Here is a 72089-nt window from a genome sequence, read left to right on the forward strand (position 1 = left end):
TTAACTCAAGTGGTTCAACGACTTTAGTGTTTATAATGGATGGGTGACTTTGACGACTCTACTTCCCTATTTCACACGCAGCACACAAATGTTCTCGATCAAACTTGAGCAATGGAAGACCCCGAACATGACCTCCTGTGACAAGTTTGTTGATATCCTTGAAGTTGTGATGGGAGAGCCTTCGGTGCCACAACCAGCTTTCGTCAACATGTGCTTTGGATAACAGAAAGATAGTTGGATTTCCTTTGATAGGCTTGAGATTAAGAGGAAACATTTCGCCTTTGCGCTCCGATTTGAGAATCACTCTTTTTGTTTTCTTCTCTATTATTTCCGAACCCTCATCATCAAAGGAAACTTTAAGACCGGTACCTGCAACAAGTTGAGATACACTGATGAGGTTATGTTGTAGTCCTTCAACATATGCCACCTTTCTAATCATGAAGTCTCCATTTGTAATCATCCCATAACCTTTTATTGTCCCATATGAGTTGTTCCCGAATTTGACATTCCCGCCGTTTGGAAGAGATCGGAATTCCCTCAGCTCTTCCTTCCTCCCTGTCATGTGACGTGAGCAGCCACTGTCAATATACCATTCTTCGTCGAACTGCTCGTCACTGATAACTTGCAAAAATCAAGCAGATTTAGGAACCCAAAGTTTCTTGGCTCCACGTGAGCCTTTCACAGGAACTGGAATAGTAAGAGAAATGTCAACAAGATATGTTCTTTTTATTAAAGTTGTTTCATCTTTCTTCTTAATAGTGAAAACTTTAATTTTGTTAACATTTGTTACAGTTGGTTTGGATTCAGGTTTAGGCGTTTGGGCCTTGGAATGCTTTTGATCATTCTTGACTGAGGAAACCTTCAATTTTCCTTTCAAATCTGTTGAAGATTTTGGATTTTGAGTTTGAACAGAATTGGATTTAGAATGGGGTTGAGAAGAATTAGAACGAGCAAAGTTAGACTGAGAAGTTTTCTTGACTTGAGGTTCTAGGTGGCCCTTTTGTTTTTGGTCATTAGTGGGACCGAACCTTGAACCTTGGTAGCTTTTGCTCTCGGAACCGAACCTATGCTTTCGGTAGTTGGTGTTCTCTGAACCGAACCTTTCCATTCGGTTGTTATTACTTTCTTGCGGTCTAACTGCTCTTTTCTCTGAGTTTCTGTCATGATAAGAAAAATGGGCGTTTTGAGATCGCCAGAACTGTTTTCGCTCTGAGAGATTCATTTTGTATCTCAGATTCCTTTGCTGCTTTTGATCCTTTACTTGCTTTGGCTGTCGGTGGATGTTGGCTTTTTGCTTTTGCTTTTTGTCAGCCGGTTCACTTTGAACTGATGATGTTTCGCTTGAAGGAGTTACTTCTTCTACAAGAACTTCTTCTGTACCACTAGTACTTGGCACATTGAAGTTGTCAGGCTTGTTTAGTGGCTCCGACACATATCTGCCTTTGGTTTTCCAGGACGTCCGCTCTGACAGACCAACAATTTCGTCAGCATTATCTATAGGAGCAGACCAGAAAAACTTATCACAGCCATCAACATTATCTTCGTTTACAATGGCGGTGAGTTCGGCTGTCTGATGTTCGGTTACTTCTATGACCTTATACACCTGATTTGGTGTTGTTCTCACCTTTTGGTACACAATAGCCTTTTCTTCCAGAATCGGGGACTTATTTTGGGACAAACGAGCAAACTCCACAGAATTTTCAGAAATAATATTTTTGTGGTTTTCGGGTTCGCTCTTGACAAACTCAGAACAGTTGACTTCATCCTCTACAATAATTTCACTCATATCATCATCCTCATTGAGCTCAGACGCGTTTTCAACATCAATTTTATTTTCTGAGCTCAAGTTGGCATTCAATGAGTCAAAATTTTGTATGGTTTCGATCCTTAGTTTCAGTTTATCGTTTTCATCCAAAAGGTTTTTCAGCATGTCTTTATGGCCCTTGGACTTTATAAAAGATTCGATTTTGTCTAGACCATACATATAAGTCGGATTCACATCATCAGACGAAACTACACTTTCACAATTATATGCTTCAGCGTCGATTTCATCCTCCTTAAACTCAAGGAAGGGAAAGATCATGCGATGAATTTTCCGCCCTATTTCACAGTTCAAATGAAGTTGAGTGATGTTATAATAAAGACGCTTAGCAATTAAACAGAAAACATTTCTTTGTTTCAAAAGTTTCAAATTGTCTCTTTGTAAATAAATGTTTTCATCCTTAGATTTGATCAGCTCCGACTCCTTCAGCTCTATCCACATCCTCCGTTCCTCACTTTTTGATGACACCCTGCTTATTTGGTCAGTTAGGTTAGAATTGGTGACCCGAGTTTGAGTTAAACTACTATCTAGATTTGAGATTCTTGAGTTTAAGCTTCTTAATTCTTTTTCATATGAATTTTGTGGGACTTTGAATGAAACAAAAATGGATTGTACCTTCTTGATTAATTCATCAAGCTCATTGAACTGCACGTTGAGGGGTTTTTCTGTGAAGCATAAGTCCTCTCGCTCCTTCGTTTCTTCATTCCCACCGTCTGTATTGTATCCCCTCATTTGAGATACATCTGTCACCATCAAACACTTCCCACCGCTTTCTTCAGCTTTTGCAACATACGCCTTTCCATGAGATGGCTTCCTGACTTCATCATCCTCTGAGTCGGTTGACCAGACCTGCACGCCACCGAGCTCATCATCCGCTGCCGAACCCTGCACGATTAAAGCATTCATCGAAGGATTAGTGGTAGCTTTCTTTCTCTTGATCTCTTCAAGCTTTTTCATCAACACAACCTCTTCATCATTTTCCTCATCCTTTTCTGCCATTTTCTTTAGGACACAGTCTTTGGCATAGTGGTTCTTTCCTCCACAGTAGTAGCAGTTCACACCAGAATCTCCTTCAACTTTCGCCTCTTTCTTTAGTTCTTCTGCCTTCGGTTCCTCCCTAACTTTTTCAGAACTATAGCTTCCCTGCCAATTTCGGTTCTTATTGGTAGGGAACCTTTTCTTAATGAACCTCTTTGGATTTGACACCATCATAGCATAATCTTCAGAGGTAAGATCATAATCTTCTAAGTTGAGATCTTCATCTTCTACCACACTTTTGCTTTTAGACAGAAGGGCCAAGGATCCTAACCTTGAGACCACATTTTTCTCTTGCAAGACAATCTTTTCTTGGGATTTCAAAATCCCTACCAGCTTTGCCAATGAATAAGATTTAAATTGCTCATGAGCTTTAACAGTGGACACAACCGCTCTCCACTCAGATCTAAGGCCATTCAAAAAGGTAACCTTTTGTTCAATCAACTTCCTTTCTATATCGTGTTTGATCATCTTACTAAGAAGATGATTGAAGCGATCGAACATCTGAGTAACAGTTTCATCGGGATTCTGCTTAAATTCGCCAAACTCAGACAAAAGTAAGGTCTGAATGGAATGCTCCAGATCTTCATCTGTGGAATATAGCTCTCCTAGCCTATTCCATATTTCTTTAGCAGTGCTGCATGAACTCACTAGCCTGAATGTATTGGATTGAAGAGCGAATCGAATCAGTCTCAATGCTTTAATGTTGCACTGAAACTTTTCCTTTTCGTCTTGAGCAACATCCTTTATGTCCTTTAACAGATCATTATATTGTTTCTGAGTTGTAATGATTTTTGATGTTGCTGAATGAGCAAATGGTCCAGATACGATTGCTTCCCAAATAAGATATCCATTGTCTTCAGATCCGATGACATAATCTTCAAAGTGATGTGCCCAAACTTCGTAATCCTGGGTGTAAATAATAGGAATCTTCGTTGTTGATCCAATGTTGTTTGAGATGTTGATGGGATTTGATTGTGACTCGTCCATGCTTGATTGTTTAACCTGTTTGAAAGATCAGACTTGTAATGTATAATATTAGGGCAAAACAAATAAATGCTGAGTTACGTCAATTATGGAATGACAGCTCAATAAATATTAGTTAATGCGGAATAACCCTAATTGCAACCTCTTTCTCAGAAAAGATGTGTATGAATTACACAGTTTCCTGCTCTGATACCAATTGATGAGTTATTAATTAACTCCTTGATCGATTAGATCTTTGTAACAGGTATGCGATGAACGTAAAAACAGTAAACAAAACACAAGTATGAATCAAAATGTGTCGAATGATTAGATTACTCAATCCTCAGCAGATCTCGACTAAGAACTTCCACTGTAGAGGATCTAGGGTTACAAAATAAGAACGATAAATAATATGAGCAATACTTCTCTGATCTTCTAATTATCCGCTAATCGTATCCTTCTAGGATGCATGCAAGCATCTATTTATACTAAACCCTACAAAACTCACAGATGGACAGGCCCATACCGGAGATATATATTAGACTAGCTAACGAGCCCAATAGACGCAATACTATATACGACCCAACACTAATGACGTGACTCAAGAATTTTACTCTTCGAATCCAAGATTCTCACTTTAGGGCACTTCGCGTAGAGCTCCTCTGATCGTAATGTTTCTAAGACTCTTCGTAGATGTTGACTAGGTCTGTCCGTACTTCGAGAGTAGATAAGTATGCCTTCGATGAAGACAATGACGAACTGATCAAAGTAAGGATGACACACCTTATTTATTAGATCCATGAATACAGCTGGTGTGTTGGTTAATCCGAACGGCATCACTATGAACTCGTAGTGTTCATAACGAGCTCGAAAGGCTGTCTAGGGGACATCCTCCTCGAACACTTGTAACTAGTGATATCCGGATCTTAGATCTATATTTGTGAAGTAGTTCGCTCCTTGAAGTCGATCAAATAATTCGTCAATGCGAGGTAAAGGTAACGTTTCTTGACGGTAAGTTTGTTCATCTCTCTGTAGTCGATGCACATACGAAACGATCCGTCTTTCCTCTTCCCAAACAAGATTGGTGCTCCCCATGGTGAGAAGCTTGGCCTAATGAATCCCTTCCTGAGAAGTTCGTTAAGCTAACTGGAAAGTTCCTACATCTCTACTGGTGTTAGACGATAAGGCAATTTGGCTACTAGGGTAGCCCCTAGAACTAAGTTGATTCGGAAATCGACTAGATGTTGTGGTGGTAATCCTGTTAGTTCTTCTGGAAAGATGTCGGGAAAGTCGTGTACTTCTGGAATGTTCTGAATGTCTCTCACTTCTTGGCTTGTATCGAGGATTTGTGCAAGGAATGTGTGATATACCTTTCGTAAACACTTCTAAGCTTGAATGCATGAGATGATGCGAAGGTTCGTACCTAATTTTGTCGCCGTAGACAACTAGAGCTTCGTTGTTAGGGAGGTTAAGACGAACGGCTTTCTCACAGCACATGATGTCGCCGCGACGTAGACTCAAGCAATTCATACCGATTATGACGTCGAAACTTTTTGGTGAATTAAATGTCGTGATGATCTAAAAGAAATTTCGATTACTGGTAGGAACAATTAAGCTTGGTATCTTATCACAAACATTTTGAACCTACTTAGGCGAGTACTAATTGTACGAGGGTTTTGATAAATTGAAATAATGAAATGGAACAAGTAATCATGAAATGGAACAACCTTAGGGACTACGAAAAACTTGTTATGAAGTGTTAAACCACATAGGGTTGCATATAAGGAAAGTAGGGCTTCAGATAGGAGTTCACGGCCCAAATGGTATTACCCCCATGAGTTTATGGACGTTAACTCTTGGTATTTTGTACCATTTTGTGTGTTAAGGTCTTACAAGTCACAAGGAAGTGTTCTAGACTTAAGTTCAAGCCTTAGGAAAGATTTGTGGCACAAAAGCATACTTAATTTGGGTTTACTACCAAGGGAGATGCTCTTGTCCATAAACAACTTTTGTTCTTGATTTCTTGTTGTTTTCAAAGTGTAAACTAAGTGTTTCAAGCATATAACAAGCTAAGGAGAGAGTACTTACGATATAGAAGCTTGAAAGGGTGATTAAGGTCCAAAAACACTAGTATGTGTTCTTGGTGAAAAAAAAGAACACTTGAATATCTAGTCAGAGATGAAATTTGTGGAAAGAAACGTGGATTCATCACTTGATATACCCATGTAATAACAAATCAAGGATGGAAGCACTTACATTTAGGAAGATTTTGAAGAAAACTCGATGAATGTTGAGAGAGAATCCAATTTCTAGGATTGGATATGTGAAAAAGTGATTGAAAATGGCTAAGGACCATATATATAGCCAAGATTCTGTGGCCACCATGAGTTTACGGCCGTAAACTCATGTGCCCTAGCCGTGAACTCCTTATAAAGGCGTTTAGGGCTTGTTTGTTGGTTTCGAACTTCAGTTGACACATCCTAACACTTAATCCTTTCGTATACTAGGCTTAGAAAACTCAAACCGACTCCAAAACAATGCTAAATGTTAGCAGAAACAAGTCTGACTGTGATTGAGTTGAATAACTATACAAGATAGAAATTTCGGGTTGTCACATCATCCCCCCGTTAGAGAGAATTTCATACCGAAATTAGAGTTTAAGCATGAATTGATAACTATGCTAAAGGATGAGGATATTTGAGTTTCATTTGATCCTCGCGTTCCTAAGTGAATTCAGGTCCTCGCTTGGCATTCCTGTGAATTTTTCACTATTGGGATGCGGCTTTGCTGCGTTTGCTTGACCTCTCGGTCCATGATCTCTACTAGTTTTTCCACAAAGGTTAGGCTCTCGTTGATCTCGATCTCATCGAGTGGGATTACAAGAGTCTCGTCGGACAGACACTTTTTCAGGTTCGAGACGTGAAAAGTAAAATGTACGTTACTGAGTTCACAAGGTAGCTTGAGTTTGTAAGCTACAGGGCCGATTCTTGCAAGAATCTCGAAAGGCCTTATGTATCTTGGATTTAGCCTCCCGCACTTTCCAAAGCATATATCAAGCCCTTCCTAGGTGAGACCTTCCATAGAACGCGGTCTCATATTGAGTTCCTTCTAATCGAATATATGCTGAAGGCTCTTGTTGTCTGTGAAGATGGTGCTCTGTGTACCATACACAACGAAACCTTCTATCCCTTCTGGGAGGGATAATATTGGTGCGGTACACAAGTCTTTTTTCTGTGTTTGGAAAGTCTTCTCTTGTTTCCCTTCCCAGTCAAAGGCCACACCTTTCTGGGTCAATGTTGTAAGTGGCTCCACGATCCTAGAGATGTTCTGAATAAACCTATGATAGTATTTAGCGAGGCCTAAGAATTTGCCAAGTTTCTGTAGGTGCCTTCGGTGTCGACCAGTTCTTGATGGCCTTGATTTTGGAAGGGCACACGTGAATTCCCTTTTTGCTAATGATGTGACTCAAGAATTTGACTCTTCGAATCCAAGATTCGCACTTTAGGGCACTTCGCGTAGAGCTCCTCTGATCGTAATGTTTCTAAGACTCTTCGTAGATGTTGACTAGGTCCGTCCGTACTTCGAGAGTAGATAAGTATGCCTTCGATGAAGACAATGACGAACTGATCCAAGTAAGGATGATACACCTTATTCATTATATCCATGAATACAGCTGGTGTGTTGGTTAATCCGAACGGCATCACTATGAACTCGTAGTGTTCATAACGAGCTCGAAAGGCTGTCTAGGGGACATCCTCCTCTAACACTTGTAACTGGTGATATCCGAATCTTAGATCTATATTTGTGAAGTAGTTCGCTCCTTGAAGTCGATCAAATAATTCGTCAATGCGGGGTAAAGGTAACATTTCTTGACGGTAAGTTTGTTCATCTCTCTATAGTCGATGCACATACGAAACGATCCGTCTTTCCTCTTCAAAAACAAGACTGGTGCTCCCCATGGTGAGAAGCTTGGCCTGATGAATCCCTTCCTGAGAAGTTCGTTAAGCTGACTGGAAAGTTCCTGCATCTCTGCTGGTGTTAGACGACAAGGCGATTTGGCTACTGGGGTAGCCCCTGGAACTAAGTTGATTCGGAAATCGACTTGATGTTGTGGTGGTAATCCTGGTAGTTCTTCTGGAAAGATGTCGGGAAAGTCGTGTACTTCTGGAATGTTCTGAATGTCTCTCACTTCTTGGCTTGTATCGACGATTTGTGCAAGGAATGCGTGATATTCCTTTCATAAGCACTTCTAAGCTTGAATACATGAGATGATGCGAAGGTTCGTACCTAATTTTGTCGCCGTAGACAACTAGAGCTTCGTTGTTAGGGAGGTTAAGACGAACGGCTTTCTCACAGCACATGATGTCGGTGCGACGTAGACTCAAGCAATTCCTATTGATTATGACATCGAAACTTTTTGGTGAATTAAATGTCGTGATGATCTAAAAGAAATTTCGATTACTGGTATGAACAACTAACCTTGGTATCTTATCACAAACATTTTGCCACTACTTAGACGAGTACTAATTGTACAAGGGTTTTGATAAATTGAAATAATGAACTTTCATGAAATGATCCCTACTAGGTCTCTCTATAACCGTTTGGTATATACAAGTCAGGTATAATTAAGGTTGGAAAGATGGTTGACTAAGTGACCCTGCCCTAAACCCACATCCAAACAAGGAAAATGAAATGAGGCGGAATGATTTACTCTAAGTCTCCAATCTTAAGTATGAATGTGAAGGGTTTTGAGCTTTCTAACTTGGGAAGTTTTAAACATAAAAGATAGCTAGAATTACGTACCTTGTAGTTGATTTGATTCCTTGAAAACCTTGTGAGCCTAGCACCCCTAGTGTGACGCCTCAAATGTCACACACAACACCAAAAGCTTTTGGAATGACTTTGAGAGAATTGTATAACACTTGAAATCGGCATGCCCTCACTCTTTCTTCTAGTGTAACCGATTTTGGTGTATGACATGTTCTTTATATAGTGTGTCACATCTAGCGTTACACCATGTAAACCCTAATGTGTCTTGACTCTTCATTCCATGACCCATGGGTTTGTAACTCCCACGGGGCATCCATGGAGCATCCTATGGGTTTAACCCAACTTGATAATCCATGGAGCCTTTAGCCTAGTATACAAGTGATGGATGATTTACATAATCAACCCATATATTTAATTAGTTAACTTTTGATCATTTAATTAATTCCAAATTAATTCTTGATCAATACTAATTATATAATACTATTAATATATTAGAACTTATAATATATTAATAAACCACAAGTGTTATTTCTCTCATTAAGTTTATCCAAATGCATGATGTCATGCAACCCAAATGGACCATGCCGGGTCGGGTCAAGTACATACCAAATATAGTCATGGACTTAGACACCTTATCCAACAGTCTCCCACTTGGATAAGTCTAATAACTATATCTGTAAGTATGACTTCAGGAACCAATCAACAATCATAGCTCTTTCAAGGTCTCTCGAAACAAAGAAGATGATGATACGTGTGACAATCCCATTTCATGGCCAGAAAAGAACAATTTTGTTTATGCTTTGTTTAAAAATCAGAGTACCATTTTAAATAAAAGTGTTGGGGAATTTGTCCCAAAACAAAATATGATAAAGATTTATCAAAAGCATTTCCATAGAAATGTATTTCATTTAGAAGGCTCAGGATGTCATGTTCAATATAGATCATAAGCATAAACAATACATCATAGGCCTTATGACATTATTCCGTATTTTCAGGCCTAAAATCCATTAATCTCTCATCCCAAGACATCACATCTATGCTCATGTGCCACTACCGATAATACAAGAAACTGAGTGGCTCAGGCTTGGGAGCCTAGTGAGCACACAGGGTTTTCAACCCAAAATAAATAAGTTTATTAGCTTTATCAAACCAAACAATCTCGATTACCAATTCCCGTTATCCTCACTTTGCGTCCCTAAAACATCTAACACAAGGGACCTAGTCTAAGGACGATCATCGGGATGGACATTACTGTTAAGGGGATTCCTCAGCAATAAATGTCCTTAAGGCAACCACGTGGGGGATGGAGTACACCTGCTGAGCAGACAGTTCATATAAACACACACTTCAAATAAACACCTACAGGTTGCGAGCCTGTCAGTGTTCCACTGGACTGTCTAGAATAGTCCGTGGTCGTCATCTATACTCCACTAGATGATTGGATCATCAATAACATCTATAATGAGGCGTCTCATTATTTTATTTTGTCACACATCAACTATTACATATACCTACGTTTTACCCAACACATTTTGTAGATATAAAATACATATAAAGTTTAAATCATTTAAAAACATGTATAAAATCGTTCGTCCAGCATAGATAGCAAGTATACAGATAAGATGCACACACAACACGTAATTTATATAATATACTTCATATCTATGTGTAAGCTGAAAGTAACTATGCACTCACCTAAAAAGTGGTGACTCGTCACTCAGACAGCGCTTCGATACTCTCAAAACAATTTTCCTTCGATAAAACCTAGTATCAATACCACTAGGGTTTAGTCTAACGATAACTGCGTCAAATTAATAGTCTGACTATTACTACTATTATATAAGCGTTAAATAACACTCAATATAACTCATAATAATAGCCCAAATAATTATTTTAAGGACCTAATAACATTACTATAATTATTTGAAAGCTATATTAAAAAATGTGTAAGCGTAGCTCACTTACAGCGGATTTTAAAGAAAGGCTTTGCTCGGAGCAGCGTTTCCGAAACTGAAAGACCCTTTTTCAAGGGACTCCGGGAGCCTAGGGGCTTCCTTAGGGTGCTAGGGGATCACCTAGGCTTAGGGGAGGGTTAAAACCCTTAGAGAGAGAAAGTAATTTAGAGAGAGAAAGAAAATGGTGTGAATAATCCGGAGACCCTCGCAGGTATTTATAGCCATAGCAGCCTCGGACAACACTGGGCGTAGGGGAAGCTACACGGGGCGTAGTCTTCGGATAAGGCCCAACTCGGATCCAACTGTCTCGCACTCCAGAAGAGGATAAGGACCGAAGGTACGCGAGGCGTACCGAATCTCGTATTCGGGGTGAAGAGCGAAGGCGAGGCGACGTGTCTCCATCCGGTGCGATTTCAACGATCATCATCGGACGGCTGGGAAAACGCCACATCAGCACTTTTGCATCAGGTCTCGCAAATTAGACTACAAACTTTACAAATTCGTAACTTTTGCGTAGGAGCTCCGTTTTTATGTTCTTTATATCCATACAACGGTGGGAACGTACTCTACAACTTTCATTTAGACTCCGTCGGCTAATTTTGAATTTATTTTAAAAGTTATATTATAAACAGGCCGATATAGGATTAGTCCGCTAAAAATTCATAACTTCTTCATCCGACGTCCGTTTTAATGTATCTTTTTATCGTTATTCTACTATTAACAAGATCTTCGATTCTCGTTTAGGTTGTGTCGGCTAAAAACCGCTCGATCTAATATTCGAATTTCAGGTTGTACAGTGCTAATCCGAAACTTCAAAAAATCATAACTTCCTCATACGAAGTCAGATTTGGGCATTCTTTTTATGGACGCTCTCGGTTTAAGGTATTCTACGACTTTTGTTTAGATCTCTAAGGCTAAATCTCGCTCTATCATAAATTCACCTTTTACGCTTCCCAGTATCGTACCGGTTCAGTCGCGAAACTTCAATGAGTCATAACTTCTTCGTTTTAACTCGGATTTTGACATTCTTTATTTCCCCCAAATCCTTGTCTCGACCACTACAACCTTATGTAAAGATATCGGGCTTATTTCACACTTTAATTTTGACGCTTATTTTTATCCTTTATTAATTATATCTTTATAACTAAGTAATAAGTACACAAATACACATAATTCACATAGAATTCAAATATTTCATCTTTATTACTTCAAAAAGATTTACAATAGTAGACCTAGACTATTACATTGTCTAAAAATGCTTAGCCCTGAATCCCGGGCGTTACAATACCCCATTTAGATAAGTGATCATATACTCCCCTATTCTAGATATCAGCTGGACAAATACATGGAACAATATCTTTCATATTGTCCAACAGTTTGTTTCCCGAATTCCGATTTGTTTGACATAGAAATAAATTGAACACATCAATATGGTTATGACCGGGCCCGGTACATAGGTAAAAACAAAATCATCGAGGGGCCCAAACATCGCTTCTAATCCAAGAAGGAACATATAAACTTCGACTCATATACTTGTCCTACTACTTGTTGAATCACACACAGAAGTACGTTTTATAACATCGAGTTACCAATGCGGTTCCGTACGATCAATCCATAACCAACTCATAGGAAACAAGTCATATCTCTAGGTTTGAAGACTTATATGATATTACCGTCTAACGATCCCTTGAGATAAATTCCATGAAGTAAAACTAGTGAGTGTGGGTTGAGTCCAATGCACATAACTTTTGAGCATTCATGAGTGTTGTAGCCATGTCCAACAGCTTAGACCTCTGCAACCATCTCATGACAGCCTTTATTCATACCTACTTCCAACATATGTCCGAATGTGGAGATTCGAATAATATAAAATACCGAACATAATTATTTTGGAAGTCAAAACATGCAAAAGAAATATAGTAAACGGTTGACAAGAGATAGCAACACTTTATTAATAAATAAACACAACTTTTATTTATCATGAAATGTCAATTACACTTTACAAATTTCAAAATTATCTAACTACTAAAACTAATATCATCCTTCAGCCATATGCTCCGAGCATGCTAGAGATGCTTAACCCGACTTAGTCCCTTCGTGAGGGGATCTGCTGGGTTCTCATCCGATGATACACTCTTTGCTAGGAGGAGTCCTTCTTCTATTCGATGTCTAATGAAATAGTATTTTTTGTCGATGCGTCTGGATCTCCCATGATCCCTTGGTTCCTTGGCTAAGGCAACTGCACTTTCACTATCACAGAAAATTTCCATTGGATCCTTCATAGCTGGTACAACTCGAAGGGCCGTGTTCAACATAGAGCTTTTTGGAGCGTTTGAGAGCTTCTAGCTTCTAGTGTTTGACAAAACGCTCCATTTTAAACAGAAAGCTTTGTTTGGCACTATAAGCTTCTAGCATTTAGTTTAATCAAAATTCTCCAAATCCAAATGCTACTTCATGTAACATTTAACAAAACGCTAAAAGCTACAAGCTACCCGCTACCTACTACAAGCCACCTGCAGCAGCTAGTTTTGGCCGAACACGCCCAAGGTCTCTAATGAAGTTCTTCAGCCATATAGCCTCCTTTGCTGCCTCGCTTGCTGCTATATACTCTGATTCGCAAGTTGAATCAGCCACTGTCTCTTGCTTGGAACTCTTCCAAGTAATTGCTCCTCCATTTAAGGTAAAGACCCAGCCTGATTGAGAGCGGAAATTATCCCTATTAGTTTGAAAGCTAGCATCACTATACCCTACAACTCTTAAGTCATCACTCCCACCAAGGGAAAGGACGCAATCCTTAGTCCTCCACAGGTACTTGAGGATATTCTTTACCTTAGTACAGTGAGCCTTGCTAGGGTTCCCCTGATATCTGTTGACCATGCTCAAGGAAAAGGCCACATCAGGACGAGTACAAGTCATAACATACATGTTCGAGCCTACAGCGGAAACATAAGGTACTCGATTCATTTCTACTATCTCAACCTCGGTACTCAGGCTCTGAGTCTTACTCAATCTGGTGTTACACTGAATAGGTAACTCTTTTTTCTTGGAATCTTGCATGCTGAACCTCTTCAACACCTTATCCAAGTAGGTACTCTGACTTAGTCCAATTAGTCTCTTACTCCGGTCTCTCAGAATCCTTATCCCCATAATATAGATAGCTTCTCCAAGGTTTTTCATAGACAAACACTTCCCAAGCCAAGACTTCACTTCCTGCAGGGTTGGGATGTCATTTCCTATGAGTAGTATGTCATCCACATACAGTACCAAAAAGCTGACTATACTCCCACTAGCCTTGACATAGACACAAGATTCATCTTCACTCCTCAAAAAGCCAAATTCTTTGACTTTCTCATCAAAGCAAAGATTCCATCTACGAAGTGCCTGTTTCAATCATTAAATGGATTTCTCGAGCTTACACACTCTATTAGGGTATTCTGTACTGACAAAACCCTCTGGATGACTCATGTAAGCATCTTCAGCCAATCTTCCATTAAGGAAGGCGGTTTTGACATCCATTTGCCGTATTTCATAATTATGAAATGCAGCAATGGCTAACAGAACCCTAATGGACTTAATCTTTGCAACTGGTGAAAAGCTCTCATCATAATCAACTCCCAGAGTTTGTTAAAAGCCCTTTGCAACTAGTCACGCCTTATATGTGTGTACATTACCATCCATTTCGGTCTTCTTCTTGAAGATCTATTTGCACCCAACTGTCTTAGGACCTGGTACATTGTCAACCAAGTTCCAAACTTGATTGTCATACATGGACTGTATCTCGCTTTCCATTGCCTCTTTCCATTTTGCATACTCGGGGCCTTCCATGGCTTTCGCGTGACTGTTTGGTTCATCCAGACTTATCAATGTCTCATCACTGATAAGTGTATCACCTTCCGCAGTAATATGGAAACCATAATAATGCTCAGGTGCATTCCTAACCCTTGTGGAACGCCTCAGAGGTTCAAACTTGTCATTTGGCTCAACAGGAGTTTCCTCCTCAGGTTGAGTGCTAGAGTTTGAAGATCCTTCATCACCTGACTCTTGAATTTCTACAAGGTCAATTTGCCTCCCACTGTTTCCTTGGCTTATGAACTCTCTCTCTCTCTCTCTCTCAAGATACCCCTCCTTGCTACAAAGACCACATTGTCACTAGGTCTGTAGAAGAGGTAACCAAAGGATTTCTATGGGTAGCCGATAAAAATACACCTCTCACTTCGAGGTTCAAGCTTATCATAAGTCTCGCGCCTCACGAAATCCTCATAACCCTAAATCTTGATGTGGTCTAGTTTAGGAACTTTACCAGTCAATATCTCTTGAGGAGTTTTGGAAACTTTCTTTGTAGGGACCATATTAAGGATATGGGCGACAGTGTCTAAGGCATACCCCCAAAATGAGAATGGTAGTGAAGCTTGACTCATCATGGAACGAACCATATCCAACAAGGTTCGATTGCGCCTCTCAGCCACACCATTAAGCGGTGGTGTCCTGGGAGGTGTCAACTGAGAGATAATCTCACATTCCTTAAGATAGTCAAGGAACTCTGTGCTAAGATACTCGCCACCATGATCGGATCGAAGCATCTTAATGTTCCTACCCAATTGATTAAACTCTTTAAACCTTTCAAAAGTCTCTGACGTATGCTTGATTAACTAGACATATCCATATCTACTATAATCATCAATAAAAGTCAAATAATAACGATTAGCATCCCTTGTGGCAGTTTTGAAGGGTCCACACACATCCGTGTGTACAAGATCCAACAAACCTTCACGCTTATCACAAGAACCGATGAACGGTGACTTTGTCATTTTTCCAAGTAAGCATGATTCACAACTATCATCTGACTTTAGGTCAAATGACTCTAAGACTCCATCCTTTTGGAGTTGTCCTATGCGTTTTTTGCTCACATGTCCAAGACGAGATTGCCATAATGATGCTTTATCCAAGTTATTATTACTCGAAGAATCAATACACAACACATTATTTCCTAGATTATCTACAACAGATACAGCTTATACACCATCACAAGGTAATTCTTTAAAATAAAGAACATTATTAAAGAAAGCATTTATTCCACTATTTTCATTTTCAAAAGAAAAGGTAAATCCTTGTTTGTACAAAGCATGAAAGGTAATAATATTTTATGCCATTTCTGGCGAATAACAACATTTATTCAAATCTAAAGTAAACCGACTACTTAGATGTGACAACCCGATATTTCAACTCTTTGTAACGACCAAAGTGGGTCAAGTATTGTAACCACTTCTGAGTAATAAAATTTACTTTCATAATAAAATGTACAAATAAGGTCTATTTAATTTCCTTCTATGATTAAATGTCTTTGAACCATGATTGTACGTGAAAAGAACGCCCAAATCCGACTTCATATAGCGAAGTTATGATTTTTCCAAGTTCGGCTTAGCAACAGACAACTAAAAACTCAAATCGGAAATCGAGCGACTTTTGGCCGGAATGACCTAAACGAGAATCGAAGGTCTCGACAATGGTATTCCAGCGGTAAAAAGTCTAGCAAAAACCGACATCAGATAAAGAAGTTATGAATTTTCAAAGAAATTCCTTAAACACGATGGGTTTTTAATAAATAATAAAAAAATAATTTCGGAATTTGCCGACAGAGTCTAAACGAAAGTTGTAGAGCGTAGTCTCACCTACGCGAGGATATAAAGACCATCGAAAACGGAGTTCGTATGAAGAAGATATGAATTTTTGAAGTTTAATAAATAAATTAGTTATTTATTTTAATCAAAATTCGGATATTATCCGAAGGGGAGTCAGCGTCCTCATCCGAGGTACGCGCTGCGTACCCCTGTACGCCCTGCGTAACCGAGAGGATTGGCCTCTGATCGTCCACGTCGCACTATCCGAGGAATCCGATCCGTCCGACCCGTCCGAAGCTCCGACCCGTCCGACCCGCCGTCCCATCCGACCCGCGTACCCAGCAACCCGTCCCATCCGAAGCCGAGGCAGTCGAGGCTTCGGTCATGCATGACGTACGCGTACGCGCTGCGTACGAGCGTACGCCCGGCGTACCGAGGCAGACCAGCCTTACTATAAATAGCATGCGAGGGCTTCCGAGAAAATTGCTCATTTCTCTCCTTTCTCTCTTGATATTGCCTTGTTTTCCGTGTCCGTTCAAACCCGAAGCTCTGGTCTTTTTGGCTCAAGTCCCGAAGGTCGATTTTACTCCCGAGATTCCCAAGAATCCCGAGGAAAATCCGTTTCCCGAGATGAAACTCTGCCCGGTTTTCCATCTCGCTATCTTCAAACTTTCAAGTGAGTTTCATACCCCTTAATCAACCTTTTTTTTTTGAATATTCTAAATGCTTTTATATGCTTTCAAGGGGGGGATTACAAGTAAAACACACGAGTATTATCGTGTGATACATAAAGAAACTCTTTTATATGCTGTTATATATTCAAATCACATGCGATTTATAAACCTTTAAAGGAACATATATATATATATATATATATATATATATATATATATATATATATATATATATATATAACATATGTTACAATAGTGTATATCTTTTGAAATATAAATTTGTTGTAATGCATGTATAAACTAAACTTTTCTTAGATTATTCTTGTCTATCTTAGACTCCACACCAAAAATCTATGCTTTCATAAACAAGTGATTCTTTTTCTAAGTATTTCTAAACAAACAAGGCACACTTTTAGAAAACTATAATAGGTATAGTTTTACGAACAAATTTCTAACTCTTATGTACTAGAAACATGAATTTCAAGAAGTTTACTTTCGTATACAAGAACAAACGTAACATTTTAACAAGTAGATCTGTTTTTATACCACGGTTTTTGTGAGACACTAACTTCATGTACGTTCGAGTACACATTTCAAGTCCTGTATTATATACCAGGATCCCTTGGAGGGGGAGCATGGTGTTTGTGTATAGATCTATACGGGCTTGACAACCCGCACCCTGACTGTTAGCTGCAGTCCACCGTTTGGGGTGACAAACGTCATAACATTCCAACGCCTGAAGAACGTTGTGTATAGGCATTCCGAGTCAATAGTATGGTTATAAAACTCACAAGGGGTATTAAAAATGCATTGATTTACAAGGTTTTCAAACTCATTGGTTATTTTACATTTACATACATTTTGGAAACAAACATTGGTCTTGAGTGAAGGCTACTTTTATACTAGTAGAAAATATAGGATTTTCTAAACACAAACAAACAAAGATAAAACATTTCATTTCATTCAAACATTGTCACTTAAATACTTATGAAATTCACCAGCTTAAATGCTGATCTACTCTTTCAAAATTACTTGTATGTCCCAGGAAATCAGTAATTTCAGGTATTCATTTCGCTTTTTATGAGGGGATGTTGCGGCGCCAGTTTAATCTCGTATTTTTGACATCATATTGTAATTGAGTTATGAACATGTAACTTTTGACAAATGTAAACTTTCAATTATATATATGATGGTTGTATTGCTTTCCTTACTATGTATTCATTTGTTACGTTACCACATGAAGTCATCCGCCCCCGAACGTTTCCACCGTTCAGGTTTGGGGGTGTGACAGATTGGTATCAGAGCAATGTTTATAGTGAACTAAGTATATCGAACCACATAAGATATACAAACTATAAATGCTTAAGGGACTAATACTCTCTGACAACACAAATTTTCTTTTTTACGCTTAAGCAGTTTTGCGTTCAACTTAAATTGATAGTTCATTTAAGTACAATTCATGCATACCACAAACTATTTTCATGTTATTCAACTATACAAGTATTTAGACAAGTTGACACTACGATTGAGACTCGATATATGTAATCAGATTTTGGACAAATATAGCGTGATCAACTATATTTGCCCAAGATTGGACCAACGTATATCGAGGAATGATCGTAGTAAGCAACAAGTCAAAACTTACCAAACCATTACAAGAATCAAACACAAGAATTTAAATACTATAGGAGTATTTGCTATCTAAACTAGTTTAACTTACATGTTTTACATGTTCCGACTTTATTCAATTCTTATAACCCTATTTCTCGTACAGTCAAATGGCTGGATTTCACCACCCTGGCGACCCCTACTTTCCAACCAAGGCAACGGAGGATGGATCGAAGATGATCCCGAAGAGGACGAGGAACCCATAGAAGTGGGTGATGACTCCGGTACCGACTCAGAGCCAGAAGTTATCGATCCACCACCCATTCAACCTCCCGTCTTCATAAGGAACTTTCAAGGACCGACTCCCGTCTGGGGAAGTCACCTCCACCATTGGAGCCAACAACAAAACCTACGCCCTCCCTACGGCATGTGCCGGGACTTCTATGATGTCCGCGACGGAGGTTCGGCTGATCGAGCACTCCCGGTAATGGTGGGTAAGTTAGCCAATCAGTCCTATCAGTCTGGAGTACAAGCTAGTCGACTCCGGGATATCAACGTGGAAGTGCAGGTTCACACTTCTGACATCCGTAGGCTGGACAAGATGCAAGACAACGCACAATTCCAAACCGAAGCGTTTCAAGCGCAAATGATTGCAGCCCTCGCCGAACTAAGGGAACAACAAGCCGCTTTCGATAGGCGTCTAATGGAGTCAAAGCAATCAGATGCGGAGTCAAGCTCCAAGCGCAACCTTCGACGCAAGTAGTCCTTGTCAAGGACTCAAATTTTGTTATAGCTTAGGGCCTCGGCTAAAAGTCTTTAAATTTCTCGAACTTTGTAATCGTAGACCCTTATAGGGGTCAAATTTTCATGATCGTGGTAACAACTTTTATATTAATATAAGTGGCACTATTACTACTATGTTGAGTATTTCGTTCGAACCTTGAATGGTCTTTGTGAACCCAAATACTTGTTTTATACCTTCAGTCTTACAAATAACTTTCATTCTTCTATTTTAAGACTCATACTATCATCTGTTGTTGAACTATAGCGATTTAGTTCATGTGACACATACATTTTCCATTCTATGAAATTCTTATCCTTGTCTTTTCAATCTATAGTTGAAGGATGCCTCCGCATAGAAACCCAAGGCGAAACAACGGTGAAGAAGCACCTGTACCACCACCTCCACCACCCCAATTTGATGCTGTAATGTTTCAAGCAGCAGTCACCGCAACGGTGGCAGCTGCCATGTCACAGATCAATAACTCGAGTGCTAATGGCTCGGGATCTGGCACACACCCATCCAACCATGGCGAGAGTCATGGACCACCTCGAGAATGCACCTATAAGGACTTCACTAATGCCAAGCCCCGGATGTTTTATGGTACTGGTGGTGTGATGGCCCTGAGGCAGTGGATTGAAAGGACGGAGGCAGTCTTTGAATTCTGCTCCTGCCCCGAGCACAGCAAGGTCAAATTTGCAACTTTCACCCTTCTCGATAAAGCTTTAACTTGGTGGAATGGCCACGTTAAAGTACTTACCCTAATCGTGGCAAACTCCATAAGCTGGGAGAGCTTGAAGGCCATGATGATGAGAGAATACTGCCCACGGGGAGAGATTCAAAAGCTTGAACACGAGCTATGGACTCTTGGAATGGTGGGTACCGACATCGCTACTTATACCAACAGATTCTGCGAACTGGCAATCCTTTGTCCAGATATGATTGCTCCCGAGAGCAAGAAGATAGAAAGGTACATCTGGGGACTGACGCCCCAAATGCGATCAAGCGTGTTAGCTTCTAAACCTGACACCTTTGAAAGTGCTAAGGAACTGGCACAATCTCTGATCGACTACGGAGGTCATCAGAACTCAACCACTTCTGCACCAGCACCACAGAAAGGAAACAACGACAACAACAACAACAACAAAAACCATGGTAGGAATAGAGCATGGATTTAAGGGAAGGGTGGGTCTTCCCAAGAATCCGCAAAGAAACAACTGGTGTCAGTAAATGCTGCCACTGTACCTGCTACAGCCCCTACAAATACCTACCCAACAAAGCCTTATATAGGTAACCTCCCAAAATGCACCAAATGCAATTACCACCACCATGGACCTTGTCGAGATATGCAGTGCGCCAACTGCAGCAGAAAAGGACACACAACCCGTTTCTGCAAGGAACCCGCAAGGCCGATCACTCAAGTTCCCGGTGCGGGTGTAGGGCAGGCTTGCTACGGTTGTGGCGAGGTGGGCCACTACAAGAGAAACTGTCCTAAGGCAGCAGGCACCGGAGGTGTGGGACGAGTTTTGGCAATAGGCCACGATGAAGCTGTAGCGGACCCAACTATAGTTGCTGGTACGTTCCTTCTCGATAATTCATACGCATGCATATTATTCGATAGTGGAGCGGAGAGAAGCTTCGTGAGTCAAAACTTTATTCATTTACTTAAACCTAAACCTAGCAAGTTAGAAAAATCATTCATTGTAGAGATGGCGAATGGAAAAACTGAAAACACTAATTGCATATACGTGGGCTGTACGTTAACATTAGACGGCCATTCTTTCCCAATCAATCTCATGCCGGTTCAAATTAAAAGTTTCGACGTCATAGTCGGCATGGATTGGTTGAGTCTTCTTCGCGTCGACATCATGTGCTTTGAGAAAGCAGTCTGTCTTAACCTCCCTAACAACGAAACATTAGTTATCTACGGCGACAAATCTAGTACAAACCTTCGCATCATTTCGTGCATCCAAGCTCGAAAGTGCTTGCGGAAGGACTGTCGAGCATTCCTAGCACACATCGTCGATACAAGTCAAGAACCGAAGGATATCAAGAGCATCTCGGTAGTACGCGACTTTCCCGATATCTTTCCAGAAGAATTACCAGGATTACCACCGCAACGCCAAGTCGAGTTCAAAATCGACTTAATTCCAGGAGCTACCCCAGTAGCGAAGTCGCCTTATCGTCCTACACCAGCAGAGATGCAGGAACTTTCCAGTCAACTTAATGAACTCCTTCACAAACGATTCATAAGACCAAGTTTCTCACCTTGGGGAGCACCGGTCTTATTTGTAAAGAAGAAAGACAGATCATTCCGTATGTGCATCGACTACAGAGAGCTGAACAAACTTACTGTCAAGAACCGCTATCCTCTACCCCGTATTGACGACCTATTCGATCAACTTCAAGGGGCGAACTACTTCTCCAAAATAGACCTGCGATCCGGATATCACCAATTACGAGTTCTAGAGGGGGACATTCCAAAGACAGCCTTCCAAACTCGTTATGGACACTACGAATTTGTGGTGATGCCGTTCGGATTAACCAATGCACCAGCAGTATTTATGGACCTAATGAATAGGGTATGCCGCCCTTACTTGGATCAGTCCGTCATCGTCTTTATCGATGATATACTTATCTACTCTCGAAGTGAGGAAGAGCATAGTCAACACCTACGAAAAGTCCTAGAAACACTGTGAACGGAGAAACTCTATGCGAAGTTCTCTAAATGCGAATTTTGGATTCGAAGAGTCGAATTTTTAGGTCATGTTGTTAGCGAGAAAGGTATACACGTGGAACCCTCCAAAATTAAGGCTATTGAGAACTGGTCGGCACCAAAGACACCTACAGAAATTCGTCAATTTCTAGGTCTAGCTGGCTACTATCGCAGATTCATAAAGAACTTTTCGAGCATTGCGAAACCTCTTACTTCATTAACCCAGAAAGGTGTGTCCTTTGACTGGGAAGCGAAACAAGAGAAGGCATTCCAGACACTAAAGCAGGCCTTGTGCACCGCACCGATACTATCCCTCCCCGAAGGGATAGAAGACTTCGTAGTGTATTGCGATGCGTCAAATCAAGGACTTGGTTGTGTTCTTATGCAGAGAGGGAAGGTTATCGCTTATGCCTCCCGACAGCTTAAGACACACGAAGTGAACTATATGACACACGATCTCGAATTAGGAGCAGTGGTATTTGCTCTGAAGATCTGGAGGCACTACTTATACGGAAAAAAGAGTACTATTTTCACCGATCACAAGAGCCTTCAACACATTTTTGATCAAAAGGAACTCAACATGCGACAACGACGATGGGTCGAGTTACTGAATGACTACGAATGCGAAATTCGTTATCATCCTGGCAAGGCCAACGTAGTAGCCGACGCCCTCAGTCGAAAGGAATACACTGGTCGGAGGGTCAAATCTCTGACCATGACTATCCATTCCCACGTATCCACACAAATTAAGGAAGCACAAATGGAAGCTTTGCAACCTGAAAATGTGGCTGGTGAATCCCTGCGAGGAATGGAGAAGAATCTAGAAGTCAAGGGTGGCGGAGCCTACTATCTCATGGACCGAATCTGGACCCCAAAACATGGTGGTTTCAGAAACGTAGTCATGACTGAGGCTCACAACTCAAGATATTTCGTTCACCCGGGTTCAGATAAAATGTATCTAGATCTTAAGAAACTGTACTGGTGGCCTAACATGAAAGCAGAAATTGCTACCTTCATGAGTAAATGTCTTACTTGCGCTAAGGTTAAGGTCGAGTATCAGAAACCGTCAGGATTACTACAACAACCAGAGATACCAGAATGGAAATGGGAGCGGATTACTATGGATTTCATAACCAAGTTACCCAAGACGAGAAGTGGACTCGATACCATATGGGTCATTGTCGACAGACTAACCAAATCCGCGCATTTCCTACCCATCAAAGAGACTGACAAAATGGAGAAGCTTACAAGAACTTACTTACGGGTAGTAGTGCGACTGGATGGTGTTCCGATATCCATTATCTCCGATCGAGATAGTAGATTCACTTCAAGATTCTGGCAGTCACTACAAAGTTCCCTGGGAACTAGGCTAGACATGAGTACAGCCTACCATCCACAGACAGACGGACAAAGTGAGAGAACAATACAAACTTTAGAAGACATGCTGAGAGCCTGCGTGATTGACTTTGGAAAGGCATGGGATATTCATTTACCCCTTGTCGAATTTTCATACAACAATAGTTATCATACAAGCATAAAGGCTGCCCCGTTTGAAGCCCTCTATGGTCGAAAGTGCAGATCCCCTCTGTGCTGGACTGAAGTTGGCGATACCCAGTTAGCTAGAGGAAGAATTCCTGAAAGCACTCTCACCGGTCCGGAGATCATACGTGAAACGACAGAGAAGATCGTTCAGATTCGTGAACGATTGAAAGCCTCAAGAGACCGACAGAAAAGCTACGCTGACCAAAGGAGGAAACCTTTGGAATTCCAGGTAGGAGACCACGTCTTATTAAAGGTCTCACCGTTGAAGGGTTTAATACGATTTGGAAAGCGTGGGAAACTAAATCCAAGATACATAGGGCCTTTCGAGATTCTTGCCAGAATCGGCCCTGTGGCTTACAAGCTTAACCTACCGCGCGAACTTAGTAACATCCATCCAACCTTCCACGTCTCAAACTTGAAAAAGTGTCTGTCTGACGAGACTCTTGTTATTCCACTCGACGAGATCGAGATCAACGAGAGCCTCAACTTTGTGGAAGAACCAGTAGAAATCATGGACCGAGAGGTCAAACAAACAAAACAAAGTCGCATACCCATCGTGAAGGTTCGCTGGAACGCCAAGCGGGGACCCGAATTCACATGGGAACGCGAGGATCAGATGAAACAAAAGTACCCTCATCTCTTTCATGTTCACTAGTATCTTTACTACTTTAAATTTCGGGACGAAATTCTCTCTAACGGGGGGATGATGTGACAACCCGATATTTCAACTCTTTGTAACGACCAAAGTGGGTCAAGTATTGTTACCACTTCTGAGTAATAAAATTTACTTTCATAATAAAATGTACAAATAAGTTCTATTTAATTTCCTTCTATGATTAAATGTCTTTGAACCATGATCGTACGTGAAAAGAACGCCCAAATACGACTTCATATAGCAAAGTTATGATTTTTCCAAGTTCGGCTTAGCAACAGACAACTAAAAACTCAAATCGGAAATCGAGCGACTTTTGGCCGGAATGACCTAAACGAGAATCAAAGGTCTCGACAATGGTATTCCAGCGGTAAAAAGTCTGGCAAAAACCGACATCAGATAAAGAAGTTATGAATTTTCAAAGAAATTCCTTAAACACGATGGGTTTTTAATAAATAATAAAAAAAATAATTTCGGAATTTGCCGACGGAGTCTAAACGAAAGTTGTAGAGCGTAGTCTCATCTACGCGAGGATATAAAGACCATCGAAAACGGAGTTCGTATGAAGAAGATATGAATTTTTGAAGTTTAATAAATAAATTAGTTATTTATTTTAATCAAAATTTGGATATTATCCGAAGGGGAGTCAGCGTCCTCATCCGAGGTACGCGCTGCGTACCCCTGTACGCCCTGCGTAACCGAGAGGATTGGCCTCTGATCGTCCACGTCGCACTATCCGAGGAATCCGACTCGTCCGACCCGTCCGAAGCTCCGACCCGTCCGACCCGCCGTCCCATCCGACCCGCGTACCCAGCAACCCGTCCCATCCGAAGCCGAGGCAGTCGAGGCTTCGGTCATGCATGACGTACGCGTACGCGCTGCGTACGAGCGTACGCCCGGCGTACCGAGGCAGACCAGCCTTACTATAAATAGCATGCGAGGGCTTCCGAGAAAATTGCTCATTTCTCTCCTTTCTCTCTCGATATTGCCTCGTTTTCCGTGTCCGTTCAAAACCGAAGCTCTGGTCTTTTTGGCTCAAGTCCCGAAGGTCGATTTTACTCCCGATATTCCCGAGAATCCCGTGGAAAATCCGTTTCCCGAGACGAAACTCTGCCCGGTTTTCCATCTCGCTATCTTCAAACTTTCAAGTGAGTTTCATACCCCTTAATCAACCTTTTTTTTTTGAATATTCAAAATGCTTTTATATGCTTTCAAGGGGGGGATTACAAGTAAAACACACGAGTATTATCGTGTGTTACATAAAGAAACTCTTTTATATGCTGTTATATATTCAAATCACATGCGATTTATAAACCTTTAAAGGAACATATATATATATATATATATATATATATATATACATATATATATATATATATATATATATATATATATATATATATATATAACATATGTTACAATAGTGTATATCTTTTGAAATATAAATTTGTTGTAATGCATGTATAAACTAAACTTTTCTTAGATTATTCTTGTCTATCTTAGACTCCACACCAAAAATCTATGCTTTCATAAACAAGTGATTCTTTTTCTAAGTATTTCTAAACAAACAAGGCACACTTTTAGAAAACTATAATAGGTATAGTTTTACGAACAAATTTCTAACTCTTATGTACTAGAAACATGAATTTCAAGAAGTTTACTTTCGTATACAAGAACAAACGTAACATTTTAACAAGTAGATCTGTTTTTATACCACGGTTTTTGTGAGACACTAACTTCATGTACGTTCGAGTACACATTTCAAGTCCTGTATTATATACCAGGATCCCTTGGAGGGGGAGCATGGTGTTTGTGTATAGATCTATACGGGCTTGACAACCCGCACCCTGACTGTTAGCTGCAGTCCACCGTTTGGGGTGACAAACGTCATAACATTCCAACGCCTGAAGAACGTTGTGTATAGGCATTCCGAGTCAATAGTATGGTTATAAAACTCACAAGGGGTATTAAAAATGCATTGATTTACAAGGTTTTTAAACTCATTGGTTATTTTACATTTACATACATTTTGGAAACAAACATTGGTCTTGAGTGAAGGCTACTTTTATACTAGTAGAAAATATAGGATTTTCTAAACACAAACAAACAAAGATAAAACATTTCATTTCATTCAAACATTGTCACTTAAATACTTATGAAATTCACCAGCTTAAATGCTGATCTACTCTTTCAAAATTACTTGTATGTCCCAGGAAATCAGTAATTTCAGGTATTCATTTCGCTTTTGATGAGGGGATGCTGCGGCGCCAGTTTAATCTCGTATTTTTGACATCATATTATAATTGAGTTATGAACATGTAACTTTTGACAAATGTAAACTTTCAATTATATATATGATGGTTGTATTGCTTTCTTTACTATGTATTCATTTGTTACGTTACCACATGAAGTCATCCGCCCCCGAACGTTTCCGCCGTTCAGGTTTGGGGGTGTGACATTAGAAACAAAGAATAAACTCCAATCTTGGTGACAAGTGAAGCTTTCCTATTCCCCATGATCAAGTTTATCTTTCCATGTTCAACATTCTTACTTCTTCTTAGTCCCTACACATCAGAACAAATATGAATACCGCAACCGATATCAAGGACCCAAGAGTTAGAATACGGTGAGCTATTAGATAGAATAGTGTAAATACCTGCATGGTTGGGTTTATATTTCCCATCCTTCACATCTTGTTGGTACTTTGGGCAGTTCCGCTTCCAATGCGACTTTTCATGGAAAGATAAGCATTCAACCTCTTTTAGTTCAGAAGAAGGAGTGGTGAAACCTTTCTTGGTTCCACTTGAAGAAGAGCCATCAAGGGTCCTAGTTTTGTACCCTTCGAAGAGCTCTTCCTCTTCTTACCTCTACCTTTCCCGATTGCCAAGACAGGGCTGGAGTTTGGAGTAGGAGTAGGAGTTTTAACAACCGTCTTATCTTTAAGACCTGTTTCTGCAGTCTTTAGGAGTCCTTGAAGTTTGTTGCGTGTGACTTCTTCCTTATTCATGTGGTATGTCATGCGGAATTGATCATAACACGAGGGTAAGGAGTGGAAAATAATATCTACTGCAAGCTCCTTGGGGAAGTTCACATTAAGTTTCAGCAAATGATCCACTTACCTTTGCATTTTCTACATGTGGCTCGTGACGGATTCTCCGTCCTTCGTCCTGGTTGTTATCATGGACGAGATTATTTCATACCGCTCTTGACTAGCACTCTGATTGTATCTTTCCATCATATCTTGGTGCATCTCAAAAGGGTAGTAGTCCTTATAGGACTTCTGGAGTTCAGCTGTCATGGAGACCATCATGATGCATGGCACTTTGGTGGCATCTATTTCATGAGTCCGGAAGTCAGCGATCTCCTGGGGAGTAGCAGTGGATTCATCGATCTCCTTTAGCTCTTTATCGAGGACATATTCCTTGTCCTCATAAAAAGTCACCATCCTGATGTTCCGGATCCAATCCATAAAGTTGGATCCATCGAAGGTGACCCTCCTACATAGGTTCATGAGGGAAAAGGAGCCAGTAGGGTTTGAGCTAGAAGCAATGTTATTGGAAGATATCTGAAAAGAAGAGAACAAGTTTAGTTTAGATATAAAGATAGTCCTTAAGAAAACACCCAAATGTAATATTAAGGCTAGGATCCAATCACAATAAATAATAACTTAGAAGAGGTGTGTCGTAATCTAAGATATAACATATTTGAAAGGTAGGTGAACGACGACTCACAAATTTCCACCAAAACCCAAAATATAAATTATTAGGTTTTAATTGGTTCTTTAGAAATTCCTAGATTCTTTTGAGATTCAATGAACTTTTCAAGGGCATGTTTCAATCTCGAGAGTGCCCTCCAAGTTTTGTGACTGGGATACCGGGGATCACAAAACGAGGGTGAAGTAACGATGCAAATCACTTGGTACCCTTAAATTTTGTCACTCAATCGATTTGCCAGTTAACCACATGCGCTCCACCGATACTATGATAAACCGTAAGTCACCCTTTACCTACCTGGTTAAGTCTGGGTTAGTGTGCCGGTTAACCACACACGCTCCACTAACAACTTAATCAAAGTGTAAAGTGTAATTTCATGGATTAGCACCTTATTCACATTTTCCTAAAGTAACTAAGATTGGGAATTTAATAAAACATTTAGTTACTTTATAATATTCATCATACTTTTAATGAGAATTTATAAGTCCTTGTCCTACCCGTTCGGCTAACGACCCTCCAACGATCAAGGAAGCGGTGGGTGAGAGTGGACACCCATTAAGCTACCATTTTATAGGCAACAACCTTATGCCCCCCTTATAGATCGTCTTCGTGAATGAGGCCTACTAACGGTAAAACGTATATATATATATATATATATATATATATATATATATATTATTAACTTATAATATTATAATTTTTAACTTTTAAAAATCTAGGGTTTGGAACCAAAGTTTATTAGATAACTTTACATGTTCCAAAACTTGAGGGCAAGTTTTGTAACTTTACAAAAGCTTTCAAATTCATAACTTATGAGTTATTAAAATGAAGACTCTTCATTTTTGTAACATATGTGTTCTTTTAATGGTTTTAAAGCAAATAGACTTTTCGTTATCCATAACTTGAGGGCAGGTTATGAACTCCATTAAAACACGTTAAGATCATGAATTAAACATTTAAACAATTAATTCCTATGATCTATCAAAAACTCATAAGAACATGAATATTCCTATCAAAGTTTCAAGAACATATAAACACATAAGATCATGAAAAAATGTTATTAGCCATTGTAAATGGATTATAACAACCATTACACCATCTAAAACAAATTTTATAACACCAAAATAGTTTAGTGTAATGTTTCTACTCCATTTCCAGTAGCTACGCTCAAAAAACTGCTCACTGGATGACAAACTCGTCGAGTTCATCAAGGAACTCATCGAGTTCATCAAGGAACTCATCGAGTTCATGCAATAACACATAAACTCGGCGAGTTTTTGGCCAGAACTCATCGAGTTTTCTTGTCTGGACTGTTTTTGGCTTTCGAAAAACAAGTTTGCAACAAGTATTTAACAAACAAGCCTAGGCTTATACCACTGAAGGGTTTTGAGCAACCTAACACTTCCTAAGTGTACATGAAACCCTAGAAACCTTGGATCTATTTTTGAATAAGATACATGCTAAATTTGATTACAAAGCTTCATAATCCTATCTAGCATACATGAGAACTTTTAAACATAAAAGATAGCTAGAATTACATACCTTGTAGTTGATTTGATTCCTTGAAAACCTCGTGAGCCTAGCACCCCAAGTGTGATACCTCAAATATCTCACACAACACCAAATGCTTTTGGAATGACATTAAGAGAATTGTATACCACTTGAAATTGGCTTGCCCTCACTCTTTCTTCTAGTGTAACCCATTTTGGTGTATGACATGTTCTTTATATAGTGTGTCACATCTAGTGTTACACGATGTAAACCCTAATGTGTCATGACTCTTCATTTCCATGACCCATGAGTTTGTAACTCCTATGGAGCATCCTATGGGTTTAACCCATCTTCATAATCCATGGAGCCTTTAGCCCACTATACAAGTTATGGATGATTTAACCCATATATTTAATTAGTTAATTTTTGATTACTTAGTTAATTCCAAATTAATTCGTGATCAATACTATTAATATATTAGAACTTTTAATATATTAATAAACCACAAGTGTTATTTCTCTCATTAAGTCTATCCAAATACATGATGCCATGCAACCCAAATGGACCATGCCGGGTCAAGTCAAGTGCATACCAAATATAGTTATGGACTTAGACAACTTATCCAACACAATGGTCCTACTGTATTCATTAAACCATTATAGTTTACCTGATAGAGTTCCTAGTTTTATACAAGTGCTGAGTTTCGATTCAAACGAGAGGGTAATTATAATTTTAACTATTTACTGGGGTTTGGAAACGTACCAAAACCGTAGCAGGATCCTTTGATGCCCTTTTGATATTCTGCGGTTAAACTCTTCATGTTCCCCGTCATTCCCTTTCATTGGGCAGTCCCTCTTGAAGTGTCCCATCACACCGCATAAATGACATATACGAGTGATTTCGACATTGGTGGTCGAAGTAATGTGCTGGATCCGAGTTCTGAAGAAATGGGTAGTGTGCCTTTTTGTAACGCCCCATTTCTGGTATGTTATTTAATATATATTTTTTTCAAGTTTTAAGAGGAACTCGACGAGTAAGTAGCCGGGCTAATCGAGTAGAGACGGGATGGTCATGCATTTGGAGCCGGCTACTTAATGAGTCCATATGATGGGACTCGGCGAGTTTTCCTATTTGGATGAAACCCTAAATCTAAGGGTTTTCACCCTATTTAAACAACTTTTTGTGCACTAATCAGCCTCCCTCACCCACAAAGAGTTTCATACTAAAGCCCTAGTCGTTCCTTATCATTTTTGGTGTGATTTCTCATATTGTGCAAGTTGTTGGTTCATTTAAAGTTAGAAGAAGAGAGGTGAAGAGGAGGAATCAAGGGGGAACAAAGTAGATTCGATTTCCTTGTGCTGTTACAGTCTTCTTTGAGGTATCAAGCTCAACCCTTTGTCCTTCTTGAATTAGAACTCTTATTTGGATTGTTTTTGCCATTTTTGGCTTGGTAGTAGTATAGAGAGCATGTGGTGACGAATAGCCATCAGATCTACCCATGTCTGAGCTCTAGAAGCTCAAATCTACTGCCTTTATGGGACCATTCTTGTATAAAAGCCCTAGATCTATTCTTTTGGTCCCTTTAGAGCCTTAAACCTTCATTGATGCATGTATACAGGTAAAGTTGGAAACATTACGTGTGAAACCAACCCAAGGAACCCAGATCTACAAGTTGAATGCACTGGAATCGATCAAAATCAACTGAATAGTGGTTGCATGCGAGCGACTCGGTGAGTTGTTCTTCAGGCTTGGCGAGTCAAGTCGCGACTCCCTGATTTTTCCCTTTTTGAGTTATTCGGAGTGGAACCAGCGAGCTAGAGGTGGACTCAGTGATAAGGAGGTCAGACTCAGCAATGGAATGACTCGGCGAGTCAATGCCCTGACTCGGCGAGTCCATGGCAATCTTGTTGCCTCAAGAACAGACTCGACGAGTTGTTCATACAACTTGGCGAGTCACAGGCCAGAGTGTTCTTGTGATGATGGAGGACTCAACGAGTTTTTCATACAGCTCGGCAAGTTAGATGAGGATAGACGTGTTATTGGTATCGAAGAGGAACTCGCCGAGTAGATGCCAAACTCGACGAGTAGTAGCGGGTAGGAATGGGAAATAGGAGTAGCGACTCGACGAGTTGGCGGTCCAACTCGACGAGTCGGGTCAACTGTAAGTTGACTTTGATCAAGAGGTTGACTTTGACCAGGGGTAAAATAGTCATTTTACCTTGAGGGCGTTTGCAAGTAACTGATCTAGTGTTATTGGGATTTGTAGCCGGTCAGTTCCGGAGCAGCAGTCAGCCACCTTTAGAGTTAGCATATCAGCAGCCAGCACTTCGAGGTAAGTTTCCTTCCAGTAGGAACGGGTCTACGGCCATAATGCCAACCCGTTTAGTTAGTAATAGTTCCAGACCACGGTCCGATGCAGTAGTTAGTGTGCTTGATGTCTTTGTGATTCAAGCATGTCTTTGTGTTATGTGTTCCAGACTTCGGTCTAATGCATTATGCAGTATATGTGTTTATGCTATGCCATGTTCAGTCAGTTCCGGACTTCAATCCGATGCAGGGGACAAGGTCCCAGTTAGTTCCGGACTTCGGTACGATGCATTTAGTTCCGAAATTCAGTCCGTTGCAGGGGAAAAGGTCCCAGTTAGTTTCGGACTTTGGTCCGATGTAGTTTCCGGACTAAAAAGACAAAATTGATGTACTGCGAACACCTAACCTGCGAACGATCTAAGATTGTTTGTTCTGGTCTCGCAATTCTGTTTCCACGAAAGCTTAAAGTATTGGTTTTGTTTGTTAGCACTTGGAACGAATGGTCTTGAAGAGAATGTAGAGTGAGAACAATAAGCGAACCTGAGAATGGAGATTCGCCTTGGAGTATAGTCGACGGTCTTGGAATGCACCTCGATCTATCTTGGGTTCGCGTGATTATGCTTGGAACGAAAGAGGGAAGGACCGAAAGCGAACTTGTGCTCGGACTGAACATGGTTTCGGTTCAATGAACTTAGACCAAACTTGGTTTCGGTTGCTTGTACTTGGAATGAAAGTATGATTAGCCGGTCTTAATTTTGGGGTCTCGCATTTGTTCTAGTCGCTGCATCCCTTTTATCAGACGTCTAAACGAGGAAGTAGATGCTTTAATGTTTCATATTTGATCCCTATAACTCCAGCAAATGGGCACTTTTGGTCCCTGTTGATTTCACAGTTTAATATTTTTGGACCAATCTCAGAAATTGTTACAAATAAAGGGGTATATTGATGCTGAATTATCATTCCAACCCCCGTCTTTCAGTAAGTGACAGTTTTGGCCCAATATTCAGAATAGTTTACAACTTTGAGGGCCGGTGAATAGTTTTGAATTTTTTAACGCTCATATTTTTTCGTTCACAGCAAAATAATGATTCCATCAAGTCTTGGCGGTTCGGAAGGTCGTTTTTCGTGATATCGTCAAATTTTTCACGACTTTTTCGGATTTTATACTTCATTGTGTATATCATTTTGTCACGGGGGAGCTTAGTAATTTTTTATCCATTCAAGATCATTCTCATGACCATTTGAAGGCTTTATAATCATGTTTTTGATTATAAATCGGGGGAGAATTTGGTATGGCCATTCGAAATTGGATTTGTGACTTTTCAAAGTTGAAGATTTTTGATAAAACTTATGGTAGAATTATGAAGGTAGCTTTTACCGTGGAAGTTCTTCATCGAGCTCTGCTAAAGCTTTTACAGAGAAGTATCCTTTGCAGCGGAAGTTCTTTATCGAGCTCTGCTAAGGACTTTTATATCTCCGACTTCTTGTATTTTCTCGATCAAGTGGTGGTACGAATCATAAAGTTTGGGTTGTTACAAGATATTTTTTGATGGCTTATATCATTAGCTTATTTGAAGATCATTGTGACTTGGAGGGGGAGCTCTTCAAAGACAAGAAGTGATTCGGTTTCTTTGTTCTGAAATGGGTTTTTATGGCGGGTTTGGTTTTCATGAAGATTCTTTAGGATTACATTCGAAAATGAAGTTTAAAGACATTACTTCAGTGTCTGATTTATATATCCTAGAGCCCGTGTTTGAAGACTATTGAAGAATCAAGATTCGTGGATTGCTTCATATATTCCTCGTTGCAGATCTTTTTATTTGCTAGATGCTTGTTTTGGAAGTTAAAGCATTGTCATCCATTCCATACTTTGAGGGGGAGATTGTAGGGTTTCAAAGCACTCGATGGATGATGGCAATTGACAATGGGCCCCTTTGATGAATTCTAGGTTAAAAGCCCAAGACTTGTCTTTTCCCTATAAATAGCCATGTATTATTCACAATTAGGGTTAAGAGAGTGAGGCAAAATATAGCCGCCACGTGAGGTTTCTTATGTAGTGTTAGATTCTTTATTCTATGATTTAAGTGTAATTTATTCCTCTTGTTTGAATAAATCGAGTGATCATTTGACATAATCTTCATATTTGTGTTTGTTCTTATTTTCCGCATCTTGTTCATCAAATCTCAATTAGGGTTTTAATCCCAACAAAGCCCAAGGTTTCAGATCACAGATCCAGGAGTCAGCAGAGCCACGGTCGGTGTGGCAAGTGTGGGAGTTTGCACGGCGGGGCGTGCAAGGCAGGGAGTGCCGGTTGCTACAAGGGTGGTCGGACTGGGCATATGAGCAAGGATTTTACAGCTACTACTACCGCCACCGTGGCATCAGGTCTGATTTTCTTCCATTGCAATCAGAGGGGACATAAAAAGTCCCAGTGTTCGAGCTTAGCTATAGTAGGGAAGGTGTCAGCACCTGCCCTTGCTACCTTGAGGATTACAGATGTTCGTTAGGGCCGAGTTGAGACGTTGGTGGCGAAGAGTAGGGCTTTTCACCTGACAGTAGAGGAGGCGTGAGCGACTCCTGATGTGGTGATCGGTACGTCTTTTCCCCTTATCTCTGCATTTATTATTGATTGTTTCTTATAGTTATATGTTTTGTATGGGGTTGTTCTTAGTGAACGACATTTCAGCCACAGTATTGTTCGATTTGGGGGCTACCCAATCATTCGTTTCACTTGCGTTTAGCAAGAGGTTTAGAAGAGCTCCAGGGGAGATGGATTGTCCACTTGAGGTCAACATAGCAGATGACAGGTCTGTTAGGGTTGCGAGAGTACACAAAGGATGTTCTCTACAGTTATTCGATGAGTAGTTTTTGGTGGACTTGGTCCCTATTCCCCTATGAGGGAATAAGGTCATAGTAGGCATAGATTATCTAAGCCCCAATAAGGAAATGATTGATTGTGATCTATAGATAGTGAGGGTTCACATTCCCAGTGGGGGAGAGTTAGTGATTCAGGGCGAGAAGCCACAACGCAGACCAGTTCTTTGTTCAGCAGCGAGTGCGAGGCGCTACTTCCAGCAGGGTTGCACCGATTACATTCCCTATGTTTTAGATGCCTAGGAGAAGGACAAGACGACAGTTGGCGATGTTCCGGTAATACGAGACTACCCGGATGTATTTCCAGAGGATTTTCCTGGAATAGCTCCTAAGAGGCAGGTTGAGTTCATGATTGACCTGATTCCTGGTACGGGTCCGATAGCCAAGGCACCATATCGGTTAGCTCCCCTAGAGATGCAGGAGTTTTCTATGCAATTGCAAGAGCTGCTGGACACGGGTTTTATCAGGCCAAGCAGTTCACCATGGGGAGCCCCGATCCTGTTTGTGAAGAAGAAGGATGGGTCGCACCGTATGTGCATAGATTACTGGGAGTTGAACAAGGTTACGGTGAAGAACCCTTACCCACTCCCAAGGATAGATGATTTGTTCGATCAGCTTCAGGGAGCATCTTGGTTTTCCAAGATTAATCTATGCTTCGGTTATCATCAGATGCGGGTTAGGGATGAGGATGTGCAGAAGAAAGCTTTCAGGACCCGCTATGGTCATTATGAGTTTGTAGTGATGCCATTTGAGCTCACCAATGCCCCAGCCGCATTCATGGACCTCATAAATCACGTATGCAGGCCGATGCTGGATCGGTCTATGATAGTATTCATTGATGACATACTGGTTTACTCCAAGACTTAGGAGCAGCATGAGGAAGACTTAAGAGAAGTGTTGGAGACACTGAGAAAGAAGAGACTTTTTGTGAAGTTCTCCAAGTGTGAGTTCTGGTTGTGCGAGGTGGAGTTCCTTGGTCACCTCGTGAAACTGAAGGGTATTGTCATGGATCCGGTGAAGATCGAGGCAGTGATGTAGTGGGAGGTCCCGAGGTCTCCATCAGAGATTCGGAGCATCCTAGGTTTGGCAAGGTACTACCGGAGATTCATTCAGAATTTCTCTAAGATGGCAGTACCACTCACTCGACTGACCAAGAAGTCGGTGGTGTTTCGTTGGGGGCTTGAGCAGCAGGCAGCGTTTGAGAACCTCAGACAGCGATTGTGTGAGCCACCGATTCTTACCCTGCCAGAGAGAGTGGATGATTTTGTAGTCTACTGTGATGTCTCGATCACAGGTATGGGAGCAGTGTTGATGCAGCGAGGACATGTGATAGCTTACGCCTATTGATAGTTGAAGCCTCACGAGGCTAACTATCCGACGCATGATTTAGAGCTGGGGGCAGTGGTGTTTTCCCTCAAGATTTGGAGACATTACCTTTATGGGGTCCGTTTTACTATCTACACGGATCACAAGAGCTTGAGATACCTCATGGATCAGCCGAATCTTAACATGAGACAGTGTCGGTGGTTAGATGTGGTGAAGGATTATGATTGTGAGATTCTTTATCATCTGGGAAAGGCCAACGTATTGGCCGACACTCTGAGCCGCAAGCCGGCAGCAGCCCCGATTAGGGATATATGTCTGAGGATGACAGTGATTACTCCATTGTTGGAGTAGAACAGAGAGACACAGGTCGAGGGCCTCAGGGAGGAGAGGCAGAAGTGTGAAAGGATTGTGGGCCGAGTAGCTTCCTTTGACTATGACAGTCGAGGACTGTTGACCCTTCATGGGAGAATTTGGGTACCGTACTAGGCGGTGTGCAGCAAGTATTGATGGACAAGGCCCATAAATCTCGATTTTAAATACACCCAGGGCGACGAAGATGTATAGAGATCTTCGGCCCGATTATTGGTGGCCCTGCATGAAGCGGGATGTGTCCTGGTATGTGGAGAGGTTCCTGACCTACGGGAAGGTCAAGGCAGAGCACCAGAGGCTGCACGGAAAGATGCAGCCGTTAGACATTCCGGTGTGGAAATGGGAGGATATCACCATGGATTTCATTACTAAGCTTCCCGGGACTGCACATGGAGTGGATTCAATTTGGGTTATTGTGGATTGGTTGACGAAGAGTGCTCGCTTTATAGCGATCCAGGAGAGCATATCGGCTGAGAGTCTAGCCGATATTTATGTACGAGAGGTTGTGGCATGGCATGGAGTGCCTGTTTCAGTATTGTCAGATCGAGACGTCCGTTTTACTTCCAGATTTTGGAAGCGGTTTCGTGACGAGATGGGGACTCGTCTTCATTTTAGCATCGCTTTCCACCCTTAGACGGACGGGAAAATCGATAGGATGATTTAGACTCTCAAGGAAATGCTCCAGGCATGTGTTCTAGACTTCGGTGGTAGTTGGGATACGTATCTTCCACTAGCATAATTTTCGTATAACAACAGTTACCACTCTAGCATTGACCGTCCTCCTTTCGAGATGCTTTACGGAAGGAAGTGCAGGACCCCGATTTGTTGGAGCGAGGTTGGTCAGTGAGTCATCGGGAGCACTGAAGTGGTGCTCAGGATGACAGAGTTGATCCCACAGGTTCGTAGTAGAGTGCAGACTACTCAGAGTCGGCAAAAGAGTTACGCCGACAGAAGGCGTTCAAACTTGGAGTTTCAGGAGGGCGATATGGTCCTCCTAAAGGTATCACCCTGGAAGGGTGTTATTAGGTTCCGGAAGAGGGGCAAATTGGGCCCCAGGTTCATCGGCCATTTTCGAGTTGTGGCTAGAGTGGGTCGGGTTGCGTTTCGGTTAGATCTTCTGGCAGAGCATAGCCAGATCCACAACAAATAGACGATATTCAGGTTGATAGCAGCCTGAATTATATTGAGAGACCCGTAGCGATCATGGATCGGAAAACAAAGACCTTAAGAAACAAGGTGGTTAAGTTGGTGAAGGTGCAGTGGCAACACCGAAAGGGGTCTGAGTGGGCGTGGGAGGCAGAGGAAGAGATGAGGGAGCATTACCCATAGTTGTTTCCAAATTCAGCAGCAGACTTCGAGTACGAAGTCTGAGTCAAGTGGGAGAGAGTTGTAACGCCCTATTTCTGGTATGTTATTTAATATATTTTTTTCTAGTTTCAAGAGGAACTCGACGAGTCAGTATCCCGACTCGTCGAGTAGAGGCGGGATGGTCACGCGTTTGGAGCCGGCTACTCGACGAGTCCATATGATGGGACTCGGCGACTTCGCCAGTCTAGATAAAACCCTAAATCTAAGGGTATGCACCATATATAAACAACTTTTTGGGAACTAATCAGCCTCCCTCACCCACAGAGTGTTTCATACTAAAACCCTAGCTGTTCCTTATCATTTTTGGTGTGATTTCTCGTATTGTGCAAGTTGTTGGTGCATTTAAAGCTAGAAGAAGAGAAGTGAAGAGGAGGAATCAAGGCGAGAGCAAAGTTGATTCGATTTCCTTGTGGTGTTACAGTCTTCTTTGAGGTATCAAGCTCAAACCTTTGTGCTTCTTCAATTAGATCTCTTATTTGGCTTGTTTTTTTCCATTTTTGGGTTAGTAGTAGTATAGAGAACATGTGGTGACGTATAGCCATCAAATCTACCTATGTCTGAGCTCTAGAAGCTCAGATCTAGTGCCTTTGTGGGATCATTATTGTATAAAAGCCCTAGATATACTCTTTTGGTCCCTTTAGAGCCTTAAACCTTCATTGATGCATGTATACAAGTAAATTTTCAAACTTTACATGTGAAACCAACCCACAGAACCAAGATATACAAGTTAAATGCACTGGAATCGATCAAAATCGACTGAATAGTGGTTGCATGCGAGCGACTCGGTGAGTTGTTTTTCAGACTTGGTGAGTCGAGTCGCGAGTCCCTGATTTTTTCCCTTTTGAGTTATTCTGAGTGGAACCAGTGAGCTAGAGGTAGACTCAGTGAGTCGGAGGTCAGACTCAGTAATGGAGTGACTCGGCGAGTCCATGGCAATCTTCTTGCCTCATGAACACACTCGACGAGTTGTTCATACAACTCGACGAGTCATAGCCATAGTGTTCTTGTGATGAAGGAGGACTCAATGAGTTGTTCATACAACTCGGCGAGTTTTTCATATAACTCGGCGAGTCAGATGAGGATAGACTGGTTATTGGTGTCAAAGAGAAACTCGCCGAGTCGATGCCAAACTCGATGAGTAGTAGCGGGCAGGAATGGGAAATAGGGGTACAGACTCAACGAGTTGGCGGCCCAACTCGATGAGTTAGGTCAACTGTAAGTTGACTTTGACCAAGAGGTTGACTTTGACCAGGGCTAAAATAGTCATTTTACCCTGAGGGCGTTTGCAAGTAACTGATCTAGTGTTTTTGGGATTTGTAGCCGGTCAGTTCCGGAGCAGTAGTCAGCCACCATTAGAGTAAGCATATCAGTAGCTAGCACTACGAGGTGAGTTTCCTTCTAGTAGGAACGGGTCTATGGCCACAATACCGACCCATTTAGTTAGTAGTTTTTCCGGACCTCGGTCCGACGCAGTAGTTAGTGTGCTTGATGTCTTTGTGATTCAAGCATGTGTGTTGTGTTATGTGTTCTGGACCTCAGTCTGATGCAGTATGCAGTATATGTGTTTATGCTATGCCATGTTCAGTCAGTTCCGGATTTTGGTTCGATACAGGGGACAAGGTCCCAATTAGTGCCGGACTTCGGTCCGATGCAGTTTCCGGACTCCGGTCTGATGTAGAGGGCATGGCCCTGTTCAGTTTTCGGGCATCGGTCCGATGCAGTTTCCAGACTTCGGTCCGATGCAGTGTGTAGGGTTTCAAAGCACTCCATGGATGATGGCAATGGGCCCCTTTGATGAATTCTAGGTTAAAAGCCCAAGACTTGTCTTTTCCCTATAAATAGTCATGTATTATTCATAATTAGGGTTAAGAGTGAGGCAAAATGTAGCCGCCACGTTGTGAGGTTTCATGTAGAGTTAGATTCTTATTTCTTAAGTGTAATTTATTCCTCATATTTGAATAAATCGAGTGATCATTCGACATAATCTTCATATTTGTGTTTGTTCTTATTTTCCGCATCTTGTTCATCAAATCTCAATTAGGGTTTTAATCCCAATAAGTGGTATCAGAGCGGGTCTTTGGAGATCTATTGATTTTTGAAGAATCGGTTCTTGATTTGATGATTTTATGCACGTATATTGAAGATTATTGGTGTTTTGACGGTATGGAATCAAAATTCTGTTCAAGCAACTGTCATGGAGACTTATATTTTGTTGCTGTTCATCTGGTATCGTTTTTCTGTTCATCTTCGATCTGGTCATTAGCTTAATCCAAAAATCAGTTGATTTTAATCATTTGTTTTGAGCCAATTGTATCCATTCGTGTCTTATTTTGACCTGGCCCAAATTCTTGGCCGAATCACTGTTCATAATCCCAACATTTTCGTCTATTGTTCATCATTTAGCAAATATATGGGTGTTGAAATCGCAAGTTCTGGATTCTCATGTCAAAATTCTTTATTCAAATAATGCGTTCAACTTTATGTGGATAAAGTGTTCTTATATTCCGATCGATTCAAAATTGGGTTCGTGCTTTCCATAATTTTGATAACAGACTCTTTCAATCAAATTAATCTTTTCACTAATCGAGTTCATGATTTAGCGTGTTTCCAGTTTTTCGATTCATCAGTAACCAATTTTTGATCGATCTTGTTATTTCTTGTGCGATTTTGTGGTTGAATGACCGATCTGTTTCAATCGATTTGTTTGAGAACCCATATTCTTGAATCGTTGATTGTGTGTGATTTGCTGAATTGATTTGGAATTTTTTTTATCTGTAAATCAGTGAATGTGATTTTTTTTTGAACCGATGACGAACAGATGAAGAAAAATTGTTATTTTGGTTAAAAATCTCGGATTCGATTTGTGAAATTTGGCTTGGTGTTTGTCATGTGTTAGAATCGAATTGACGAGAGCTTGTGTTTGGAATGTTGGGGCTTAAATCGGAAGTATGGTTTTGGTTTTATATCAATGAACTTGGAACGAACTTGGATTCGTTTATTTGAGCTTGGAATGAAAGTAGATATTGGAATCGTATCTGTAGTTTCGCTTGTGAACATTCGTTTGTAATCACGTTCCAGTCACATTCGTTTATCACGCATAAATTGGGAAGAAGATATCAAGTTACAATAATGGTCATTGAAACTTCAACGAAGTGACACTTCTGGTCCCTATTGTTTTCACAGCTTGGCGATTATGGACCATTTCCAGATTTTGTCACAAATAAAGGGGAGTATTGATGCAGAATTACAATTTCAGTCCCTGAATTTCAGCAATTGACAATTTCAGCCCATTTTTTGAAAAAGTTTGTAATTTTAAGGGCTGGTGAACAGTTTTGAATTCTTTAACGCACATATTTTTTCGTGAATAGAAAAATAAAGATTCCATCAAGTCTTGGCGGTTTAGAAAGTCGTTTTTCGTGATAACGTCAAACTTTCATGATTTTTTCGGATTTTATACTTCATTGTGTATATCTTTTTGTCGCGGGAGAGCTTAGTAAATTTTTATCCATTCAAGATCATTCTCATGACCATTTGAAGGCTTTATAATCATGTTTTTGATTATAAATCGGGGGAGAATTTGGTATGGCCATTCGAAATTGGATTTGTGACTTTTCAAAGTTGAAGATTTTTTATAAAGCTTATGGTAGAATTATGAAGGTAGCTTTTACAGCGGAAGTTCTTCATCGAGCTCTGCTAAAGCTTTTACAGAGAAGTATCCTTTATAGCAGAAGTTCTTTATCGAGCTCTGCTAAGGACTTGTTATATCTCCGACTTCTTGTATTTTCTCGATCAAGTGGCATTACGAATCTTAATGTATGGGTTGTTACATGATATTTTTTGATGACTTATATCATTAGCTTATTTGAAGATCATTGTGACTTGGAAGGAGAGGTCTTCAAAGACAAGAAGTGATTCGGTTTCTTTGTTCTGAAATGGTTTTTTATGGCGGGTTTGGTTTTCATGAAGATTCTCTGGGATTACATTCGAAAATGAAGTTTAAAGATATTACTTCACTGCTTGATTTATATATCCTAGAGCCCGTGTTCGAAGAGTATTGAAGAATCAAGATTCGTGGATTGCTTCATATATTCCTCGTTGCAGATCTTTTTATTTTCTAGATGCTTGTTTTGGAAGTTAAAGCATTGTCATCCATTCCATACTTTGAGGGGGAGATTGTAGGGTTTCAAAGCACTCCATGGATGATGGCAATGGGCCCCTTTGATGAATTCTAGGTTAAAAGCCCAAGACTTGATTTTCCCTATAAATAGTCATGTATTATTCACAATTAGGGTTAAGAGTGAGGCAAAATGTAGCCGCCACGTTGTGAGGTTTCTTGTAGAGTTAGATTCTTATTTCTTAAGTGTAATTTATTCCTCATATTTGAATAAATCGAGTGATCATTCGACATAATCTTCATATTTGTGTTTGTTCTTATTTTCCACATCTTGTTCATCAAATCTCAATTAGGGTTTTAATCCCAACACAATGGGCAAGGCCCAATATGTGCTTTATGTGTTATTACATGGTATGTGGTAGTTTGGGGGAGCTAACTAAGCTTTGTGCTTACAGTTTCAGTTTTGGTTTCCGGTACTTCCACAAGTAAAGGGAAGAGCTCAGGATGTTGACATCGCACACACCACAGCCTCAGTTTTATCCTAGGAGTTTTATTCGGATATGTTATGACTGATACAGTTTTTGTTTAGACACAGTCACTTTGACCTTTGAGTTACTCATTTTATGGTTTTATCATTTATGATATCCGGTGATATGGTTTTTTTGTAATATTAAAACAAAAGTTTTTGGTTCGTATTTTTTGGTTGTTACACCGTTCTTATTGCATTTCTCTCAATGCAACCCTCAGCAGGCACCCAGGTGATGGAAACTACACTTTGTGCACTTGGGTATATATCCAGCATAATGCCTTGCAAGGATAGGGGTAACTGGGATACTAGTCGGAACAGTGGTAGGAGTAATAGATGTCATGGCCGTAGAGTTTGTCCTGGATTGTTGTCTCTTGGATACCTTTTGAGATGTTTTACCCTTCTTCTTATCCTAGAATAATAATTTCTTGCTCTTCGGTTTGTGGGTTAGGATGCCCTCCTAGGTTGGCATTCGTTGGTTCCCTTGGATGTCACTTCGGCTTGAGGTGTTGATACTGTCTCTATTTTCGTTCGATTTGTTGGATTGGAATTGCACCATGACAGCGACCACAGCAGCTTGGAATATAGCGGCGTCTATATGAAGAATCAGGGTTTCGTCATTTGGCTAACTATTTCTGGATGACGACATGATTCTATCATACGATAAGTAAATGAGTTCGTGAGAGATTATGGTTGAACCTAGATGTATTGTAATCATTCATGAGAATGAAAAATTTCCATTTTGATAAACTATTCTCGATTGTTTGGCCTACATCCCTATGATAAAGTACTGTTAAAGAGTAGAAGTATGTTCGTAGAATGGTCACTAGATGATTGTCATCTGAACTAAGCTATCATTGGTTGGTGGATAACATGATCCAACTTTCGAAAAGAATTGGAAGTGATCCATGAGCTAAATTACGATAGTTCAATAATTTGACTTGAGTGAGATTTAGATAGAATCCTAGCGATAGTAGAATGAAAGTATTTGGACAAGGATTGTCACAGGGATTAGCCGACTGTCAATATCATTGATATTTAAGATGTAATAAGTTCGGGAAAATTGACCTTGGAGTAGGTCTTACGTTGTATCCGAAGTAGAAAAGTTTTGATAAAACAAAGGCCTAATGAAAGGTACTTGGAGCAAATATAGGAAGATTATTTCGTAAACCAAAGAACGAAAGGTAGAGCATCTCCTACTGGTGACGAGCTAGTATCCCTCGGATGAACCCTTAGTTCAGCCAGTTGACGCACCACATCAAGTAGGTGTCTTTTGTACACCCTCTGGCATACTCGGAGCTATATGGCTTCGGCTTGAGTTTCAGCTAGTGCTTGAAGAAGAGTTTCATTGTCTCTCCTAAGAGTAAGTTCAAGATTGCGAATACTATCCGCATTGGAATTTGTGTCTGCCTCGAGTTCTACGGTTTGTTGAATGGTTGCTATATTTAGTTCAACATTTCGAGCCACTCTGTGAACTAGGATGGGAAGAATCCTGTCTGTGGATCCTCCTTCACTCATGTTGTAGAAGTTTCGGTCTCCATTGAATGGTAAGGGTTGGCCCGGCTCATGGCTCCGCCTTTCCAAGTACTCAGCTCACAAAGGCATCGGGCCTTGAAAAGCCGGACGAGGGTTAGGATTTGGGATTGGAGCCACTGGGGGTAGATTCTCAACTTCTGGCTCGGGATCAAGATCCTCTGGAAAGTCTTTTTCCAGATCATCATCTAAGGGGAGTTGAGGTTCTGCTTCTGGTTCTGCATTTAGCCCTCCTGCATTCTCTTGGCCGGGAATGTAAGGGTCGCCGGGGAGGTGGAATCCAGCCATTTATTGCTAATCCTAATAAGTTTGTTCTTTGAATGTATAGTGCCTAAAACACTTGAAAGGATCTAAGATAAAACAATAACTATCAACAAGAACAACGAAGATTCACGAAGATAAACTTTCACTAAGAATAATAATCTCACAAAGAGATTATCGAATGCACAAAGCGGCTATTAGGGTTTGTAAAAGATGTGTCTTTCACAAACTTGTACAAAAGACTATATAGAATTAATCTAGGCAATCCCTACAAATCAGGGATATACCAGCTAACTAATAGACGATAACTATGGAAACTAGATAAGTACTAAATATGTTACAAATTGCTGAAAATGAAACTATACACTGAACAATTATTACGCTGACGCTGATGCTGATGTTGATGCTGACACTAAGTCATATGCTGACGCTGAGTGATCAGTCTCACACATCATCATATTATAAGGTTCGACCTTACAATCTCCCCCAATATGATGATGTTCAAAACCAGCTAGACTAGAACACCTATGGACAAAAATTATTCATACTCAGCTTCAGCTTCTACTTTCACTGGCCAGTAGGGACTATCTAGCAGCTCCTATCTTCTATACAGTAACTCCATAGCAATCAATATATGAAACTCTCCAGAGAGATTCTGATAACCCATGCACATTTGTCTTAAACCAACAAGATGTTCTGTTGGAGCCCTTGGAATCTCTGCAGTACGCTGAAAACGCATTTTCCTATTCTTATCAAGATAAAACATTCCATGTTCAGGAACAGAAATGAACAGATGTTGAACCGGCTCAACACCAATAGGAAGAGAGTTGTTTATTTCTTCAGCACCAAAATTTAGAACCAATACATCATCACCATCAACTTGAAATCTAGTTCTTCTGATTCTTGGAACTGAGGAACTTGGGCCTTGCTGCTGAGGACGCTCTATAGGAACAAGATCAAGACGCTGAACTTTCTTGATCAGTAAGTGAAGAGCACTGGACAGTTCTGAAGAAAGAGTTGAAGTTTGCTTGGATGCCAACTCGAGCAATTCCATCCACTCAGAGTATCTGTATCTTATCATCTTGTCTTTCTTTATAACTTCAGTGTACGGATGTTGAGGACCTTGACGAGTGATTAGCAAAGTGAGGATTTTCTCGTCACAAGGTTTTGAGGTTTTAACTTTGATGATCTTGTCACTGCTTACTCTTCGTTTGAAAACATCTTGAAACCTTTTGCGATCAATCCTATCAAGAACACTATCAGTCCTTGACTTACTGCTACTGGAAGGAGGCTGTGAAGATTTAGTTTTGGACTAATATTCAAGAAACCTTTGCATTTGAGCTTCAAAGGATCCCATTTCCTGAAGTTTGTGCTAAATGAGGGATTCACCAGCTTGAACAATATTCTTTAGAAGCTGAGCTTTATTGGCTTCGTCAAGGATTTGCTTAACTTGATAAGGGGTCATATTCCATTCAACTGCCAGATTTGATATGCTGACAATGGATTTATGTTTCTTGCTAGGAGGAGAAGTGTCAACATGTGAATCAAATGATTCAGTATCTGCTACCTTTCGCTTTCGAGATAAAGGAACAAGATCCTCACTAATTACATCTGAGTCTTCACCTTGAACTGGCACAGTGGGATCTATGAAGTTCATGTCCAGCATCTGACACTCATCATCAGGTTCACTCTCTTCAGTAGGCTTTTCAGTTTCTGCTAGTCTCTCAGACTCGTGCTCAGGCTGTGAAAGCTCGGTCTGTTTTACAATGTTCCCCCCAGATCCATGCTCACAGATTCTATCAACATAATCAGTTTCTCCCTCTTTTTGATCATCATAATTTGGGCCGGGGGGAGGAGTTGACAGAATAAATCCCTTCAGTTGGTTGACATCAGCCTCAATACGTAAAAGACGCTGACTCATATCTCGATTCAGGTTAAGAAGCTCATTAAACGCTGAGGCCGGAATTTGAATGAACTGAGTACCTGGAAGGATGCTCCCCCTGTGATGGTTGCCCCCCCTGAGCAGATGACTTCCCATGAGCTGAATGGACCCTTTCAGTGATAGAAATAGTATGTTGAGAAACTTGAGGCGTGATATGACCACCTTCTTGACTGGGATCAGCTTGTATTTCAGCATTAGTTTCGTCGGTATCAGTATCTCCTTCGTCAGTGTCAGCATTTAGTGAAGGAATGGTATATGGATTCGCGATCCATTCTCGCATCCGATCAGAGATGCCAATGTCATTGGCCAGTGGATCATCCTGATACATTCGTACTAACATGCGTGGGCATTGGATGGGGTTTCCAGCGTGTGAGTAATAGGCTTCAACATAAAATATATCCAAGACAAGAGCAATCCAGCGTGGAAACGGAACATGATCATCTCTTACATTGGCTCAAAGAAGTTGGACAAGATGATCGAAGACGAAAGCCCCATAATCAACACGTTTGTTGAGGAGAAGTGAACATACCACTTGTTGTTCAAAAGCACTCATTTGATAACCACTACGAGATTTGTGGCCTATACACTTACAAAGCGCCCCGATGTAGAACTTCCATCCAGGAGTCATGCATTGACGTAGAATGAGAGCTGGTCGAGCACCAGCCTTGGAGTGATCATATCCCAGTTGATCAAAGAGGCGTCGAAAGCGTTCAATAGTTGGAAGCTCAGAGAATTGTTCAAGAATTGGTAGCCTGAGTGCAGTACGGAGTAGATCAGCGTTGATGAAAACTGAGCGACGGCCACGCCCAATAGTGCCGGAGATGACGTTGTTTTCATTATTAACTGTTGCGGTGTAGTAGAACTCACATACTTGTTTAGGAAAGAACTCTGATGGAACCTCACTGATAGCATATCGAAGTCTGCAAGATACTAGAAAATTGACAAAATCATCAAGTCCAAGACCGCGATGAACATCTGGTATATTGGGATTGAAGACAACATTTGTAGCTTTGATGTATATGGGAAGGGGAGGAGAGTTTGGAGCTGGGATGACTCTTCTTGAGGTGGAGGAGAAGGTAAACAGTGAAGCCGCCATTGAAGAGAGTTTCGATTCTAGGGTTTTGAAGAGAAGAGAAGGAAATTTGAATTATGGGAGGAAAGTTTAGGAGAGAGGTGGGAATGAGGTTTTAAATATGGGATTAAACGGTTTTAAAAAGGTAATGATTATCCTTTTCGAAAATAACTGCGTATCTTAACAAATTGTCAAATCCGAAAAAATAGTCGTTGGGTAAAAAGAGCCGTTATTTTTCGGATCTCTACGAAAAAATGTGAGCAGTAGTTTGAGTGTCCAGGGCCTTGGTGAAAATATCAGCTAGTTGATCCGAAGTCTTGACATGTTTTAGAACAACCTTGCCCTTCTCAACATTGTCTCTGATGAAGTGATGTCTGATCTCGATATGCTTTGTCTTTGAGTGCTGAACAGGAATCTGTGTGATCTGAATGGCACTGGTGTTATCACAGTATATAGGAGTCTTTGTGAATTTTAGCCCATAGTCTAAACGCTGATTTTGAATCCATAAGAGTTGAGCACAACATCTCCCAGCTGCAACATACTCAGCTTCTGAAGTGGAAATAGCAACTGAGGTTTGCTTTTTGCTAGACCAGCTGATTAGTCGATTTCCAAGGAAATGACATCCACCTGACGTGCTCTTCTTTTCTAAGTTGCATTCGGCATAGTCGGAATCAGTGTATCCAAAGAGTTCAAGTGCTTAGTCACGAGGGTACCACAATGCCAAGTTCTTAGTGCCCTTTAAGTATCGAAAAATGCGTTTAACTGTAATGAGATGAGATTCCTTGGGATTAGCTTGGAATCGAGCACAGAGAATGGCTCCAAACATGATATCAGGGCGACTTGCAGTGAGGTAGAGAAGAGATCCAATCATTCCTCGATAAAGAGAGTGATTAACATCAGTCCCAGTGAGATCAGCGTGTAACTTATCAGTCTTGGACACCGGAGTAGAGGCCGGTTTGCAGTTGCTGAGAGAGTACTTAACAAGCATGTCAGCAATATATTTACTTTGACAAATTGAGATACCTGATTTTTGTTGCTGAACCTCAAGACCTAAGAAAAAGGTCATCTTCCCCATCATGCTCATCTCGAACCTTTGAGACATGATCTCAGCGAATTCCTTGCTCAGCTTCTCATTTGGAGAGCCAAAGATGATATCATCGAAATAGATTTGAACAAGAATCATGTCTGAGCCTTTGTTTTTGATGAAGAGTGTATTATCAATAGCTCCTCTTCTGTAGCCATTTTCAAGGAGATATGATGTCAACGTCTCATACCAAGCCCTAGGAGCTTGCTTCAGTCTATATACAACTTTATCTAGTCTGTACACATAGTCAGGGTGCTCTTTGTCTTCAAAGCCTGGGGGTTGTTTGAGAAATACTTCTTCTTCTAACACACCATGAAGAAATGTTGTTTTGACATCCATCTGGTAGACAATGAAGTTCATATATGAAGCATATGCAAGGAATATTCTGATTGCTTCAATGTGGGCAACTGGAGCAAAAGTCTCCCCATAATCAATAGATTCAATTTGAATGAACCCCTGAGCAACAAGTCTTGCTTTGTTGCGAGTAATAACTCCATCTTTATCAATCTTGTTTTGGTAGACCCAGCGTGTTCCTGTGATGGTCTTTCCTGATGGTCTGGGAACAAGATTCCAAACCTTATGCCTTTTGAACTCGTTCAGCTCGTCTTGCATGGCTTTAATCCAGTCAGCGTGTTGAAGTGTTGAGTGTATCTTGTTATGTAAGATCATTAAAACAAAGTTAATATACATGCAGAAATTATTGGATACACGAGATCTGGTTTGGACACCATCATGAAGGTTCCCAATAATTTGATCAAAAGGGTGATCTCGATGTACTAGGGCTGAAGAGTTTGACGCTGAAGAGTTATCAATGAAAGGAACATCAGTTACAAGGGAGTCTTCAGATTCAAGGGTTTCATCAGCATCAGACAAAATAGTTGTCGTGCTGATTAAAGTTCCTTGATTGATAGGATTTGGATCTGGAACGATAGGATCAGGAATGACAGCTTCTTCTTTAGTATGAGAGACTTCATCAGATGGACAGGAGAGAAGCTCTTGAAAAATGGAAGAGTAGTGAGCTATTTTTTCATCAGTGTATGATTCTTCATCAAACGTTACATGAATGGATTCCTCAATGCATTGCCTGTTTACATGAAAGACACGAAAAGACTTTGAAATGGATGAATATCCAACAAAAATACCTTTGTCAGCCTTGGGCTCAAATTTTGATCTGGGGTCGCGCTGATTAAGAATATAACAAATGCATCCAAACACGTGAAAGAATGATACGTCCGACTTTCGACCTTTCAGCATCTCATATGGTGTCTTCTTGTGAATCCTATGAATTAGAGAGCGATTCGGAGTAAAACAGGTTGTATTAACAGCTTCAGCCCAAAACGACATAGGAAGGCCAGCATGAATCATTAAAGTCCTTCCTGCCTCAATTAGTGTTCGATTTCTTCGTTCAACAACTCCATTTTGCTAAGGCGTGCGAGGAGCTGAAAAGTTCTGCCCAATACCTTGAAAATCACAAAAGTCTTCAAGAGTCGAATTTCGGAACTCAGTGCCATGATCACTCCTTAGCTGCTTCACTTTGAGACCAGTTAGCATCTCGTTTTGATGAATTAGTGAGATAATTTCCTATGTAGCTTGACATTTCTTCTTTCAGAAGACTACCCATGTAAATTGGGTAAACTCATCCACAACCACCAGCATATACTTGTTTCCTCCTTGGAAACGAACAGGATTAGGTCCAAACAAGTCCATGTGTAGTAAATGAAGAGGAACAAATATTCTAGAGCATGACTTGGGTTTGAATGATGACTTGGTTTGCTTTCCTTGTTCACATGTTGAGCACATGTTGTCTTTGACAAAGCTGAATTTTGGAAGACCTCTAACTAGATCTTGATTGGATATTTTAGATAGATTCTTGAAGTTCAAATGAGAGAACCTTTTATGCCAAATCCAGCTAAGATTGGTTTGAGACTTGGTAAAGAAGCATTGCATTAGTGCCTTGTCACTTGAGAACATTTCAAGAACATATATGTCATCTTTTCTACTTGCTAAGAGTGCAATGTTCTTGTCAGTGTTGATGACTCTTCCTTCCTTCTTTGTAAATGAACTTCATAATCAGCATCACACAATTGGTTGATTAAGATAAGATTGTGTTTGAGACCCTTTACATATGAAACATTCTGAAACACCACATTATTGCACTTGATGTTCCCATATCCTTTAGTAAACCCCTTTCCATTGTCTCCGTATGTTACTGCAGGACCAGTTTTCTCTAAATAGTCTTCCAGGAGAGACTTGGATCTTGTCATATGTCTTGAGTAACCACTATCTAAGTACCAAAGATGCTCTTGACCCTGCAGTGCTGAGAAACTAGTTAGAACACACTGACCCATTGTAAAATGGGTCATTCACAAAGTTATTTGACAATATATTATAGCATTCTTTAGGAAGACAGTTCAAAGAATTTGATTTAAGAGTCCATCTTTCATTTCTAACTTTGATGTTGTCAGCTCTTAAAGATGTTTTATTAAACTTGCATTCACTGATCTTGTGAGAGGTGTCACCACATCTATAACAAACTCTAGTACCAAAGTTTTTCCTGGTGAGCAGATTTTTAGATTCAACACATTTGGATTTGTAAGATCCACCAACTGAACTTTGAGTCCTTTTGTTTGACATTGAATTACAACTGAATTCAGTGTCAGAGGAGCTATGATCAGTGATGGATGAAGAGCTGACATCAGTATCAGATTTAGACTTATGCACTTAAACACTGCAATCAGGATAATACTTAAGTTGTTCATGAACAGCATGAAATATTCCATTTGAAATAGGAAATGCGATAATATTTTCAGTGAGAGGAGTTGGTCTCTCAAGATGTGCAGGATAAGAAGTAGGATCAATTCCGATAATTTCAATATCACACTCAGTAACACCAATAGAATCAGTAATACATTATTCATCATTGAGACTTTGATTAACAAAAGTGTTGCTGATAAATTTGTTTTTGAAACTATCTTTCAATTCATTCATGGAATAAAATTCAGATTCTTTTTCTTGAGATTTAAAAACGTTTTCAGCTTCAGCAAAATTTCCCCCAAGATTTTTCTCACATGAATGAGGTATTTGAGCAGAAATGACATAATTTGCATTTTTGTGAGATTTAGCCCAAAGTTGTAGCACAGTTTGGTCTTTGTTCAAGAGGTCTTTAACTTTATCAATTTCAATAGACAACGAAGAATTTGATAAACTAGTAACTCTTAGATTTTCCTGAGTAGTGTCAATAATGTTATTTTTCAAGTATAGTTCAGTTTTAAGAAGATTAATTTGATTCTGCATATCTCTTATGATTTGATTCTTCTTAGAATTAAGAACACCCAAATACTCAAACATTTTGATTTTTTCATTCATTGAATAGGAAAAAAAAATTTGAAACTGATACATTGAAGGGGAATCAGTGTTGTGCTTCCTAGAGTTTTCAACTGCATCAGACATATCAGCATTGTAACAGCCCGGAATTCCAGATATTGCTATAATTATGATTTTGGGTGTTTTAAGAGGGGACTCGTCGAGTTGGAGCTCAGACTCGCCGAGTAGGATCGCAGATCTGGTCGCGGGTTCGCGACTGGACTCGACGAGTCCGGATATGGACTCGACGAGTCCACGCTGTTTAGCGAAACCCTAACCGTCCAGGTTTGGGGACATATATAAGGGGCCTTATGACCGTCATTGATCACCCTAGTCCTGTGAGTGAAGCCCTAATTCGATTGTGAGCATCTGGAGCAAGGTAGAAGACCATTGTTGATTTTGGAAGTATTGTCTTGCAAGGAAGAGGAGGCTTGGTTAAGGGAACAACAAGAGAAGCCACATTCTGAGGATTGGGGACACAAAGAGCACGTTATTCAGGTAATATTTCGAGTTGCATTCTTCTATGTTGATGTGTAGATGGATTTAGGGTTTATTGAACCCTTTTGTGGCTAGATTGAGTGTTTCCTTGGTCCCCCATGTGATTGGAACCTTATATTGGGGCCCTTGGAAGTCCAGAATGTCCCATGCCAAAGCATTTCGGGAATCAATGGAGGTTTTGGATTGGAATCCTTATGCCTTAGGTCAAAATGCAAATTATGAGTCATGGAGTGTATTATGAGCACCGAAATGAGGACCTTACGTGATGAATCAGTCTAGGAAGGCCAGACCTATGAATGGTCGGAGCAGTTCTGACCTTAGAAAGCAGTTTGAGCGGTTGCATGGCATGGACTCGCCGAGTCCGATGAACAGACTCGGCGAGTAGCTTGAAGAATAACTGGGACTCGTCGAGTTGTTCTTCAGACTCGGCGAGTTGAGTCGGGGTGGCCCTACGATTCTTCCAGGAGGAACTCGTCGAGTCAAGGGGGATACTCGGCGAGTTAGATCGCGGATTGAGTGAAGTTCTGAGTATGGGGACTCGGCGAGTCATAGGGTTGACTCGGCGAGTAGGGTCAGTCAGGGGTTGACTTTGACCTTGTCTTTGACCAAGGGTTGACCAGTGGTTCCAGGGGTATTTTGGTAATTGTTGATTATTGTTTGAGTTCAGTGCATTGGTGGCTGTCCAGAGGTGGAGATCGTATCAGTGATCGGAGCAGCTTGAGCTATCTGTTCAGTCGGCAGTTTCGAGGTGAGTTATCCTCACTATATCGCTAGGGTTTATGGCACCAATGCCAACCCTTTTATCGGATGGAAATCCGGGTAGTTGTCAGTTGTTATATGTTATGGGCCGGAAGGCAATACATGTTATGGGCCGGAAGGCATTACTATGTGGACCGGAAGGTCATGGCCTGGAAAGGCGTGTGTGTGTAATTAGTATATTGACTGATTCCTATGATTATGTTATGCTAGTGACGGGTTTGTCCGGTATCTTGATTAGAGTAATGCTACGTTATGTGATCTGTTGATCAATTGCTAACTGTGAACTGTTATATGATTATGTGTTATGCGTATGATTGCTAGATCTGGGGTGTGACCCGGTATGCAGGGTCGTTCTATGATTTGTTATGTTATGTATGCGTTTTATGCTACGGGCCGGAAGGCAATATGTTATGGGCCGGAAGGCGATATGTATGGACCGGAAGGTCGTGGCCTGGAAGGGCGTATGTGGTTGGTATATTGGGGGTATCTCACTAAGCTTTCGGGCTTACAGTTGTGGTTTTATGTTTTCAGGTTCTCAGGAGTCTGTGACAAGGCAAAGGCGTGATCGTACCGTTCCTCGCGTTGGTGTTTTATGATATAAACCTGGGAAAATGCTCTGTTAAATAATGTATTGAAAACCTTTTTGTAACAATGTTATTAAAATGAGTGGTTTTTGAAAAGTTTTAATTGTTTTGAAATTTTGGGCGTTACAAGTTGGTATCAGAGCCTTGGTTTGAGTGAATTGGGGAAACATTCGTGTGACCCCAGTCTCAAATCGAGGAGGATTTTAAAAAGAGAAATTAAAATGGTTTTCAAATAGTGTAAAAGGAGGACGTGGAGGTACGATCAGCCAGAGCCAGTAAGTAACCCCAAGATACCATACATGATATTTGTTTTATTTGAGCTTGATAGAACAGCATGCTAGAGTTAGGCTAGGGATCTTCTGGAATTCATGATAATGTTGCCTGATTTGTGATGCCTGTAGCCTAGGGTCCCTTATGGGAGATTCTTAGTGTTTCTTTAGTGGTGAGGGTTGATAGTTGTTATGCATGTTCTCTAGGGTATTGTGGTAGTACTTCATACAAATATGGGTAGGTGTGGAAGGTAGTATGGGCCCGTACTACTGAAAGCACAGGACCCATACGTGTATCAGGGAAACCATGATCTCTAGGGTAGGATTGCGAGAGTTGGATCCCAGGATTGTAGGAAGTGTCTGGGATTTGGTATGGTGTTTTCGGTATGGAGATTTCGAGGCATGATGATAGTGGATCCGGATCAGGATCGGGAGCTAGAGAGCGAGTTTCGGGTGGATCGGTACCGTCTGAGGTTATCGATCAGACGAGCACGAACGAGTTGGACGCGAAGGTTCGCGAGATCCTGCGTGATGAGGTTGCTGCATTGTTATGGGCTGAGTTGCCGGAATTGTTTGGGTTGATCAGGACCGCCATGGTTGAGTAGTTTGATGAGCGATATGCGGCTCTCACAGAGACGGCTGCCGCGGCGGCTACAGCGGCTGTAGCAGCGGCAAAGGGAAGACCTAGTCGGGGTTTTCAGTATCGGGACTTCTATTATACGAAGCCTCCCACATTCGATGGAGTTCAGGACCCGATTGTTGCTATGAGATGGTTATCAGACGTGGAGGGGTGTTTTTCCACGAGTTTATGCCCTGCTGATCAGAGGGTGAGGTGTGCTCTGAACCTATTGAGGCTCGGGGCGAAGGATTGGTGGAGATTGACCACGGGGTCATATTTCGATGCGCAGAGGGCTGCGGTTTCAGGGGATCGGTTCAGAGAGATGTTCAGTACTCGCTATGTTCCGCGAGATGAGAGGGAGAGATTGGCTCGGGAGTTCCTTGGGCTGAAGCAGGATTCGGAGTCGGTGACTAAGATCACCAGGATGTTTATTGAGAGGGAGATGTTTTGCCCTGAGTTCGCTTCGGAGCAGGCTCAGATGTCCCGATATCTGAGTATGCTCAAGGGGGGGATATCAGACAGTTCGTGTCTGCGTAGAGGTGCGAGACCTTGTTGGAGTTGCAGGAGGCCGCCATGTGGCGTGAGTTAGAGGTTGAGTTGCAGTTGCGTGAGCTGAGGCAGGCCCCGATGCAGTCGCAGCCGGCGTCGAAACGGTCCAGGACCATTGATGTTAGAGTGGGGGATCGGAGTGGCCACACTTGTGGAAAGTGTGGGAGGGGTCACACCGGAGTTTGCTGGTCCGGTGGTGCATGCCGCAAGTGCGGAAAGGAGGGGCACTATGCGCGGGATTGTCGGCAGTCAGTGCCGATTCGGGATTTGAGGATTTGTTATCATTGTCGGCAGGTTGGACATTTGAGGGTCAACTGTCCACGGCTTTCTGCAGGACCGGTGTAGGCTCTAGCACCGGCCACCTTGAGGAGTTCAGGAGGAGAACAGGATGGAGCGGAGCCCCAAGGGCTCAGAGTCGTGCTTATCAGCTTGCGGCAGAGGGAGACGGAACAGTGCCGGAGGCAGCTGCGGGTATGATGCCTTCTTGATGTCTTGATTATCTCGCGTTGATTGTGGCGTATTGTTTGTGCTGGTATCTTGTGTGGATTTCGATGCAGTATTCGTTGTTTCGCGGGTTTGGCATGGTTATGGATTGGTGTTTCAGGTTTTCGCTTTGGCATTTGTTGTTCCCTGATGGTTTGGTATGGTTACAGTTGGTGTTTTGGTGCCGGTATCCTTGTGCGGTTTTCGATGCGATATTCATCCTTTTGCAGGTTGTGGGTTTGGTTATGGGTTATTGTTTGGGAATTCCGTTGGTTATCATTCGTGAGGGTTGATAGTGGAGATGCGGCACTGAGTTGAATGTCGGGTAGCATCTGCAGTCGTGGAGAGGATAATTGAAAGACCGGATTCTTTTGAGCGGATTGATCAGGGGGAAGATGTGTTTTGCTGAGGGTTGCTTATGCTTGTGGGAAGCAGTCAGTGTGTAAGCGTTCTCTTTGTGCGGGGTTGTTCTAGAAGGTCGTTAATGGCGATCGGTGGCTGTTAGTCAGTTCTTTAAGTGGGGGAGAATTGGAGAATTCTCCGGGAGATCGATGAGTATGTGAGGGTGCTTAGCTGTTGGGATTCAGCAGTGTTCTGTCAGCTCAGAGTATAGGCTGACAAGAGCGAGTGTCGGGTATGCGGGGCGGGATACAGACCTAGGGCATTTGATTGTAGAGGCCTGGGAGCAGGCCGGGATCAAGTTGAGTAGGTAATCGGGATTATGCGATCAGAGTATTTGTATGCTTGATGTACGTGATGGGTTGTACTGCATTAATCCCACGGGATTTATGTTGTGCATGTTTCTAGAGTTGGAACCGGAAGGTTCCCAGAGTTAGAACCTGAGGGTTCACAGAGTTTGGGTGTACGGACCCACAGGGATATAGCCTCGAGTGGCTAGTGTGTGTTATGAGAGTCGGTCCAGTCATGCTGGGGACTCTGATGGTATTGTTGGATCAGTTTGAGATTTCGGATTTGGTATGTTGCAGTGTGATTACATTGGAAGGTCTGGCCCCAGGTTAGTGATTTTGTTTAGTTGAGGTAGTGATTTGGTGGAGTGGAGAGAGTGCATGGGCTTGAGAGCCCCTGCAATGAGAGCCAGAGTATGTGAATAGCGGTTACGCAAAAAGGGTGGTGTCGCTTGGGGCGAGCACCGTGGCACCGGTTGGAGTGGCATTATGGCCAAGAGGGTTCCTTGGAAAAGGAAAAGAGGAAGGTGTGTAACTCCGAAGGGGGTGCAAGTTCACGAAAGTGAAAGCTGCAGAGCAGAGTTATGGTTAGAGTATTTCGAGTATGGTTTTGAGCATCGTGTTCGCAGCAGTGAAGTAGGAACCCATCCGGTTTGGGATGACTGTCGAGACTCAGAAGGGATGCAGGGGGAGAGAGAATCTTGAATTCTCAGTGTGATTCTGATCAGGGTATAGGGTGGATATAAGTGGTTCATCCTGGGAGATGTTCGAGGATATCATTAGTGTATCGGGTCTTCCAACCTGCGGGCGTTGGGGCTAGTTCAGCATGTGTATGTGATTGCAAGAGGAGAACTCGTGAGAGTTGCTCTAAGAGTGAGAATGGGTCTCTCAGTCGTTCCGGAATGGACAAAGTGGGCTTTGGATCGGGGATCCGGTGGTTCATGGTTTCCTAACCCTTATGGGTCAAGTGATCGTTGAGATTTAGAGCAGAGTTGCATCTTGGGTAATTCTCGGTTCCAGAGAGTGATGGGCAGTATAGAGATCGTGCTTCAGTCGACAGAGCAGATTCAGCAGGTTAGACAGAGGTTATTGACCGCCCAGAGCCGACAGAGAAGTTATGCAGACAGACGCCGGTCCGAGCTTGAGTTTCAGGTCGGCGACTTCGTACTCCTGAAGGTCTCTCCTTGGAAAGGATTGATTCGATTCAGGAAGAGGGGCAAGTTGGGGCCCCGGTATATTGGGCCTTTTCATGTGATTGCGAGGGTAGGCCAGGTGGCCTACCGTTTGGAGTTGCCAGCGGATTTGAGACAAATCTACGACATTTTTCATGTGTCACAATTGAGAAAGTGTATAGCCGATGAGTCGGCAGTGGTCCCATTAGAAGACATTCAGGTGGATACGAGCCTGAATTATGCCGAGAGACCAGTGGCCATCAGAGATCGGAAGACCAAGGTTCTGAGGAATAAAGAGATACCTCTGGTGTTAGTTCAGTGGCAGCACCGGAAGGGATCGGAAATGACCTGGGAGTCGGAGCGTGAGATGTGGGAGCAGCATCCGGAGCTATTTTCAGAGTGAGACTTTGAGGGCGAAGTCTAGTCCTAGTGGGGGAGAGTTGTAACAGCCCGGAATTCCAGATATTGCTATAATTATGATTTTGGGTGTTTTAAGAGGGGACTCGGCGAGTTGGAGCTCAGACTCGCCGAGTAGGATCGCAGATCTGGTCGCGGGTTCGCGACTGGACTCGACGAGTCCGGATATGGACTCGACGAGTCCACGCTGTTTAGCGAAACCCTAACCGTCCAGGTTTGGGGACATATATAAGGGGCCTTATGACCGTCATTGATCACCCTAGTCCTGTGAGTGAAGCCCTAATTCGATTGTGAGCATCTGGAGCAAGGTAGAAGACCATTGTTGATTTTGGAAGTATTGTCTTGCAAGGAAGAGGAGGCTTGGTTAAGGGAACAACAAGAGAAGCCACATTCTGAGGATTGGGGACACAGAGAGCACGTTATTCAGGTAATATTTCGAGTTGCATTCTTCTATGTTGATGTGTAGATGGATTTAGGGTTTATTGAACCCTTTTGTGGCTAGATTGAGTGTTTCCTTGGTCCCCCATGCGATTGGAACCTTATATTGGGACCCTTGGAAGTCCAGAATGTCCTATGCCTGAGCATTTCGGGAATCAATGGAGGTTTTGGATTAGAATCCTTATGCCTTAGTTCAAAATGCAAATTATGAGTCATGGAGTGTATTATGAGCACCGAAATGAGGACCTTACGTGATGAATCAGTCTAGGAAGGCCAGACCTATGAATGGTCGAAGCAGTTCTGACCTTAGAAAGCAGTTTGAGCGGTTGCATGGCATGGACTCGCCGAGTCCGATGAACAGACTCGACGAGTAGCTTGAAGATTAACTGGGACTTGTCGAGTTGTTCTTTAGACTCGGCGAGTTGAGTCGGGGTGGCCCCGCGATTCTTCCAGGAGGAACTCGTCGAGTCAAGGGGGATACTTGGCGAGTTAGATCGCGGATTGAGTGAAGTTCTGAGTATGGGGACTCGGCGAGTCATAGGGTTGACTCGGCGAGTAGGGTCAGTCAGGGGTTGACTTTGACCTTGTCTTTGACCAAGGGTTGACCAGTGGTTCCAGGGGTATTTTGGTAATTGTTGATTATTGTTTGAGTTCTGTGCATTGGTGGCTGTCCAGAGGTGGAGATCGTATCAGTGATCGGAGCAGCTTGAGCTATCTGTTCAGTCGGCAGTTTCGAGGTGAGTTATCCTCACTATATCGCTAGGGTTTATGGCACCAATGCCAACCCTTTTATCGGATGGAAATCCGGGTAGTTGTCAGTTGTTATATGTTATGGGCCGGAAGGCAATACATGTTATGGTCCGGAAGGCATTACTATGTGGACTGGAAGGTCATGGCCTGGAAAGGCGTATGTGTGTAATTAGTACATTGACTGATTCCTATGATTATGTTATGCTAGTGACGGGTTAGTCCGGTATCTTGATTAGAGTAATGCTACGTTATGTGATATGTTGATCAATTGCTAACTATGAACTGTTATATGATTATGTGTTATGCGTATGATTGCTAGATCTGGGGTGTGACCCGGTATGCAGGGTCGTTCTATGATTTGTTATGTTATGTATGCGTTTTATGCTATGGGCCGGAAGGCAATATGTTATGGGCCGGAAGGCAATATGTTATGGGCCGGAAGGCGATATGTATGGACCGGAAGGTCGTGGCCTGGAAGGGCGTATGTGGTTGGTATATTGGGGGTATCTCACTAAGCTTTCGGGCTTACAGTTGTGGTTTTATGTTTTCAGGTTCTCAAGAGTCTGTGACAAGGCAAAGGCGTGATCGTACCGTTCCTCGTGTTGGTGTTTTATGATATGAACCTGGGAAAATACTCTGTTAAATAATGTATTGAAAACCTTTTTGTAACAACGTTATTAAAATGAGTGGTTTTTGAAAAGTTTTAATTGTTTTGAAATTTTGGGCGTTACAAGCATCAAATGAACTGTTGATGACTTCATATTCATTAGCATCTTCTATCTTAGCCATCAGACATTTAACTTCATCATCCAATGACTCCTCATCAGTCTTCCATCTTTCTTCTTCAGCGACAAGAACTTTGTGTTCCAAGTTCTCTGCTTTTAGCTTTTCAACCAACTTGTTGTACTTCTGCTTATAGTATTCCTCCGAGCTTTGGGTTCTTCTTTGCTTGCATTCTTTTGAAAAGTGGTCAGTGCTACCACAGTTAAAGCACTGAGCTTTTCCTTTCTTTTCGGTAACATGTTTCTTATTAGCATCTAACCTTTTCAAGGATTTCCCATCTATCCTCTTCTGAAACTTTAAGAAATTACGACCTGATTTCTCAAAAGTCTTCACAATAAAAGCAGCACTAGCAACTACCTTTTCCATATCATCCGTCTCACTTTTAGAGGAATCAGTGTCAGAATGATTTTCAGTGTCTGACTCTGACAATTGCTTTTTGTTTGAAAATAATGCAACTGATGACTCACACTGAGCGTCCTTAATCAGCTCCTTTCTCTGGAGCTTCGATTCCTCATAGTATCGAAGGTTTCCATAAAGACTTTGTAAGTCCATTGTGCTGATCTTCTCACTATTTTTCAGCACATCGACATGATTCTCCCAAGCTGCACCCAGAGAATCTAAAAACTTCTGCACTAGAACAGTTTGATGCTTCAACTGATCTAGTCTCCACAGATCATTAACAAGAGTATTAAACATGTTGAAGGTTTGAGTTAGGGTTTCTCCTTTCTTTGCAAAGAAATGTTCATACCTTCTGTTTAGATCATTTATCTGAGTAGCCTTGACTTCCTCAGTGCCTTCAAAAGATACAGTCAGCGTGTCCATTATTTCTTTTGCTGAGATGCAGTTCTGAACCAGCCCAAAGATATTGTATGGCAAAGCATAGCTGATTGCAGCCCGAGCACGAACATCTAGCCCATTCTTTCTTTTGTCATCTGTTGTCTAGTTTTCTCTAGGTGTTTTCTTCATGACACCATCAGGAACATTGTTTTTCAAGGGCTGATACATCAGAACATATGGACCATTGTCGATGATGTCCAACATGTCTTCATCTACAGATTCTAGTGCATAGAGAGCTTTGATTTTCCACATAGCAAAATTGGTTTCATCAAATGGAGGAATTTTAGCAGAAGAATGATTTGATGAGTTTAAAGAAGAAGATGATGAAGCCATTGGTTTGATAAGAGAACACTGCTCTGATACCAATTGAAAGGACCTAAGGTCAAACAATTTATCAAACAATGACTATCAACAAGAACAACAAAGATTCACGAAGATAAACTTTCACTAAGAATAATAATCTTACAAAGAGATTATCGAATGCACAAAGCGGCTATTAGGGTTTGTGAAAGACGTGTCTTTCACAAACTTGTACAAAAGACTATATAGAATTAATCTAGGGAATCCCTACAAATCAGGGATATACCAGCTAACTAATAGACGATAACTATGGAAACTAGATAAGTACTAAATCTGCTACAAAATGCTGAATGTGAAACTATACACTGAACAATTATTACGCTGACACTGATGTTGATGTTGATGCTGACACTAAGTCATATGCTGACGCTGAGTGATTAGTCTCAAACATCATCATATTATAAGGTTCGACCTTACAACACTCCTATAGTATTTAACTTTATGCTTTGTTCTCATGTTCTTCTTTACATGAAGATGTATATGTATAATTTGGTAAGTTTTAGGTTTGTTGCAACACCCCAATTGCTCCCAATACACGTTCACTGTATCTCAAATAAATATAGTTGTTCGGGCTATATTAATCCCAGATACGATTACATAACTGCCAAGGTTTGACTGCTGTGTCCAATAATTAAATACTTTTGTTATGTTCTAGTATGACACTGTTCTATAGTAAGTATGTAGTTATGTAATTATGTATAATTTTAGTTAAGTATTTTAGTACTTAAAAGTGTAAACTCTTGGGCAAAGTATTTTAATCCCTATGTGTTTATAGTTTGTATATCTTTTATTGGTTGATATACTCGATTCACTATAAACAATGCTCTGATACCAATCTGTCACTACCCAAAACCGGAACGACGGAAACGTTCTAGGGCAGAGGACGTCATGTACAGTATCATAACAATGTAAAGTAGTAAACAAGCGACAACATCATCCATTGCATTAATAGTATAATTTGTCACAAGTGTGTTCTTTAATAGTAATAAGACACCAAAAGTAAGTAATCAAAATAAAGACAAGTCTTGAGCATGCTCCGTCTTCTCAAAAACCTGGTCAACGGTACCTTCCTACTATCGACCTGAGAATACAAGTTATTTTGAAAGCGTAGATCAGACTTTAAGCTGGTGAGTTCATAAGTATTTAGTGTCAATGTTTGTATAAGTTTGTTGAAAATGATTGTAGTTGTTTGATGTAAAAGTTTGCATTCGATTGAAAGATCCTAGAAAATCCTATATTTTCTACTAGTATGAAATGTAGTCTTTTACCAAGGCCCAACTATTTTGTATGTTTGTTACTCTTAATGTAATGTATTATTCTACCAAGACCCAGCTGTTTCATATGTTTGTACTTGTAATAGTATGAAATGTGTGTTTTCCCAATGTTTATGACTATCTTTTCTAGAAAGTAGTTTCATTACTTTTTATGTGACAATATCACTATATAAATGAAATGAGAAAATGAATGTGTACAATAATGTTATTTAAAATCATAATCGACACACTAACTACCTTAAAACATTTTGTTTTATTAAGGTCATATTGAGATGAATAGTCCCCATACTAAACACTCTCCATACAAGAGATTCTGGGAACCAAACGTGACATGAGCAAACAAATTGCTAGCCATGTTGATCTCACATTAAATTTATATTTTCACACCTCAAAACCAAGAACGACAGAATACGTTCTGAGGTGGAGGACGTCATGTCAAGTATCACAACAATGCGAAGTAGTAAACAAGCAACAACATCATCCATTTCATTAATAGTATAATTTTAATTATAAGTGTGTTCTTTCATGGCATAAACGACATAATGAATACTCGAATTAAAAGACGAGTCCAGATTTCTCCATCTTCTCTAAACCTTGCATCAGTACCTGTCTATTTACGACCTGAGAAAAGAAGTTATTTTGAAAGCGAGTATCAGCAATAAAGCTGGTGAATTCATCAGTATTTTAGTAACATTACTTTGTGAAATGTGTGTATGAAAGACTCGTAAAAGTTTAAGAAAACAGTTTTGTATAAGTGTGAAAATCCTAGAAAATCCCATATTTCCTACAAGTATAAAAAGTAGTCTTCTACCAAGACTCATGTGTTTTGAAAGTATGAACCTTTACGTAAGAGAAAGTTTTACCTTGTATAACTATTATTATTATTCAAATCTAATCTACCACACTGATTATATGAGCGTGACATAATGTAAAGGAAATAAAGAAGATAATACAATAATAGAGAGTGTATCCTTCTGTATTAGGATATTCACGGCGTGGAAACTCGCCAAAGAGTACTACCGTAGCCATCTACCAATGCGCCTTTTCCCTACAGTTGTTAACAGCCCTGGGTGCAGAATGGTAAGTCCCGTAGCGTATATAACAGTATATCCTCATATAATATGTAATAGAATCTAACCATATAGGATCTATGTAATCGTATCTATATACAAGTATCCATGTAATAGTATCTCTATGTAGTGCACATATGTAATCGTATCTAAGTAAAAGTATCCAGGTAATAGTATCTCTACAAACAACATGTATTTGTATCGCCTCATGAATGAACTAACACTTGTGTGATTCCTTGTACTAGGAATGGCAACTAGTATCTCCTAACTATACCTATTATAGATATTAGTAATGTACGAGTATAATCGAAAGTATACCTTTGCTACCCAAAGGTACTGAACTGATTGATGGAACTTTTATGACTATATATGTATACATGATATATAAGCATGCATTTGACAAATAAAAGTATAAAAGAAGTTTTGTAAAATCTTTGAAAAGTTTGATAACTAAGAATAGAGGACTTGATGTCCGTTTATAAAACAATTTGAAAACGTTTTGATAGGACAGTTTAAGTGAAGAAAACTTTTGTTGAAACACAGTTGTTACAGATTTGAAAGGAAGTATACATAGTGGAAGACAATTTGATAAAGATATTTAACCTAGTAAAAACGTTTTAGGAAACCATTTAAAGTATTATATTTGGTAAAACAGATAAAAGTTTAGTAAATCTTTTTGCATGCGGGTTATTAATCACATGTGATTGATATGATAACTAGCATGATTCAACTTGTATCCCCCCATTAAAGCATTTAAAAACATTTAAAAGCTTAATTAAGGGGGTATGAACTCACATGATAGATGGAAGAAGGTGAGACAAAAATCGAGCAAAACTTTGACTGGAGAAAGCGGATTTTTCTCGGGATCCTCGAAATCTTGGGAATCTCGGGAGCGTAAAACTTCCTTCCAAACTTTGATATGAAAACCGGGACTTCGGGATGGCTTCGGGGTTTAGACGTAGAGCTTCGACACGAGAAAAGGAAGAAATGAGCAAAAATGGTCGGCACCCTCGCATTATATTTATAGTGGCTGGAGGTCCTTGGTACGCTGGGCATACTCGTGCATCATGCATGACCGCATCCTCGGCCGATGCATCAGAGCGATGCGGAGGAACCGAAGCCGAGCATCCAAGTACGCTGGGCGTAAATCGTTTCGGTGTGTGTGCCATGAACTTGTAAAATCCATAACTTTCGCATACGAGCTCCGATTTTGACGTTCTTTATATCCACGCGCAGGTGAGAAAAATACTCTACAACTTTCAATTAGACTTTGTCGGCTAATTTTAAACTTATTTTTAATTATATTTTATTTAATAGGCCGGGACACGATAATTCCGTTAAAAATACGTAACTTCGTCATCCGATGTCCGTTTTCGTCAGACTTTTCGCCGTTGCACTACTATTGTTGAGATCTTCGATTCTCATTTAGGTTGTTTTGGCTAGGAGTCTCTCGATCTCTATTTCGAGTTTTTAGCTGTCTACTGCTATATAAGGATCATGGAAAATCATAAGTTCCTCATACGAAGTCAGATTTGAGTGTTCTTTTTATGCATGCTCACGGTTTAACGATATCTACGACTTTCGTTTAGACACCTAAGGCTAATAATTATTGTATTGAAAATTCGCGTTTTACGCTTATCAGCATTGCCGGTTTTGTCGGGAATCTTAGAATGGTCATAACTCCTTCGTTATAACTCGGATTTTAGGGTTCTTTATATTTTTTGAAAACTTATCACGATATGTATCACATAAGGTACTAAAACGAAGCTTTTTGAATGCTTCATTTTCGATGATATTCTTATTTACTTAAAACAAGTTACGAGGTTCGACTCGAATTCGTTACATTGGCTTGAAATTTTAGGTTGTCACATATATGATCATGTATACCCAATCTGTTATCACCTTTTTTTAGTACAATGCGTTAGTATCATTGGTATAATTAGATCATGAAGTGTTCTTATACTACAGCATCATAGTATGTTCTTTTCTGTACTTGATATCGTATGTTCCTTTTTGTACTTGTTATTGTATGTTTCTTTCTATACTTGTCATTATATGTTTCTTTCTGTACTTGTTATTGTATGTTCCTTCTTTGCTTGTTATTGTATGTTCCTTTATGTAATTGTTATTGTATGTAAGAAGTGACTCATGTATCAACTAGCTCTTGTAAGTGCTAATTTATGTAAGTTTCAATGTTCTAGAAATAGAAATTAGTAATTCTCTAAATTATACCTATTATAGTTTACTTGTGGCTTCTATAGTTTTGAATGAATGGATCGTATGCCTTTGCTACCCAAAGGTACAGAACCGATTGATAATACTTTTATGTCTACATATGTATACATAATATATAACTAATATTTAGACGACCTTCAGACAACTAACCAATACCCTAAGTCCACATCGAAACAAGGAAATGGAAATAAAGCGAGTTAGCAGTCCTAAGCCCTTTAAACATTATTTATATAACTATACATACATAGATATGCTTTTGACAATATATATATATATATATATATATATATATATATATATATATATATGTCTATATATATATATATATATATATATATATATAAGTTTTAAAAGAAGTTTTGTAATACATTTGAATAGTAAAACAATTTAAAAAGTATTGACAACTTGAATATTAGTTAATTAGACGATTTGAAAGCAGTTTGTTTGATAAGACAGTTTAAAGTATAAGAAAATCCTTTGTTTGATAGTTATAAATCACATGTGATTGATTATATAGCTAATATGTTTTCTACTTATATTCCCCCCCCCCCCCCCCCCCCATAAAAGCATTTAAAATCGTTTAAAAGGGTAAGTGATAGTTAGTTTTGTTAATTCTTTTTATAGTTTATTTTAGCATATTTCATCCATAATCTAGTTAATTTTCATGCATATTTTCCTTTTTGTTATTTTATGACTATTTCGGGCACTTTCTAGTTTCGTGAGCTTTATTGCAGATTTCATGGAGACTAGTGGAGCGGGAATGTTCGGGATGTATGGAAAGCGATGGGAATTGGTGGAAAACAAGGATCTTAGGCTTGATGGGTGGTGGATATGATGCATGGAGCGAGCTTGATGATTATTTGAAGGCTTGGAGAGAAATAAACATTTAAATTTGCAAGATGCGGGAGTATATTCAAGCATGCATAGATTATTAATCGGGCGAGTTTACGAGCTATGAATCATTTGGAGAAGCCAAATTGGGCTTAAATTGAAGAAAACTTGAAGAAAAATGGGCTAGTGGGACATGCTTTGGAGGCCTAAAATCTCAAAGAAGCCCATGTCAGGCACCACCCGCACAACCCACCCGCGCAGCATCACGCGGGTCGCGCAACCTCCTGCAGGGGCAATTTCGGAAATCCATTTGGAAGGCTATTTGAGGAAGGTTGGTGCCCATCTTTTGGAGACTCTTGGACATCCGATTTTTAGAGATTCTCTCTGGAGTTTTGAAGACTTTTGAAGGCCAAGAACACTTGAAGAACATCATATTTTTACCTCTTGATTCTTGCTTAATGTTTGGTACAATTTTCTCTAACTTTGTTTCTTTGGGTTTAGCCATGCTTGGCTAAACTAATCTTGGTTGACTTTTGGTTAATCCTTTGAACTTTTGTTGAATGTTGAAGAATCCATGAACATGTTCTTAAATCTTTATGGGAATGTTTTGTGTTTTAACATCTTATCACTAATTGTATGTTTTAGTTCATCAGTTTAAATGTGTTTGTGGTGATTAGTTGGCTAATTTCTTGATTAAGTAAAGGATCCTCAAATTAGCAAGCAACAAATGATTTTTGTGTTGTTTTTGCTTCACACAATCATAAAAACATTTCCTCCAACATGGTGGTGAAAGCATTTGACCCCTCTTGGATTTGGTGACTTTTTGGTTCTTAATGCTAGTTGACTTTCACTAATTACATGCTATTTGGAATTAGTGACTTTGACTAAGGAAATTTTTACGAGCTTCTCTAGCCATTTCAACAATTAAGAAAAGTCTAGGTAATCTCAAGCTCCTTGGATTACTATAACCAAATTAAGGATTTAAATCAAAGTATTGCACCATTGGATTCTAATGATATGTTCATCAAAAGTCAAAGTGAGGAAACTTTAAGTCAACCATCTCTCCCTTGTTGATTTTACATCAAACTCTTATTTTTGTTGCATTTGTCTATTTAAATCATTGTTAATTCTAGTTTGTTTCAAGTATTTCAAAACACCAAAACCCCCCATTTTATTTTTATTGTCATTTTACAAGTATTTTTAGAAAGAGATTTTTCATAGAGTTATAAATTGAACCAATCTCCGTGGATTCGATCCCTTTACCACTATACACTATTTTAGTGTGTAATATTTAGGGTTATTATTTGTGTTGGCCTCGACAACCACCAAATTTTTGGCGCCGTTGCCGGGGATTGGTTTTGATTTAATCAGTTTGTTTCTCTATGCCTACATCTCATTGTGCAGGTACTCTAATTTAAAACCCGGAAATTAAAAAAAAAAGTATGATTTGGAAATGAACACTCCTTGCACTGAAGACCAACTTTCTGAGCTAGCTCAGTTAGTTATGATGATTGAAAGTGACCAAAGTGTGCAATCCACACCTCTTTTTTGCGATTTTTGTGCCCAAAATGGACATCATTCCGACATGTGTCCATATTTACAAGGAGAATGGGAAGAAGTGCAAGATAAGGGAAGCTACTACCGGTCAAACCAATGGAGTTATGATAAGCCTCAACATGATCAATGGTGGGACAACAACCAAGTTTGGGAAAATAACCATTACCAAAATCCATACCAAACATGGGGAAATAATCAATTCCAACCAACTCCACTATTCCTAGAACCCTATCCTTACCCTCCTCAACAAACTGAAACGCCAAGCATGTCCTTAGAGGACATTGTGAAAAGCATTGCCACTTCTACCCAAATTTTCCAGGAAACAACTCAAGCTAGCCTCAAAAGCTTAGAGCAACAAATAACACAAATTGCTCAATCATTGAGTACAGTGGAAGCTCAACACAAATTACCATCTGAAGAGAGCCCATGTCATAACGCATTTTGCATTCCTTTGAAAGATGAGAAAACTTTTGATGACCCAAGAGTGTTATGTGAAGAAGAGGAAGAAGTAGAAGTGGAAGAAGTTGTCAAAGAGGAAGAAAAAATTAAAAATGTTGTCAATGAAACTATAAAGGAAGTAATAGGGGTTAACGAAAGAGAGGTTGAGCCACCCACTACCATTGAGAAACTAACTCTAGTGGTAGAACAACCACAAGAGCCAGAAGCGATAAATTTGTCATACTCTTCAAAGGATACGTATTCCAAGAAAGAAGACGCCCAACCGGTCACCTACTCAAAAACCATGTCAAAGAGGGAAGAGTTGGTCACCTTACTAAACAAGTACAAGAAAGAATATGGTTGGATGATTTCTAATATCAAAGGTCTAAGTCCGGTATGGTTCTCCCGTAAAAAGAAAGTCAAATACAAGAAAAGAGTCCCAATGCAGGTGTGGAAATTAAAAAATGTAGACACGGGGAAAATTTGCAAGGTTAATGGACATCGATTGAAGCCATTTAATGAAGGTTTTGATTCAAATGTCCAAGATGTCATCCATTTGGATGCCCCAAAGTGTTAAAGTGAAGTTTGGAGGCGTCTCGCCAAAGACGTTAAAGAAAGGCATTTTTGGAAAGCATTGTGTTTTTGTGTTTTTAATTTGAATAAATGAGTTTTGAAGATGCTTTTGGGATTCAAAAGAGTTGTTTTTGAAGAAATAAAGAGTTTCTAGGTGTTTGGGGCCTTCCAAAGCAAGAACGGGTGAAAAACAAAGAAAAATGAAGCAAAAATGAAGATCGGGATCAGGGGGTTGCGCGACCTGCGTGCTGTTGCGCGGGTGGGTTACGCGGCCAGGTGTGATGAAGCGACATTAGCCCAAGACTTAACTGCAAGGTCTGCGCGAACCGCATGCTACTCTGCACGACCCGCGCACTGTGCTGGACAATTTGGGTTATTTTTGGCTATTATTTGACCAGGTGTTGACCAAAGGTTTTAATGAGTTGACCTTTTGACTTTTCTTGACCAACATTGACTGAAATTGACCCTTGTTGACCCATAGAGTAAAATGTTCAGCTTCCCTTCTTCTTCATTTAATCATCTTGACCTCCCACTCCATTCCTCTCATATAACCTTCTAGCACCCACCTCGCTGGAAAATTCAAGATTGTCGGAGTTCTACTGGTCGTAATTTCACGAAACCACCGCCATAGACATCTCCCGCCCGACCCCCCGATTTAGGTCCTTTCCGCCCTTTCCTTAAGCATTGAGGACAATGCTTGTTCTTAAGCTTGGGGTGGGGCATATCCCTTATCTTTTACCTTTTTTTCATGCATTTTTAACTAGGTTGCATATCATTTTAGTTTTAAGCTAATTTTCATTCATTTTATTTTTAATTTTTTTTAAATCCAAAAAGATTTTATTTTCTTCTTTTTCACCTTTTATATTTTTGCATAACATTTAGCTTAGGGCATTAACATTCATGCATTTTTGTTGTCTATTTATTCTCACCTCCTTGAATGTCATGGAACAGGTTCATAGTTATTGTATCATTATTGGTCCAGGATCTTGTTGCTATCTCACCCATCGAACTGAGACCACTAGCTGCAGTTTGGGATTTCATACTCGGGATCAGATGCTGGTAGCTTAAAGGGGTAAGTGATCATGGACAGGTAGTTTTCATGAAGAATTATGCATACAATACTAATGACTGTAGGATATACTATAGCAATGGATGTCTTAGCCTTGTGGTCACTACCGCCGAGAGGATCACACTTGATCATGTTTGAACCGTTAGGATGAAGCACTAGTGCTTGTCCCCGAGTAGAATCCATATCCGGTCTCTTTACATCACCATATTTTTTTGCGATTTTCTTAGGATTTTAGAGAAGTCTTTTAGTCCGCATGTGGACATTTTCATTATTTTTGAAAAAAAAAATTTCACAAATTTGAAAAGGAGCTTACATTATATCTTTATGCTCCACACATTGTCATTTTCTCGCTTAGACCATTCAGATTATATTACTACCCTTTCGGTTCCACTTACACACTTTAGGAACCAAATTTTGAGTCAAAGGGTTGTTATTACATTACCGTCAAGTATAACAAAAAAAAAAACAAACAAAAAAACAAAAAAAAAAAAAACAAAACAAAACAAAACAAAAATAAACAAAAAAACAAAAACAAAAATAAACAAAAATAAACAAAAAAAAAGGGGGCAGGCAAATTCCCAGCTGCAGAAATCTGAGAAGGGTGACCGGTTCAATTATTGAACTAAATCTTCCAACATTTTGGTCACCCGGCGTTTGATATTCATTTATTTAGGTATGTTTTATTGTATATAGATCGAGTTGTTTTTTGCAAATTGGTGATGTTAGGGAGACTGTCGAGTCGGATACTACGGGAGGTTTGGGCCAACACCAAGTGAACCAATTCCTACAACGGTGCCCGAGCGATTAAACCTAGTTACACATCAGTGAAACCGGAAAACGTGAGATCAGATTGTACACTTAAAGAAGAGCTCCACCCGAGCCCATCCAGCTGCTTTCTCCCTACTACAGATATTCTTCATTGTATGCATGTTCCATTGAGGCTGCGACTGCTCATCCCTCCTTACTCACCTAAAGGAGTTATCCTGGCTGTGGTTTATGGTACCATTGTCATTGGATGAAAAATTCGTGAGGTAATAGCAAGATCAATTTTGACCATGTTGACTAACGGTGATCAGGCTCTGCGGCTCTATCCATTCTTTTTATTTTCTCTAGGATAGTTCATCCCAAGTTCATTTTAGTCTTGTCTTACTTGAGGACAAGTAAGGTTTAAGCTTGGGGTGATTTGATAGTTAGTTTTGTTTACTTCTTTTTATAGTTTATGTTAGCATATTTCATCCATAATCTAGTTAATTTTCATGCATATTTTCCTTTTTGTTATTTTATGACTATTTCGGGCACTTTCTAGTTTCGTGAGCTTTATTGCAGATTTCATGGAGACTAGTGGAGCGGGAATGTTCGGGATGTATGGAAAGCGATGGGAATTGGTGGAAAACAAGGATCTTAGGCTTGATGGGTGGTGGATATGATGCATGGAGCGAGCTTGATGATTATTTGAAGGCTTGGAGAGAAATAAACATTTAAATTTGCAAGATGCGGGAGTATATTCAAGCATGCATAGATTATTGATCGGGCGAGTTTACGAGCTATGAATCATTTGGAGAAGCCAAATTGGGCTTAAATTGAAGAAAACTTGAAGAAAAATGGGCTAGTGGGACATGCTTTGGAGGCCTAAAATATCAAAGAAGCCCATGTCAGGCACCACCCGCGCAACCAACCCGCGCAGCAGCACGCGGGTCGCGCAACCTCCTGTAGGGGCAATTTCGGAAATCCATTTGGAAGGCTATTCGAGGAAGGTTGGTGCCCATCTTTTGGAGACTCTTGGACATCCGATTTTTGGAGATTCTCTCTGGAGTTTTGAAGACTTTTGAAGGCCAAGAACACTTGAAGAACATCATATTTTTACCTCTTGATTCTTGCTTAATGTTTGGTACAATTTTCTCTAACTTTGTTTCTTTGGGTTTAGCCATGCTTGGCTAAACTAATCTTGGTTGACTTTTGGTTAATCCTTTGAAGTTTTGTTGAATGTTGAAGAATCCATGAACATGTTCTTAAATCTTTATGGGAATGTTTTGTGTTTTAACATCTTATCACTACTTGTATGTTTTAGTTCATGAGTTTAAATGTGTTTGTGGTGATTAGTTGGCTAATTTCTTGATTAAGTAAAGGATCCTCAAATTAGCAAACAACAAATGATTTTTGTGTTGTTTTTGCTTCACACAATCATAAAAACATTTCCTCCAACATGGTGGTGAAAGCATTTGACCCCTCTTGGATTTGGTGACTTTTTGGTTCTTAATGCTAGTTGACTTTCACTAATTACATGCTATTTGGAATTAGTGACTTTGACTAAGGAAATTTTTACGAGCTTCTCTAGCCATTTCAATAATTAAGAAAA

This window comes from Lactuca serriola, chromosome 5 (genome assembly GCF_051521515.1).
Source record: "Lactuca serriola cultivar US96UC23 chromosome 5, Lser_US96UC23_V15, whole genome shotgun sequence".
NCBI classification, from domain to species: Eukaryota; Viridiplantae; Streptophyta; class Magnoliopsida; order Asterales; family Asteraceae; genus Lactuca; species Lactuca serriola.